The sequence below is a fragment of the Dreissena polymorpha genome, chromosome 2 (assembly GCF_020536995.1).
Source record: "Dreissena polymorpha isolate Duluth1 chromosome 2, UMN_Dpol_1.0, whole genome shotgun sequence".
Classification (NCBI taxonomy): domain Eukaryota; kingdom Metazoa; phylum Mollusca; class Bivalvia; order Myida; family Dreissenidae; genus Dreissena; species Dreissena polymorpha.
In genome coordinates this window covers 74,159,691-74,220,653 of record NC_068356.1, presented here as the reverse complement: position 1 = coordinate 74,220,653, position 60,963 = coordinate 74,159,691, and the positions used below count along the sequence as shown (strand labels likewise).

The 60,963-nt window shown below is 33.0% G+C and overlaps 1 protein-coding gene and 1 long non-coding RNA gene across 2 annotated transcripts; both read left to right on the top strand.

Annotated features, from left to right (window-relative positions):
* The first annotated feature begins 33,726 nt into the window (after positions 1-33,726).
* LOC127869821 (uncharacterized) lies at positions 33,727-41,283 on the top strand. Its single transcript, XM_052412479.1, has 5 exons — positions 33,727-34,196; positions 35,008-35,163; positions 40,742-40,805; positions 40,973-41,044; positions 41,273-41,283. Exons 1-5 carry the CDS (start codon positions 34,128-34,130, stop codon positions 41,281-41,283), a joined length of 372 nt encoding a protein of 123 aa, XP_052268439.1. The 5' UTR covers positions 33,727-34,127.
* A 4,130-nt stretch (positions 41,284-45,413) lies between these two features.
* Positions 45,414-46,697, top strand: LOC127867633 (uncharacterized). The gene is made up of 3 exons (XR_008043588.1): positions 45,414-45,618; positions 46,168-46,293; positions 46,422-46,697. It is a non-coding gene; the product is annotated as an uncharacterized LOC127867633 (long non-coding RNA).
* Positions 46,698-60,963: the final 14,266 nt, after the last annotated feature.

Here is a 60,963-nt window from a genome sequence, read left to right as displayed (position 1 = left end):
TGTTCGGACATTACAGCATACTGTGAAATTATATAATTAAACGAATTGAAAAAAGACAACGGTTTCACCCATTCCCTGCAGGAAATAATTTCAAAATTCAGACTTTTTATTGGACTAGCAAAAATGTCGTCTACGTAAAACTGCTAAACGGAAAGCATTATACTTAAGAATTGTACTACGAACAATTTCAAGACATCAGTTGACAGTTTATGTTATTAATCATTATAAATCACATGATTTTTATGAGTAACTGCATGAAAATTCAGCATTATAGGGATGCATAGACATCTAGACAAATATATAAAGACAATATCATGTCATCTTTTACGAAACCGGATATTTAAGAACGCATTTAATCGTCATTCACGACGAATCGAGAAACATACATCGCATTCACTCGAAACATTATTATTAGCAACGTTTTCACCAATCGTTATATAGCATTTTACAGCAAGATTTGTCAGAATAAAATATTCTTTTTGCTAACCTTGCAAACAATATGATGTCTGTTGACATGGTTTTCGTGTGTTAGAAACAATGCGTGCGCATAGTACTATACCTATAATTATATCTTTTCTCATGTCATTAATATATTAGACTTTGTACATGCGTTTAAAAATAATGAAAACTATATGGAAACTTGAAACACTTCTGGAAACTGGTGTTTAAGTTATCTCCAGTCTTATTTGAATTGACAACTTTTGTATCTTTCATAACAAATGCTTCTTGAAATATGATGTCATCTTATAATTGAACTGATTGCGTTACGTTCATCAGTGCCAGACATAAACAAAACAGGAATAAGATGTAATATTTCTGGTGGAGGATGAATTTGAAATAAATTGATAAATGTACAATCATCTCCAACAAAAACTGATATGAAAGTATCTCAAATAAACGGGTATACTATGTGACCGTCTCCTTTGCAATTTAAACGTGCTATGTTGATAAAACATACATAATGTTTTAAAACACAGCATAATGTTTAATTTCGTCTAATGGAATATAATGTGTAAATATAAAAATAAATATTATTATGTGCATACTTTTTAATTGGGTGAATACATGAGTAGTTTCAAAAGATAGATTACCCGTATATTTGGATTTTATAGACGTTTTCATTTATGTTTGTTAAATTGTATTGTTGATAGACAACTCGAAAGTTCGTATGCGAAAGACGCGCCTTGTCAGCACAATATGTTCATACCCTTTATAAACTCGAGCCGCTAGTTCACCATAATATAAATGTTCTCAGAACCGACGCTTCATTTATCTTCTCAGAAGTTTCTTATACAGTAAAAGATCTGTTATAATAACTATATTTGCTGTTATTTTCGAGCACTAACAACCCCACAAGATTGTTGACAAACTGTGTGACGTAATCTTTAAAACTCAAAATAAACATACATAAAGTCCTATTCAATGTTCATAACGATTTATTTCTATTTATTTAATTTCAACACAACGTTTACCAATGTTCGTAAACTATTCTAAACTAAAAGTGAAATGTATCGGCCTATTGACCCCATGACAATAACACATTGTGTGACCGTAGCGTCCGGCCTTGTACGTAATTCTCTTACTACTCTCTACTGAGTGAAGAACAGTGTATTAATAAAGGTTGGAACACCCAATGCTGACGTGTACAATGAAACCCACGTGTCGTAGACAAATAAGGAAGTCCGCTATTTACATGAAATCATACAACATTCAATCTGACGGCCGCCTACCAAGACATGTTTAATTAGCGAAATAGGCAATGAGTTATTAATTTGGTGAGTTATTCTGGTCTATGTTTACGTTATTTATAATTACCATCTATAATGGCCACCTGATATTGTTTTGAAGAATGTATCCATTAATTCATTAATTTGCTGGGCTCTTTAACTTATTAATTTACAAAACACATGATTGTTGGTTACCTCTTAATTTCAGGTTAACACGGAATTGGATAGTATGTAGTTTTATTCCAGAGCATGGCCTTTGTTCCGTACACGGTGAAAATTGTTAGTTTAAATACCTTATCTTTAAATAGGTTGAAAATTGGCTGTCAAATTGATTTCTGCTTAAAACATGCATTCTGTTCGGTATCATAATGATCGCTGCTTGACATTTGAGTATGTTATTTGTGTTGGGTTTGTGTGTACTATTAAAATAAATGTTTTTTATCAGACCATACTCTGATACAATAAATATTAACATTAAATGAATATGACAATGAGGTTTCCGCTGTGAGTTATAAACACATTTGATGTTTTGACTTTATTCTGTAAACGACAGTGTCGCGATTGATTCAGACATGATAATTAAATATACCTTAAACGGTTATTGGAATGCAATACGAATTGCGAATAAAATATTATGGAAGACTTTAAAATGGAACAAAAACATGTTTGGATATTACCGAGCCTTTAAGTGTGTTATGTTAATAGGTCGCCTGTTGGAGAAGCCAACATTCATAATTATGAAATAATATTTGTTCACAGATTAAAGGAAAATTGTGAAAACTAAACGAGAATTTGTTTCAATTTGTATACAGTCACACACATTTTGTTTGATACTAACGTCTGTTTTGTTTTTAATTTATATTCGTTTATTATATCTGAAGACTGGCTAATTTGTTTAAAATCATCATTCAAATTTCAATGCGGCTACGAGCCATTGCTCTATATGCTTGGAGCTTTAAATTTGCAGACGTCAGTGATCGTATCTTTTTATAAAATATTTTTGTCATATAATATCGAGTTGTGTAATATAGTTGTTTGACGAACGGTTTCTTTAAGAAAATTGAAACTTCAACAGCACTAGCAGAACGGGTGTTAACTTTAATTACTATAGCACGGCTTTTATTTGTTGAATGTGACCAATGGCAAACAATACCCTGATACAACAAACGAATGCCAGAACATCGATCGGACTAAGCAACTACAAATCACTAGCAACGTTATCAGAAATATTCCGATAGTGCACGAAAAGATCTATTTCATCCATCTGGAAATTCAATAAAGACGTCTTCCTATACGAAGGTTCCATAAGTGTACATTACCCAAATGGACGGCATGCCATTAAAAAAAAGATGTATTGCCAATTGACGAGATGATTTATTTTCTTTAACGCTTCCCTGTCCAGGACAAAAGTGTGTCAATAACTATATACATCCCATTAAAAAGAAACGTCAGAGTTATTTGATACTAAAATTTACTAAAACACACAAAGCAGCTAGTCCTTCAACTAGATCGTGCGTTTGATTACTTAAATAACAGTTCAAGTAGTTTTATAGTCAAACGACGACTGAAGCTTTCGATTCCAGTTTAAGTCGTTGTAAATGTTCGATTATGTACATACAATAATTCACTTGGCTTAAGTAAATAGCAGGATTCTTAGAGCGACCATTATACAAGTATTTTGATTTTGACATCCGTTTGACACAAAAGAGAGTAATGTTTTTTTCATTGCCTGCAAAAGTATTAGGGGAAGGAAGGCATCTTTTTACAGTATTTTATTGCAAATCATGGCTAGCTTTATTTTTCAATGTAATATGTAATATACAGTTTATTGATGATTTCTCGGGTCATCATCTATTGTCTCTTCTGAAGCTCGACGGATATGGACATTAGCACTCCGACAGCATGAGTGCTATTTAATGTTATTAACACTATTCAAAATAAAATCGCACTGTTGATATAATTATGTGCTCGAAACATGGATGCTAATGTCATATAATCAGATATAAGGAAATTGAAACCAAATATTTGTATGCTATCAAAACCTCAACACCTGATGTGTTAGCATACTCTGGAGAGCATTCGGTATATGATTATATCATATAGTGAGATGTGTACATAAAATATGTATGATATGTTCAACGGGGATACCATCTTGATAATGTTCTGTTCTCATGTCACGGATGAATAATGTCTTTGGGAAATATTTAACACAAACAGTTACGGCGACAAACAGTTACACTCTTCGTTTCGCACATTTGATTACTGGATTAAATGCACGTGCAAAAAATAAAACAAAGGAGCGTTTTAACAGATCGAAAACACATCGGCGACACACATACTGTGTCTCTGGAAGCAAGCAAATACATCATCATGGACAGCATATAATGAATGATTGCAAGTGGGGCAGCTTTCAGTGTACATGGAAAAATGAATATGATTCAACTTAAGTACGCATTCAAATCTCTTTTCACATCATGAAACCTATTAAAAGACACAGTAAGGTAAATTGAAAGGTAGCTTTAAAAGGCAAAACGAATTATTTCAAATAAAAACTGATATTTAACTAATTCAAAAGATATAAACGATGATACTACTACTTTAAATTATCTTTTGGAGTAAATTAAAGTGTCCAAACCATACAAGAAAAGAAAAAAATCTGTCAAAACGCCATACAGTGGACAATTTGCTGTGCCATGCTAAAGAGACATTTACACGTATATGTGCTTACCAATGGCAACAAGATCTCGTATCCCAACCCAAGCTCAGGACTTACCGGCAAATTAAACACGAACTTGGTTTTGAAAATTATGTGTCTATGCAACTACCAAAGCATTTGAGATCAAATAAGAACAGGTACCTTACCGCTGCGGATTGAAACCGGGTGGTTTAGAAACTTAAAGATCGAAGAAAGAATCTGCCTTCTGTGTAAAGAACCCAATAAGGTCGAAACAGAATACCATTTCTTATTTGAATGTACTTTCTACCTTTTTTAAGATTATCATTTTATAACTGTATATCAAATATTAAACCAAACATACCTACCATCTCGTATAGCGAGAGGCTAGCATGAATGCTGACTGATAAACGACTTATTTATTAATCTGCATTGTTTATTCAAGATTGCTATATGAAACGATCGGAAGCATTATATGTATCCGACATAAATTAAAACAAACCATCATGTAAATTATATAACCTATTTAAATAATATTAGTTATTTATATATGAACTTGCAATACTAATATTTTAAGTCCACCTGTTTATAATGAACAGAAGTTATTGATATAAACTATCCATGTTTATACTTTAAACAATTTAACTAGTTTTATTATCGTGATCTTTCCTGCACTATTTTAATGTGATTTTATGACTTCACCGATAACATGTCAACTCAGTGAGTCGTAAGCCATTTATGTGGCTGGGTAGTACAATGTTTATACATATATATATACATATCGTATTATTGCTGTAAATACCAATGATATTTATGTTCTATGCGTCACTTTAATAAAATATACAACTACTACTACAGTGGTATGATTATGTGTACATTTAAGTTCAGAACACGTTCGCGGAAAAGAAATCGTCTTAGAAAAATTGTTACAACAAGTTTTTTTGAAACAATACCATTAGCACAATTAAACATGCAAAAACCACATGTTCGACTAACCTTTAGATTACATAAACATGCTGAGCATTGCTAATCCTGTGCAGGTCTGAAATTATTTATACCACTTTCAAAGTAAACAAATTACGCAGAAGCCATACCACCGCTGAAATCCGTCAAATGATATGGAAATGAAGAATTCTATGTAACTATTTTCGAGGAAATTAATTTTCTTAACAAATATTACACTTTCTAGTCTGACATACATGCGTATGTGCCTGTTTTTCATGAACGATCGGACGCAAACTAATCACTTACATGTCAGCGAGCAGAAACTAAAGATATTGTAAAGGCCACTTTTTCTATTGAAACCAGCAATTTCTTACTGATTTAAGTTATCACCTAGTATATAGGCGCACATGTGATAGTATGGCCACGTTGCTGTATTTTTATTCAATGATTTATACCAATATTATTATCCATTCAACTTAAAGTCAGCTACTGTTATGACTTAAAAAAAGTCGAAGTTAATATAAGTTCACATTCTTTTCTTGGATGGAGAAGTTTACATCAAATCAAACATAGAAGATTAATTGAGGATCTTCATTATCTGAGGATCTTCTAATAAAAGGTGGTGTGCCTTAAGGCTCTGTTTTACGTCATTGTTTTTTTTTTAAATATTTGTATCTAAGTTGACATTCTTAAAAGCATTACATGCTTTATACCAAATGAAAATGTCTGGCCTGTACAACGTCCACACTTGGCGATTTATTCAGCGTTTAATTTCATAACCTATCGATAATAAGTCAATGGTCTAAATCTTGGCTTAAATCCAAATAAAACAAATTCAATTTTTATTGCAACTCACTTTTAATAAGTAATTTTTGCATACCAGTCACATTGTATGAACAAATGTACATTTCTGACTCTTTAATAAGTATGTGTTCTTCGTTTTGAATAATTTGAATGTTCGATTGAACTAACTTAATACTCCGTGTAATTATTTATTTTATATCCGCATCCGCAATTTTTCAAATCCTAACATATATAACCAACGACATATGTGCTTGTAATATCCTTATATATATTTTCAGCGTGACCGCCGGTGTATTTTTATGTTTGCTGTTTATATGTGGAATCTAATTTGTTAAACATATTCGCGTGTGTTTACTATGGATTTAAATTTGCGACTTAAATGATAGTATTTAATCATATTATCAGTTCGTTGTAATATAGTTGTTTGACGAAAGGTTTCTTTAAGAAAATTGAAACTTCAACAGCACTAGCAGAACGGGTGTTAACTTTAATTACTATAGCACGGCTTTTATTTGTTGAATGTGACCAATGGCAAACAATACCCTGATACAACAAACGAATGCCAGAACATCGATCGGACTAAGCAACTACAAATCACTAGCAACGTTATCAGAAATAGTCCGATAGTGCACGAAAAGATCTATTTCATCCATCTGGAAATTCAATAAAGACGTCTTCCTATACGAAGGTTCCATAAGTGTACATTACCCAAATGGACGGCATGCCATTAAAAAAAAGATGTATTGCCAATTGACGAGATGATTTATTTTCTTTAACGCTTCCCTGTCCAGGACAAAAGTGTGTCAATAACTATATACATCCCATTAAAAAGAAACGTCAGAGTTATTTGATACTAAAATTTACTAAAACACACAAAGCAGCTAGTCCTTCAACTAGATCGTGCGTGTGATTACTTAAATAACAGTTCAAGTAGTTTTATAGTCAAACGACGACTGAAGCTTTCGATTCCAGTTTAAGTCGTTGTAAATGTTCGATTATGTACATACAATAATTCACTTGGCTTAAGTAAATAGCAGGATTCTTAGAGCGACCATTATACAAGTATTTTGATTGTGACATCCGTTTGACACAAAAGAGAGTAATGTTTTTTTCATTGCCTGCAAAAGTATTAGGGGAAGGAAGGCATCTTTTTACAGTATTTTATTGCAAATCATGGCTAGCTTTATTTTTCAATGTAATATGTAATATACAGTTTATTGATGATTTCTCGGGTCATCATCTATTGTCTCTTCTGAAGCTCGACGGATATGGACATTAGCACTCCGACAGCATGAGTGCTATTTAATGTTATTAACACTATTCAAAATAAAATCGCACTGTTGATATAATTATGTGCTCGAAACATGGATGCTAATGTCATATAATCAGATATAAGGAAATTGAAACCAAATATTTGTATGCTATCAAAACCTCAACACCTGATGTGTTAGCATACTCTGGAGAGCATTCGGTATATGATAATATCATATAGTGAGATGTGTACATAAAATATGTATGATATGTTCAACGGGGATACCATCTTGATAATGTTCTGTTCTCATGTCACGGATGAATAATGTCTTTGGGAAATATTTAACACGAACAGTTACGGCGACAAACAGTTACACTCTTCGTTTCGCACATTTGATTACTGGATTAAATGCACGTGCAAAAAATAAAACAAAGGAGCGTTTTAACAGATCGAAAACACATCGGCGACACACATACTGTGTCTCTGGAAGCAAGCAAATACATCATCATGGACAGCATATAATGAATGATTGCAAGTGGGGCAGCTTTCAGTGTACATGGAAAAATGAATATGATTCAACTTAAGTACGCATTCAAATCTCTTTTCACATCATGAAACCTATTAAAAGACACAGTAAGGTAAATTGAAAGGTAGCTTTAAAAGGCAAAACGAATTATTTCAAATAAAAACTGATATTTAACTAATTCAAAAGATATAAACGATGATACTACTACTTTAAATTATCTTTTGGAGTAAATTAAAGTGTCCAAACCATACAAGAAAAGAAAAAAATCTGTCAAAACGCCATACAGTGGACAATTTGCTGTGCCATGCTAAAGAGACATTTACACGTATATGTGCTTACCAATGGCAACAAGATCTCGTATCCCAACCCAAGCTCAGGACTTACCGGCAAATTAAACACGAACTTGGTTTTGAAAATTATGTGTCTATGCAACTACCTAAAGCATTTGAGATCAAATAAGAACAGGTACCTTACCGCTGCGGATTGAAACCGGGTGGTTTAGAAACTTAAAGATCGAAGAAAGAATCTGCCTTCTGTGTAAAGAACCCAATAAGGTCGAAACAGAATACCATTTCTTATTTGAATGTACTTTCTACCTTTTTTAAGATTATCATTTTATAACTGTATATCAAATATTAAACCAAACATACCTACCATCTCGTATAGCGAGAGGCTAGCATGAATGCTGACTGATAAACGACTTATTTATTAATCTGCATTGTTTATTCAAGATTGCTATATGAAACGATCGGAAGCATTATATGTATCCGACATAAATTAAAACAAACCATCATGTAAATTATATAACCTATTTAAATAATATTAGTTATTTATATATGAACTTGCAACACTAATATTTTAAGTCCACCTGTTTATAATGAACAGAAGTTATTGATATAAACTATCCATGTTTATACTTTAAACAATTTAACTAGTTTTATTATCGTGATCTTTCCTGCACTATTTTAATGTGATTTTATGACTTCACCGATAACATGTCAACTCAGTGAGTCGTAAGCCATTTATGTGGCTGGGTAGTACAATGTTTATACATATATATATACATATCGTATTATTGCTGTAAATACCAATGATATTTATGTACTATGCGTCACTTTAATAAAATAAACAACTACTACTACAGTGGTATGATTATGTGTACATTTAAGTTCAGAACACGTTCGCGGAAAAGAAATCGTCATAGAAAAATTGTTACAACAAGTTTTTTTTGAAACAATACCATTAGCACAATTAACACAAAAACCACATGTTCGACTAACCTTTAGATTACATAAACATGCTGAGCATTGCTAATCCTGTGCAGGTCTGAAATTATTTATACCACTTTCAAAGTAAACAAATTACGCAGAAGCCATACCACCGCTGAAATCCGTCAAATGATATGGAAATGAAGAATTCTATGTAACTATTTTCGAGGAAATTAATTTTCTTAACAAATATTACACTATTTTTTCACGATTACACTTTCTAGTCTGACATACATGCGTATGTGCCTGTTTTTCATGAACGATCGGACGCAAACTAATCACTTACATGTCAGCGAGCAGAAACTAAAGATATTGTAAAGGCCACTTTTTCTATTGAAACCAGCAATTTCTTACTGATTTAAGTTATCACCTAGTATATAGGCGCACATGTGATAGTATGGCCACGTTGCTGTATTTTTATTCAATGATTTATACCAATATTATTATCCATTCAACTTAAAGTCAGCTACTGTTATGACTTAAAAAAAGTCGAAGTTAATATAAGTTCACATTCTTTTCTTGGATGGAGAAGTTTACATCAAATCAAACATAGAAGATTAATTGAGGATCTTCATTATCTGAGGATCTTCTAATAAAAGGTGGTGTGCCTTAAGGCTCTGTTTTACGTCATTGTTTTTTTTTTTAATATTTGTATCTAAGTTGACATTCTTAAAAGCATTACATGCTTTATACCAAATGAAAATGTCTGGCCTGTACAACGTCCACACTTGGCGATTTATTCAGCGTTTAATTTCATAACCTATCGATAATAAGTCAATGGTCTAAATCTTGGCTTAAATCCAAATAAAACAAATTCAATTTTTATTGCAACTCACTTTTAATAAGTAATTTTTGCATACCAGTCACATTTGTATGAACAAATGTACATTTCTGACTCTTTATAAGTATGTGTTCTTCGTTTTGAATAATTTGAATGTTCGTTTTATTGAACTAACTTAATACATCCGTGTAATTATTTTATTTTATATCCAGCATTCCGCAATTTTTCAAATCCTTAATACATATATAACCAACCGACCATATGTGCTTGTAAGTATCCTTATATATATTTTCAGCTGTGAACCGCCGGTGTATTTTTAAGCGTACTGTGGTTGCTGTAAAATTTGTAATGTGGAAATACAATTTGGTTAAACATATTCGCGTGTAGTTGGACGTATCGGAATTTCAAATTTGCGCACTTAAAAATGAATAGTCATTTTACATCTATGTATCATACGTGTTCCATTCATATAAATATATTTGTCTTATCGGATGTCTATGCTTGGCATTATTAAGAAACACTATTTTATTGACGTGTTTGTCATAAGCTCGCGGTCATCTAGTTAAAACCGCAGTTGTTTTCGACTTGCGTAATACAGACAAAAATCAATTGATCCTGCTTGAAAATAAAAAATACACATACTTATGGATATATACATACCTAAAAAGGATTTTAAGATATTTTTTTATAAAACAACAACATAATATCAATTTTATTTCTTTAAATTTCATTACGGACTTGTTTTGAATGACAGCTTACCTCTTATAATGTTACAATTACATTATCGAAGGAAGATTAATGTAAGCACAACGGAAATTGTATAAGCATCTAAATTAATTGTCCGGATAAACAAGCATGCCTTAAATAAAACATACAATAAGTTAGATATGTCTTGATTATCCTTACAATTTGTGTTTATCATTCTGAAAAAATGCGAGACTGTAATTGAAATTGCGACATTTTATTTAACAACCTTTTTCAATAATAAATACCACATTTTTACATGGCAACGTAAAAGTACATCGAACTTGTACGAGTATTGTATTCAAATTTTTAATAACAAATATAATGATCATTTCAGTTTAATCTTTCAGGAAGAACTGTAACAATGCAAATCAATTATTCGTTCGTAATTTGTGCTTCAATATAGACTCTACCAATAAAACAATTGCAATATATATTTTGAAGCGAATATTTACAATTTTAATGTTAACATTTTATCCTCGCAATATTTCACAACAATATGACTATGAACCCTCTAATGTATCTCAAAAACCAAATCACAAGATGTATATGGTACCATCCATCACATATTGCTTATTTCATTGAAATTAATAAAGAACATGCTTAGAGCCAAACCAGTAAGTTTACTAGCATTTGTTGCAAAAACTACATGTAGTATGAATCTGCACAAACTAATGGGGATTTCCAACATCAACGATGCGATTGCCGTGTGTCCATGGAGGAATTTTCTGCTGTATTTCAACATAGTATTGGCAACTGCATAATCTCGAAATGTGTTTATTTTCTGGTTATACTCTTTCTGAACGTTTATTCTTGTTGTTGTGTTATTAGATCGTTTATATTCTCTTTAAAAATCAACAACAACTCATACTTATGAAGCAGAACATAAATATTCGTTTTTCTGTTTCAACCTTTAAGTTAATTCTTTGCTGTTTGAAGGCATTTGCGATATAGTTGCATTTAAATCATTCTTCCGTGACACTTCTAAAGCAGGTACAAACATGGTTTCAGTTAAGTACGTGGATATAGAATTATGCGAATAGCATTTATTTCTTTTGCATATTTGTGGTCAATCTGAAACGAACATGAAACATATTCGTACATATATGATCTACAAAAGTAGTTGCGATTACACAAAATTGCAGGCTGGTAGACCGTTTAGGCAAAATAAGACTGCCTTCTAGTTGATCGTTAAAGCAGTAAGTTATATTTAAAAATAAGATCGTACAACTTATGTATTCAATATAAATGACAACGTACGATGCAATGTTGTGCTCTGTCATCGAAATCATCGGTGGCCAAACTGTTAAAGCATCTTTACCACATGTTGAATATGTCTCTAAAGCCGTGAACGACATTCGTGACGTATGAAAGGAATAGCTGAACATTCTAATATTAATCATTTCATATATAGTGTTTTCGGTGAGAAAACAAACTTGAAAGTATTAAATAAGGTATATAAATATAATGTCAGCATTTCATTTCAACATATCGGTTACGAACGACAGCGAGACCTGGCATGTAGCTGATGATACCATCTAATATGTCTGCAAGAATGTGGGTGGGAGTGGTGATATATTGCTTCATAGAAAATCTTGTGTAGGAATCTGTAGAATATGTCATGGTTTCACAGTCTCTTTAAATTCACCCACGATAATAGATTCTGTAGATTTCATATTTTACCCTGTACACGTTCTGTTTTCAAGGTATGTTTACAACCAGGAATCAACGTGTGTTTGCTTGAGTTTTTCGTCTTTGTCTTCGTAAAACACGTGATCTCAATTTGACGTACATCATCCGCTTATCCATATTTGTACTTATCCAAAGTTTCAATTTAATCATTCCCATCAGTTCAAAGATGTGGCTTCATAATCATAAAGGTGATAATTTTCAAATTGAAAGGAACTATACCTTCGTTACAAGCAAATGTATTGCGACTGCATTTAGCGTGCATCATCCACATATCAGTTTCAATAAAAATCGGCCCAAGCAGTTCCGAATATCGTTCCGAAGTGTCCCGGACGGACGGACGGACAGACGGACGGACGGACAACGCAAAAACAATCCCTCCGCCTACAGCGGGGTATAATTAGGTAGATAAAGGATAACACAATAGTATTACGCTCAAATAGATATCATTCAAATCAAATTGAGCACGGCATCACGAGCAGGCAATAACATATTTTCCAAACGCGAGGCAAGGCACAATTGTTCTATATTAATGTATAAATGATTGAAAACAAAAGATTTTCCATCATTGATTTTATCATAGCGGGTCATTTCACGTAATTTTTAAAAATTGTAATTATTAATTCCATAAAATGCCATGGTAAAATGAAGTTCTTGTAAAAGAAAATCGATTGTAAAGATATAAGAGCGTGCATCTCATAAACATATTTCGAAAAAAGTGTTGGATATATAATGTACTGCCATTCTATTTGATAAGTTGGTGCATCATTTAAATTGGTAAATTATTGTAACAAAAGCTCTGAGTTTTTGTCAACTGACGCCATAATAATAACATTCGGACGTCTCGGTTACAGAAACATTTTTGCCAATACTAATTAAGCCCGAGTAAGGTTACCATGCGTGTTGGAAAATAATGAGAGAACAATTTATTTGCGCAGCCATGATACGTTTTACTTAATGAAACAGTGCAAAATTCTCCATCTGGAACATGTCATTATCTTAATAATATAAGTCTCTGTACTGTATTTGTACAAAGTAAATGTGATTTGAAATATTTAATTATATTGATTACTTTACCATCTCACCGTTGAGAAAAAAACTGCTATTTATATTCAAATTGCATATTTTATATGAAAATGCTTCATAGGTTGTATCGTTTTAGGCACAAAGCCAATCTATTTGTACACAATATGTGTAAGATGTAAAATTAACATAAAAGGAAAACATTGTTTAACTAGTTCACAACGCATTTATGCATGTTAAACAAATGTTTAAAACGAAACATGAAAAGTCTCACAACTAATTCGCATTACCACCATTTACAACAAAATAATTTTACATGTGCACGTATCTGCTTTATTTGCATATTTATTATGGCATACATCAAGATCTTTTCTTGTTAACATCCATAATGTTTTTTATATATGTGTCTCAGTTAAACATATAAGAGTCGTAATTGTATCGTTTAACTTGTCACATGGGTCTTACTATCATAGAATTGAGTTCGACTACCATGTCGACTTGTTTTCGGTGTTTTCGGTGAATGCCTGCATCTTTCGTTTTAGTTTGAATTTCGATGCTATGAGGCTAATGTTTTTTTTAAATATTTTTTACCATTAATTCTGAGATTAGTGTAAGGATTGGAATACTTTTCAACTGGTGTTATCCAAAATGATGTGCATTTACCGGTGGTGACCAAGATTTATAATTTTGTTTTGTATGTTTTACTGTTGAGTTGAATATATTACCTTGCATTGAATAGTGATTAAGTGCCCTTGCCCTTAAGAAGTCTTGCGGGTGCGAATCATACTATGTCTCGTGATTATGTTTCTGGGATGTAATTATTGATATATTCGACATACGGAAAACACCTTACCTGTCTGTTTGCCTTGAATATTTACCAAATTCAGTTTAATTAGTTTCGAACGATTTTCTAGCAATGCTTATTATTGTCCGTCCTTTAAAAACATAATATATTTAGCGGTTACGTATTTCAAAACTTTTAATTCCGAAAACATTTATTTACAAATACTTCGGAATCGTGTTCTTTCTTCCTATACATATTGGCGGTGGCTTATGGATCAATCGTCTGAAGCGAGAATATCTTCCTGGTATCCATGGGTGTGGATTGAAGATCGATCCCATATGCAACTCCGTTGAGTCCGTGGCGGCAAGGTAGCTCAGAAGATAAATATTATTTAACGTCTATTGAGTAATTAAAAGAAATGACAAAAGAGCAAGTAACAGATACCGGCGACGCACCCGTAGACCCCACCTATTCGTTTCCAGATTGATTGTGATTGAACGATGGGTTCATTGTTAAAAAAAACAGTTAGGCTAGTAAGTTTAAGTTAAGTTTGAAGTAGAGACATTTCTAAATGTTCGTGTTGACAATAACTTAACATATCCTATGCAAAAATCAATTGCTTAAGGTACGGACACCATGGATTCAAGTGTGTGAAGACTTCAATTTACAGATGATGCGGGACTACTAGTCAATTCTTAGAACTACAACTGGCTTCAATGCCCATAACCCATAATGGGGTAGATCATCTGCTCATAATAAAGGCAACGCCATAAAAAATAATAATAGACAAACTGTGTCTGTTAAAGATAAATCGGCAACGATTTACAATACAGCGTTAGTTCGTTCACGCATCCATTATTGTACGTGGATTTTGATTGTCCGTGTACAGTACTAAACTGACTTCCCTCATTTGCTATAAACTTCAAATCACTCCGTCCAGGTTTTTATATAGCCATACTACGAGATAATTTCACATTAATGTTCTTATCTCCTTTCTTTTTATAAAAATATTTAAAATTAGGCCAAACGCCTTTCTAACTTTGCCATTGATTGAACCCCAAATCAACAATAAATTATAAGAGTAACATTGTATTTTTCTTTAATTCGATCGAAGAAGAATATTTAAACTATGAAAAATTCACGTATGCCCTACACATGAAACATTAAACATTTAAAGAAAGATGAGGGCGTGAGCCCAATGAATAATCAAGCAATCAAGACGTAAATCCTAGAAATCTTTTTTACGTTTTTTAAATAAATTAGATTAAATTTAAGTAAAAAGTTGTGAGTGGTGTTAAAAAAATGATTAAAATGCAAAATAAAAATATGTTTCAACGACATTAATAAGAAACATTTAAAACTTCAAATGATATATTAGAAACTTTGGAGCATTTTTTTCTTCTACTTTTTACTAAAAAATCGAAACTGTAAAGGTAAGGCAGAAAACAGCTAAAGAAACTTCACTCAAGGGACAATAAGAAGTACATGCAGTGCTTCTTTCCATGGATGAATTGATTTACTTTATCAAACATGCAAGGTATACTGCAGCAGGTCCAGGTTAAATTTACAATAATTTGTTTAAACATCTTTATACTGAATAATTAAAACTACTTCTTTTTTAAATGTTAAAGTGTATCGAATAATCTGGCGAAGCGAAGTTCCAAAAATTAAAAACTCTTATTCCTTTTTAGAAACCCGGTAAAGATAATACCGATCCTTCTTAAAATACATTATAATCATTAGAACCTATTTCATAAACGAGCTGGATTTGTCAAACTTTCGAACATTTGGTTATTAAACGCCTTGTTTGGTATACCGAATAAAAAGGTATGTTTACAAAATTCCAATCGGGATATAAGGCAAACTTGTGAAACTAAATTACATTTAGTATGGTGTTTTTGTATCTTGAAAAGGAATATTTCACTACTGGGAAATAGGAAATAATAAAAGATTTAAAAGACTCATGATAGAACAGAAGATTGCTCGAATATGAAGATCGTGTTGGTTGTGTTTTATTTTCAAGTAAAATAACGCTTCCACACGACGCATCAATATTTTCCGCACATGAAATAGCTCTTTATTTTGGCTATTCTTCCTATTTCCAAGCACACAGGAGTTCATTAAAAGCTCATTAAATTCAAATATTCGATATCTATACTGTTATCTTTCGAAAATCGTTAGTTGGATAATATTGTGATTAAAACAGTGATTTGCGTACGTCGAAAATGAAAATGCTGATACTCAAGCAGGAGAATATATTGATCTCCCAAAATCAAAGAATGGCAAGCAATTGGGAATAGCGCAACTCTTATTAACAAATAATATTTAATAAACCCTACTCTTGATTCTGGAAACGGTCTTTCGAACGGACACAGTCAACTTGTTTTGACACGCTGCAAAATAGGACATACCTTTTTGACGATGCTGGAACAGCAGCGTCTAAGGTTTGATAACCAGTAAAAAAAAATCTTTACGATGGCGACCTATGTAAAAGACCGAGCCAGTCCGATTGAGATAACTCGATTTTTCAGTTACTTCCCTTGGCATTCGCCAATGCGTAGGATTTTCGTTGATTTTCATTGATAACATTCTCCTAGCAGAGTTGTCGTTCGTGTTGATAAAGGTAAATATTAATAGAACAGCATATCTTGGGGAAACAGATTCAATAAGTTTATCAGAACGTTAATTTCAAATTAGTTATTTTACATCCATTTTATGTTTATGGACCAATGAAACAACCATATATTTTCTCTATTTTGTTTGATATTTGTTCTCGATTTAGTAAATAAATTGCGAATAAAAACATGTTAAATTAACTTTTTACGTGATCACAAAACTAAAGAATGCGAACAATTTCGAACCTGTAAATTGTAAACGCTGCACTGCTATGATATATATAGATAAAACAAAATTTCTTTGCGTAATTGTTCGTCCCGCTAGCGCAGTGGAAAGGCCGATCGCTTTTTCACCTTTACGACACCGGTTCGATTCCCGCTCCCGGCGCAATGTTATATTTTGTCTGTTTTGTTGTCACCATTCCGGACAGGTGTTTGTTTCCGGATAATCTCATCCTCCGCAGCATTTGACCATATAAAAAATTAAAAAGTATTTCAGTACAAAACAAATATCTGGAAATTGCAGCTATCATTCAAAATTCGTCCCAACTGTCGTCAATCTAATCTTATTAGGTAGGACTACTGGACACACTCCGGGTCCCAACATTATGCAGCCTCAGCGCGGAGATAACTCATAACTTTGGAAAAACACAAAATCACACACTGGGTGCAGCCTAGGCGCGTATAGACTCAAACAAGGCAACAAACTCAAGTGCGGGCACAATCATTTAAAATTTACATATTGAATACGATATTCTAACAGAAATTACACAACCACCTAAGTGTACATACCATGTTTGATATTTCGTTCGATCGTTAGATTTCAGCATATACATGTATAAGATCATTTCGCTATTAGTTAACTTATCCATATGTTCGTGAGCGAACTCGGATAGTCAAGTGCTCATACGATTGAGCTCACATGGTCCGGCTATGTGCTCATACCTACTTTCGAGAATCATCATGAAGGTATTGCCATACTTTATGAACAAGAATGTGACCCGCCTCCCAGTTTCGCTCAATGGGTCAAGTTACCCACGGGTACTACTTCCCCGTACCCTTAACTTTTTTTCGTACCAAAAATGTTTCGTACGCAAAATTTGTTCGTACCAATTTTCTTTTCGTACCAAAAATTTTCGTACCCAAATTTTTTATCGTACCCAAATGTTAGTATCAACAAACACAATTGTGGTGATATAGATAAACTTAAATTGATGTTTTATATCCATCCTCTTCAAAAGCATCGTCACACCAGTACTGCCAGTACTTTGATTTACATATTCAAACCTTCTTGTAAGAGAAAAACCACCTTATTGTATACTATACAATGCATTCTTCACTGCTTTGCATATGCTTATTCATCGCACCGACCAAGGATATATTCGTAATAGTCATTTCAAAATTATGCCAATGAAAGAGTTTTTCGAAACACTGCCACCCTATTAATGTAATAATTAATTCAAAATGTAGATTTATACGTTCAAAAAAATCTTTTTATGTTGCTTTGTTGATTGCAACATCATTATTTTGTAAACGGCATCTTTATATATTGACCTATAACATAAATGAAACCGATCAAACAAACCTATATTCAGTTCTCCCATGTTGTACGACCCTATTGGGAGTTGTTTTGCCTTCACAATAATTTTGGTTATATTTTCATATAGTAGCCTGTTATATGTCATCCCTTTAAAGCAGCTGTCCATATGTTCAACCAAGGCGACATTTTCTGCCATCCCCATGTGTCTTGAGTTTGCCTTACATTCTTCAATAACCATTGTAACGTAATGTGTATATTAGCGGAGTTGTATTTATTTTGTTGCCGTTTAATTTCGGAAACGATTGAGTGACGTGCAGAATTTGTTATGCAGTCAAAATATAAGAAAGAAAGTAAAATATAAACCGTATATGAATATTGCACTAACATCTGTATTCTTAGCTTCTTTAAGCAAGTGCTGGTTTGTGCATAAATTACTTTATGGGAAGTGGAGAGTCATTGTTATTTAAAACATATGCTAGAAGTTAGTTAATACCTTTTGTGTGCTGGAGAAGAATTGAACAACACGATGACTATTTTATTCTTATTGTTGAAAGATTAATATCCATTTTTTTACAATAAAAGTAATTTACTCATTTACTCAAAATGTTGTGTTTTAATATTATTATTAGTATTAGTATATTTATTATTATTATTATTATTATTATTATTATTTATTTATTTTTATTTGTATTATTATTATTATTATTATTATTATTATTATTATAGCAGCAGCAATGTATCTATAAAAAAGTAAGGGCTGAAAACGACCAATTTAATTTAATGTAGTTTATAAGGCTGAATTTAGAAAAAATGGAATCATCGAAAATGTGCGGCAATTTCTGTTCAAGACTGAAACATTAAGTTCAAGAAGGCTTTTTGTGTTTAGGGGATAGGGGATAATGTGGTTCGTTCAATTAATAATATAAGATGAGTTGTCATCAACGATTTCCCAATTACTGGTTCCAATTGAAATGCATTCTTAGGATTCATGTGCTGGTCGTTGTCATTTCTAAATTATAGACGCACATCCGTGGATCAAATATCGTTCATATTTCATTAAGAAAAAAATAGCGGATTTTATATCATATGTTTCATTTATTATACGGAAATACTTCTTCAGTTCTGAAATTAGTGTTAACGGCCGTTCATATGTGAATAATAAAATAGTTTTAACATAACCATACTTATAAGATAGTTAATATGAGGAAACATTACAACCGAAGTAAACGTAATGAGTATGTCGCTTAGCGATTAGTGATTGTTGTTTTTTCTTTACTTCTTATGCGTTTTTACGATTATAAATTTACGAATTATTATGTAAAAAATGTAACTAAATACCCCTCGTGTTAAAATTTAAGCTTCATATGACACAAAAATAAATGGTGCCTGGACATAAACGAGCACCATTGATACAAGAAATCAATTGTAACGTTGATTATCAGCCAGGAAACACTTATCGTGAATACTGATGCGAAGCAATTATACAATAAAAATTGTTATGATCAGGACTTCTTTCTGCGTTCAAGCACGTCGCGTCCATGCTCTCGTGCTTTTCCAAAGTCAGAGTGTATCATACGTATCGATTTACTTAACAATGCTGAATTGTAATGGAAGTTGCCTTTTTGAGAAAGTTCTTTTTTCTAGAATTAGTGTTATTTCAACGTAAACAAACGTACTTAAGAACGGCAGAGGATGATGCTATGTATGCATATTTAACTACATACGACGAAAATAAACGTCTAAAAGCAAATGGTTAATTGACAAAGATATAAAACAGAACAAGGCAATTACACAATTATTATAGTCCCCTGCAGATGAAACTATTTATCTATTTAACAGTGGTTTAAATATTCAAATTAGTCGTACATTATCATATAATACAATATATGATCAAATACCAAAGGCATATTATAATACATGATTTCATCTATTTAAGCTTAAGCATAATTTCAAAGTTCAATTATTTATTGTATGTAATTTTAAAGTCAGTAGGAAGTTTGTGGTGGTATTTTTCTTTATCAAGTATGTTAACGTACCGTTTGTCTGACGTTTAGCATCTTAATAAAACGCAACTTAATCTACCATCAATCGTAATGGTCGAATAGATAGCAAAAGGAAAGCTCCTAAAGAGCATCAGTGAAACACCGGCAGAGCACTATAAGTGGACAAACATGGTAAAAAGGTCAACAAGACCACAAAAACAGCCGTTTCGATATCTTAAAGATATAGTTATTCCATAATAAGCATATCAACACTCCGTTCATGTCTCAAGTGCCTTAGTATGTGACTCATCGTAATTTTCTCTCGCGATTTAAGTGGTTGTTGCTTGCTTAGACCGCATTTCTAATAGACATAAATAATATCATAGGGTCATTCACTGTCTTTCACTAACTTATACAAATAGCTAGGGCGTGCACGCAAATAGTAGAACAATTTTATAATAATCACTTTAAAGTTTAAAGTAATAACGACTAAAATGTATTGGATTTCTTTAATAGTTTGTTATGTATATTTCCAGTGCAATTAAGAAAGTCCTGTGACAAATTAAAGCAAGTAAACTTTTTTCAATCGTGACTTTAGGCAAGCGATATTTATTCAACTAAATTAAAATTGTTTCACGATGACAACATCCTCATCCTCATCATTCCTTCGAGTGGTTTTGTCGTTTGCGCAAAATTGAAGACGACGATACAGAAATCCTCCTCCAGTCAGGTCTGTTGTGTTCTGCTGAAAGTAATTCATCCATGGGAAGGGATGTAAACTCGTTAACATTGTCCATCCAGATTTTTTTCTGACGGCCTCGACGTCGACCTCCCTCTAGCGTTCCCTTGAGAACAGTCTTGCACAGACAGTCGTGCCAGGTGACGTGTCCAAACCAAGCAAGCTTTCATCTTTTGACGGTCGCCAGTAGAGGTTCTTGTGATACCATCCTTGGACAGAGTTGCGTATAGATACTTGAAGTTGGTCACTTCTTATAGCTTCTCGCCGTTCATGGTGAGATAGAGGTGTTGTGGTCATGGATAGTCCCCTGCATTATCTTCTCAGGGAAAAGGTTGAACACGACGAAAGAGAGCAGACATCCCAGGCGGACACCCACTGATGTCCTGAAGAAGTCCGCCTGTCCGTTGAGAAGTACCGCTGATGGTGCGGTAATTCTCGCACAACTTGAGGTTGCTCTTTTTCAGTAGGGGTATGACTAATGACAGGGTCAACTCCTTAAGCCTCTTTTCCTCTCAGATCTTTAGCATCGTGCCGTCATTGCTGCAGCCGTTGCCTCTCGTCCGTGCATAATCAGCTCGGAAGGGACGTTGTCCACTCCCGGAGATTTTCCTGCCTTAAGACTACGCACTTACTCATCCACCTCTGCCTTTAGTATGGACGAACTTTCGTAGCCACTTGTAAGGACTGCGGCATTCTCGGTAAGGAAATTCCCGTCAACGGCTGATATAACACTGGCCTTGGTCTTTGTGAGGGTCTTGATTTACTGTAGGCCTTCTTACTATGCCCGCGGTCATCTCTTTGTCGATGATGATACATTGTTCCTCAACCCATTTCTCGTTGGCCTTTTTCATCTTCTTCCATACCTCCCTGTTATTTTTCTTGTAATTTGCCCTACAGACAATATGGTGTATTTTTCATGCCTCAGCTCGCTTCTTTTGTCACATAGGTCCATGATTTCGGTCGTCACCCAAGGCTTATTCTTCGTTTTCTCTCTCCCAAGCACTTCGTCGGCCGATGATAGTAGAACATCCATGATGTTGTTGGTTATGGTGTCGATGTCATTGTCTAAGATGTTCAGGGCTGCAAACGTGCCTGTTATTTGTGCTTGAAATACCTCTGCAATCATTGGATCTTTCAATTTCTCCAAGTCAAATGTAACGGAAGGGTTCGTCGTGATGCGCTTGCTCTGAAACGTTAGCTTGATGGTGGTGAGCACTTAGTCATGGTCACTGAAGATGTCTGCGCCAGGAAACGTTCTTGTGTTCGCCTAGTTGATGCTTGACTTGATCCGTTGCGGCGCCAATTTGAATTCGATCTGGCTGTGTACTTGTCCGTTTTGAGCATGACAGATCTCTGTTCTAGACGGTTTGTGTGGCTGCAGCGTATTTACCAGGGTGAGTTGGTTGCTTATGGCGAACTCAAGAAGTCTCAAACCGCTGTCGTTGCAACAATTCTTTGTCAGTGTAAACAAATCTTCACTAAATAACAATTTCTTTATTGGGATTGCCAGTTAACAGAACTGGACAAATTTGATAGCAAGCTTAGCATGCGGCTTTCGTACAATAAGAGACATGTTAATGTATTCTGTCGGCTATAATATTTTTCATTATACTTATTTTATGTGTGTGTTTTTCAGGAGTCTGCAATTAAAATTAAATATTCTTGCTTCGTACGTGAATAAAACATTCACGCCTTATACATTATTAGAAACTATCTTGATTTCAAGAATCCATTATTCGAGTAAAAAGATTTTTGAAGTTTAATAACATGTTTATATCCATACGTTTCCTACCGTGGATATCTATATGCCTTATGAACGACGTCTGTATGCGGTGTGTTAGTGTTTTTAACACATTCGAATGTATACAATATTTATTGACCAAAACTGTCCCTAGCACCATGTTTTTATTATCATGATGAACATAATCTGATTACATGTACGTTATACAACTTCGTCCGAAAGCTCTCTTTGTAGTAAATATGGCGGATTTGTGTTGACATTATGTAGAACAAGCAGTATATTTTCATTCACATTATCGGTTTATTCTTGAATATATAAAGAGTTACTAAAATGACCATTTACCACATTATAAGAACAAATGTAGACAATTTTTTTTACTAAGACGCACTTATAAGAAAGATTGTTGGCATGCGTTTAACTAATGCACACAAAAAAACGTTTATTTTCTGTCTATAAATACATTCGATTTAAACAGGATCTAAATTGTGAGTACAGTTACATGTTTTGTACTTTGTGATGTATACGGAGTATTAAAATCTTGTTCTCGTTAATTTCGGTATTTACTTGCTGATATTCGTTTATGTTATGTTATTTGTTCAATTCAATGAAATTTACGAAAATCAATTAATATAAGTCTTTTGTTTCTTCATCATACTTATTCAAATTGTTAAATAAAAAAATAATTTAAATTCCTTTATCCGCATAGATATTATCTAACAGGTTTATGCCTTATTTGCATACATATTGACAAAAATGGCATACAATTGTTTTTAGTGAAATATTTTTTAGTTATATGTTGTTGTTTAAATTCTGAGAATGGTAGATCTTGCAGCAGTTATCATAACTAGGGTAATTACTTTAGAACATTTAGATATAATTCACGCCTTATCATTAATGAATGCTGCTCCTAAATGCTTTTTTAACGAAAAGCGTCAACATGTTTGACTATGTAATTGGGCCAAAATAATGTGCTCCTTGTTTTCATAAATTGCGAATAAAGTCATATTTTAGTCCTGTTATCTAAACATGTTGTTTTTTTGTGTATTTACGAGACTTTAGTTAAGAATCTGTAGGTAAAATGTGATAGCCATGTGCGTATGCGTGTATGCTGTAAAAGGGTAATGTATTTAGGATAATTCCAAACTTCACTTTCATTTTAAGGGGGTTCTTCCCATATAGGCCAGTGGACATTAAATAATAGTACTTTGGCGCTTGTTTTCTTTTGCTCTTGAGTTCAAATGTTTAAATCTATCGATTTAAGGCATGTCTTTTTACTTTCAAAAAGCCTAAATCGGTTAAAATATTATTTTGGTATGTCAATCTGAATGAAAGCAATGAGTAAAATACATGGAGATTAAGTTGGTTTCCTTTTCCTTGTTCCTTATTCCTTTTTCGAATAAAGAATTATGAACAGTTCTTCATTCCCTATTCAAGCTTGGCATATTTGATAAAACGTTTTTAAGAAAATCATGCATACAATTCTTACCCAGTGGTCATAAACTAGCACTGATTTTAGAACATAGATGCACATCTGTCAATTGTAATGAATTGAGATTGTTTGTGCTAAAGGTTGTTCAATTTGTTGAAGCTGTCAAGATAGACGTTTGAATTTTTTGGGGTTCATTAATTATGTGTGTGTAAGAAAATGGCAGTTGCATATTCGATTTGAATAAGGAACTCGGAGCCAGTTCCTTATTCCTTTTTCAAACCGAAGACTATATGATAGCTTAATACTAAATATATTTTAAATATCTCATTTCGTTCTTATACGTAAACAGTTACGAAGGAATATGATTAAGAATGCAAAGTGATTTCAACAAGTAACCATTAAAGCAAGACTGCACCTAAGCAGCGGTCCAGGTGCCTCTAGAAGACTGGAAAGTTTCATCAAAATGCCTCTGTAATTCGTTGTTGATGTTTTAAATAAAAAACAAAACTTACACTTCTGTAATTGGGTGTTTTATTTCAATAGATTGTGGCGCAGTTTCTCGCTCTAGGATGCCTACGATACATCCGGCGACCTTCAACATGGCGCACAATTAAAGCTCTTGGGAAACGACAAAATGGCTGTGTTCTCGGTGGTGATCAGTCATATTTTTAGATAGTGCAACTGGTTACTTTGTCCTTGTTCAGCCGCGAAAAAGGCACTCGGTCATGATTTCAAACGAGAACTAAGAAGAAATGTACTGCACTTAATATTTTTTTCTAACCAACCCAACAGTGATTTCCTTTAATTTATGAATCTCTTTATTCATATTAATTTATGTGTTAAGTAAGAAAATGCCAGTTCCTTATTCGATTTGAATAAGGAACCAGTTCATTTTTCCTTATTCAAAACGAATAAGGTACTATGTTATCATTTAATAAAACAAAATAGAAATGTACTGCAATTAATATATTTTATACCCGACCTATATTTACACTATTTTTCGTTGATTTTTTTCTCTTGTTAGATCATTTTGATTTATACCGGTAATTTATAGAAAGAACATTCCCGAGCAAATAAACATAAATTAAAATTAAGAGTTGATTCGTTTAAACGTTAAGAGGAAGTATTAGTAAGCGAATAATTAGTGACATAATTCTTACACTTAGCAAATCCGATGAATCTTGTCTTATTATAATATATGTTGAACTTAGTTTTAGCATCAATTGGCTCAACTACACGAGTATATGACTTTAAAGTAAATAACCATTTGAATACAATAATACGTTTAACACAAAATATATGTGCATTAATACAATTTTCATGGCAGATTTAAGTAATTAAAACTATGCATTCATTATGCATTCATTATGATAACGAATATCAAAGTAACTATATATTTATACTGCGGTTTTAGGAATTTAAAAACATAAATTTGACCTTTACACTTTTTTTATAAATATTTGTGAAATAAAAGCTTCTTATGATTGATATTGTCAAATGTACATTTTTTAGTTTTCCTTCTCACTCTATAATGATTTCGTTTTCCAACGATATCTATAAAATCGCAGCGATTATATCTATATTGACTGCGTTGTATAACCATTTACACATATTTCATTTCGGTTTGACCAACCGATTACTTCCAGTTAAATGTCTACATTGATTCTACTGTTGCAATAACGAAAATAATCAATGTTGTTGAATAAAGTAAAATTTAAAAAAATCATCAGAAATTGTTGGATATTTTACCTAAATTATTTCAAAGTTGGTTTATTTTCACTTAACAAATTGTCTCAATATGGGTTTTCAGCCGATTTTGATTTTAAACTAGTGGGCGCGGGCGAAATAACAAATTTTCATGTTACACATTTAATTCGTGTATTAAAATCTCAAGACAACAATTGATGCATAAATGTTTTCTTTCTGATTCCACGTTGATATCCATAAAATATGCCTAATTGTCATGGCTAATTAGCAATACGATGATGGTCCTGTTCTTTAAGACTGTATTGTGCACGAAAGTGATAATTGTCCAAAGTAAGTTTATACTAAAAAAACCTCCAGCAATTAATCTTAACACATTATTATAATATTGTAGAAAATACGCTTCAATCTGCACTGATACTATATCAAATTAACAAAATGTTACATGACGGAATACTGTGCTAATTGTGTATTGTTCAAACTAATTCATTTTAAACTGAATTCAATAAACCACATTGTTGAAGTTTTACCTATTGCCTATTTTAACAAACATATGTTATGTTAAAATGTGTTTTCTTCCTATTCACGTATTGTCATTTTAGCTCACCTGAGCACAACGTATTCATGGTGAGCTTTTGGGATTGCCTTTTGTCCGTCGTGCGTCGTCCGTCGTACGTTGTCAGCATTTGCCTTTTATTATCACTCTAGAGGCCACATTTATTTTTTTCGATTTTCATGAAACTTGGTCAGAATATTTTTTTGAATTATCTTTTGGCCGAGTTTGAAACTGGATCACGTTACGTTAAAAACTAGGTCAAAAGGTCAAATTAAATAAAAAGGTTTTTAACAATAGAAATCACATTTATAGTGCAATCTCCATGAAACTTGGTCAGAATATTTGTACCAATGATATCTCATGTAGGTTTAAAAATGGTTCCGGTCCGTTGAAAAACATGGCCGCTAGTTGGCGGGGGAGTTTTCCTTATATGGCTATAGTTAAACTTTGTTAACATTCTAGAAGTCACATTTACAGTCCAATCTTCATGAAACGTGGTCAGAATATTTGTCCTAATGATATCTCAGCTGAGTTCGAAAATGGGCCCGGTCCGTTGAGATACATGGCCACCAGGGGCGGGCAAGTTTTCCTTATATGGCTTTAGTGAAACCTTGAAAACACTCTGATGTCATATTTATAGTCCAATCTACATTATACTTGGTAAGAACATTTGTTTGATGAAAGCTCAGCTGATTTCCGAAAAGGTTCCGGTTCGTTGAAAAAAAATGGCCGCCAAGGGGCGGGACAGTTTTCCTTAAATGGCTTTTTAGTGTAATATTGTTAACACTTTACTTATTCATTACCAATGTACACTGTGAATGCATATATTATTATGATATTCATGAACTAAATGCAATCATCTGAATATTAATTTTGCAGATAAGATATACAGTAAAATTGCCTAACAAAATTATTGATTTGTGTTCCTTTCCGAAGAGGATTATTGGGATGATGATTAGTTGTGGTTGAACTGCAACAAACATATTTTATACCATCTGAATACCCTTTATTAAGTATTTTCAAAACGTCAAGTAGTAATATTTTTATCGCAGAAAATTACGTAGGGGAGAAACAACTGTTTATTGAATTGTGTTTGACCTTCAATCACGAAATGCATCGGTTGTCAGGAATGCACTCTAATCTATCCAATTCAACTTATTTAGCCAACTGCTTATCAGACACTAATTAGTACTCTTTTGACTGTGCCTGCATTGTTCTAGTACAGAAGTATTAATTGATGCCTTTTAAAATGGCAATGAGATGATTCTGTATCAGTCTTGCAGCTTAATTTCCTTTAGTCGCTAGAAATAGGTTGGGAACTCACATCAAAGACCTACAGACTGATAAAAGTGAAAAACTCATTTTAATGCCATACCGTTAATTGATGAGGTCGGTAGTTTAGTTATGATTATCAAAGATTTGTGTTTAAACAGGGTTGATGGTTGTTTCAATTTGAAAAATAATTGCAAGGTGATTGTGAAAGAATTGCAGTTTGTTTAAAAACAAGGCCGTCAGGTAGGTGGCAGTTTTCTTTTAATGACTAAAGTCAAACATTGTGAACTCTCTATACGTCACATTTGAGTTTCATGTTAATTAAATATGCTGAGAAATGGGCGAGAAAAAAAAATATTGTGAAGCTTACGGTAGTGTTTATGTTTCATAAAGTACTTTTGTTATTTTGAACTCCACATTATTAGATTAATTTGGTTCCTTCGGGTGTCAGATGAGTGCCTTATGGCCCTTTTTGTTTTTAAAATATCATTATTAATATTTTTGCTAGGTTTATTGTACAAATGTTGGTAAAAGTAAAATACTAAGAAGGTAAAATAAATTGTGTTGTTTTTCAAACTTGACAAGTCTCGTCGCAGGATTTGTTCCGATTTTAAGGTGCGATGCTATGTAAGCAGTGCATGAACACCATCGAACGACACAGAGGTGCACCAATTAACACTTTACAAAATATCATCATCATTATGAATTGACTTTTGGGGTTTATAATGCAAACTAACATATTAAATTGTACTAATTATGTTATACATGTACTCAATTTCACATAAAATCCGAATGTCTGAAAATGTTTAAAGATACTTAAAGAAAATACTGCAAGATCGTATTACCACTGCACCATGTAATAAGCATGAATTGTTGTTCGATTTATTAAATTATCAAATTGTTTGTGCATATTTTTAGTTTTGTATTCAATGTTTACTTTTGTTTAACATCGTGTTATGGTTAGATTTATAGATTTACAATACACAAAATATTAAATATATACATTTAATTAAATGCCTAAGAAGATCAGATATAACAATTCTGAAGTATTCGTACAGTGTAACAGTGTTAAAGAGGACAACCTTATGTATATTACAAAGTTTTGTTCAAAAAAGTATTTTTTGCTATTAAGGGACCGTCAACCACAAACGACGAAAAAAGAAAAGTTCTTAAATGCCCCAATAAATTAACAAGAGTGGAATTGCATATTTGAACTACCCTTTTTAATAACCAATGATCTTAAGGTTCAGTGGTTCCAACACAGAATAATTGACAGGATAATAGGCACAAATAGTCATCTCAACAAAATGAAAATTACTGATGATCCATTATGTTCTTTTTGTAAACAAAGTGCTGAACGTGTTGAACATTTATTCTGGGAATGTTAGATATATATAAAGCAATAATTGATGAAATATTACCAGGACAGTCCTTTCCATCTATCAATATCACAATTTTTCTTCTTGAATATTAAACAAAGTGTGATAGTGTCATAAATACTGTTATTTTGTTTATTAAGTTATACGTATACAAGTGTAAAATAGTAAATGCATTCCCAGCACAGCTGGATCAAAGAAATTCATTAAGTATGAATAGAAAATATCAATTTTAAAAATAATTTAGGATCCTTTCAAAGTGAATGGGAACTATTTAATGCAATTGTGTCAAAACACAAAATTTCAACTTGATGATTGTTCTAGTAATTTTATACTCCTCGAACATTTTCGGGGAGCATTTAGTTGCCAGTCTGTCCTTCCTTCCGTCAAACTTTTCCGTCACACTTTTGTTACAGTTTCCCATAGCGCCTTCTTACATATTTGGCATGTAGGTATCTTGCATTGACCTCTACTTTTTGATGAGGTTTGAGGTCACTGGGGTTTCTTCTTGTGAAGCTTATGGTAGTGTTTATGTTTCATAAAGTACTTTTCTTATTTTGAACTCCTCATTCTCAGATTAATTTGGTTCCTTTGGGTGTCAGATGAGTGCCTTATGGCCCTTTTTGTTTTTAAAATATCATTATTAATATTTTTGCTAGGTTTATTGTACAAATGTTGGTATAAATAAAATACTAAGAAAGTTAAATAAATTATGTTGTTTACAAGTCTCGTCCCAGGATTTGTTCCGATTTTAAGGTGCGATGCTATGTAAGCAGTGCATGAACACCATCGAACGACACAGAGGTGCACCAATTAATACTTAACAAAATATCATCATCGACATGAATTGACTTCTGGGGCTTATAATGCCAACAAAGATATTAAATTGTACTAATTATGGTATACATGTACTCAATTTCACATGAAATCTGCATGTCTGAAAATGTTTAAAGATACTTAAAAAAAATACTGCAAGACGTTATTACCACTGCACCATGTAACAAGCATGAACTGTTGTTCGATTAATCAAATTAGCAAATTGTTTGTGCATATTTTAAGTTTTGTATCAATGTTAAGATTTGTTCAACATTGTGTCATAGTTAGATTTATAGGTTTACAATACACAAAACACCAAATATATACATTTTATTAAATGCCTAAGAAGAGCAGATATAACAATTCTGAAGTATTCGTACAGTTAACAGTGTTTAGGAGGACAACCCTATGAAAATTACAAAGTTTTGTACAAAAAAGTATTTCTTGCTTTTAAAGGGACCGTCAACCACAAACGACGAAAAAAATAAAAGTTCTAAAATACCGCATTGTTTTACAATTATTAGTTTATATTGATTAAAATATCACGACTGGTATATTACATTACTTGAAAAAAGTTTATACTTTCAGTATATTTGTTATTTTATATTTTTTTAATAACCGTTTACAAATTAACATGATGTAAATTTAACAAAATGCATTAATTTCACTGGTAACAATCCGCGTTAAGTAAGTTCGTTATAGTTTATAGTCACGTGGCACATGTTCCTGCGAATTAAAGTATCTCCGACGGCTCTGGCGGCTCTGGCGGCTCTGGCTGCTGCGACGGCTCATATAGCCCGTCGAACATCACCGCCTTTTCGACAGGAATATTTTACACACATATGTATAACGGAGTCGCTTTAACAGTTGGTTTACCCGCGAACTTCGCGATAGTTACAAAAAAAAATCAATTCTTTGGGGGAAATTGGATTGATATCACAAAACTTTTTTTGACACCTGTAAACTCTTTAATTGCAGCTATTATTATTCTTTGAATATATTTAACAGAATTTCGAACCCTCCTTCGATAGATGTTTTATAAAGCTTCTCACACTATTGAAGTAAATTAGAAGTATTAACAAAAGACTTATTGTATTATCCGCTGTTTAATAACATAAATACATTGATAGGAAATACACGGGTTTTCTTTAAATCATGGTTTGATGCTGGAATTCATTGTATATGTGATATATTAAACAATGGAACCTTTATTTCTGTCAATGAATTCAATAGATTGTACAATTTGAACATAAATTGCATTCATTTTACAGGGGTGACATTAGCAATAGATACATTTATGAAAATATCTCTATCTTGTCCTACCCAACACATTTTCAAACCCTTTTTGCCCCCATTATTACAACTTATTTTGACAAAAGAATCTGGGGCAAAAATACTATACACGATTCTAAATAAAAATAACGAGCAACTATTACTAAAAGAAAGATGGTGAACTAAACTCAATGCCCCAATAAATTTAACAAGAGTGGAATGAATACATGACCAAGTTTAACTTACATGTACTTATGTGTGTGAAAACGAAGATGCCAGACGAAATAAACAGTGCTGGGTTCACGAATGAGACGATCTTTTTCAAGAACCATATGGACAAAATTCAAACTGTGAAATTTGAAGACTATGAACATTGGACGAACCTGCCATGGCCGAACAACACACCGAAGAGACAGTAATATACGCACCACACATAGACGCTTTTCTTTTGTTAACAAGTATAGCTTATGTTCACTAGAGATTAACGCTTCACTGACCACAGTAATTCGCTGAACAAAGTGTGTTTATATTAAATTTACTGTGTCACATTAGGCATATTTAATATGCATAACGCTTTATTTTAACAAAGTATAACTAAACAAACACAGTTAAAGCACAATATTTATTTATGCAGTGATTTGTATACTATATAAAAATTCGCCGTGATTTTTATATGTTTTGAACCACCTAGAACAAGCAATTAATACGCATCATGTTGTTTTGATAATTTGGTACAAATGTTAATATACTTTATACACAATTTGTACATAGGTTCTCACTATGGTGGTTTTTCAAAACAAATATTTATATATAACTACTCGTGAAGCGTGTATAAATCAATATCCATTTTGGTCTTCACACCTTTAACCTTTGATATATATGTATATGTGAAATAGAAGTACGGCTTGATGTTTAAATATTCGCTATTTGTACTTTTGGTCTTTACACCTTTAACCTTTGATATATATATGTATACATGTATGTAAAATCGAAGTACGGCTTGATGTTTTAATATTTGCGTTGTGTACTCACATCGAAAAGTCTGTCACTGTCAGCCGTTGTTATTCTTGTTGGAGGTGTATGTCGATCATAGATGTATTAGCGACCATGTATGTATGCATGCGGGCGAGTAGGATTATATGTGCACGCGTTTTTGTGTCCATGCACACATATTTTGTTAAATTCGGTTTTATATTAAAACACATCTTTTTCTAGGCAGGTGTGTTTTTTTGTTTTAATTAATTTAAGTAAAACAACAAATTGCTGGTGTTAATATATAGATTAATGTATTTAATTGTCTGCGTCCACGCTTTTGATAAATGTGTATTAACTACAATGTATCATCTCAGACGCGAAGAGTACCTGGATCTCTTAAATATTTTTTTCTAAATAGTCACCATTCAACCTGACATGTTTGTACGGTAATATATTATCAATTGTACCTACTTAAATAATATACTCAATAACAAATATTTGTATTTCTTAAACAAATATAAATAACGCTGATTGTAATATAAGGACAACAATTAATGTATAAATAATATAAACAATGTTTTTTTTTTAACAAATATCAATTACGCTGATGAACTTATTATAAGGAAAACAATTAATTTTTACATAATATATACAATGACATGATCGGCATATTTTTGCAACAAATAACTATCAGATTAGTAAACCTTAAATTTGGTATACCTATGCACCTTATACGCTAGTTACGTAGTGAAAATCTATATACATAACAATGAAAATTACAAACATAACAATGTACATATGTGTGAATATATGTGCGTATATGTTATGTATATGTATATGTAGGTGTATACGTTAAAATATATAATTATATATATATATATATATATATATATATATATATATATATATATATATATATATATATATATATATACCTTGAACAGTATCTCCTTTGTTTCGTTTTTAAGGAGGCATTTGATAAAGGTACTGACATCTTGTTAGAATCTCTTCCCACTGTGAAAAGAAATCAAGTAGAGTCTGTAGCTTTTTACCACCATTATTTTTGTACTAAAATATTCAATATCCTAAGTTAAAGTTACTAACAATTGATAACGAAATAATGTATTTTTCTTTTGTTGTTTCCGGCACTTATAAGTTGTTAAAAATACATAAAATTTATAACGAAATAATGTTTGTGCATTTGTTGTTGTACCGAAAAATTGTATACACTACCCTCATACATATAGGCAACTATAAATACTTAAATAATATATATATATAATTGAACTTTAAATTACATTTTTGGCACTTATAGCTAGCCTTTTCCTATTTTCCAAATCGGTTGAACTGGATTGTTATAGGGTTATATACACAATAGTTTAGGCTCTAACATATATACATTACTTTAATTGATTTGTCTAATATATATATTATACGTACGTAAATATGATAACACGATAATGAACGTATTCTTTAAATTGTTGTTTAGCTCTGGCCCATTTAAGAGAAGGACTAGCTCCTGTGGTAGTTGAGGCAATCCATCGTGACTACAGGGTTTACGTGTCGCGAATAACTCAAAAGTGTAAAATAAGCAGGTTCTCTTGCACAGGCTGTATAACTAGTACATTGATTCCAGCTCATAAACCGACCTCGTGTAAATACCGAAAACGAGAACTGTGTAACTGCTCCACAGGTACAACAAAATGTCCACAGAGCGGAGCGTGTGGTGAATTCTAAAATTACATCGTTAGTGCACATGCGCACAATTCACCATTTTGGAATAACTGTGATTTTCAAAAAATCTCACAAAATGTTTGGCATTTCGCCAAGTGTTTTATTTCTGGATCTGGCAAAAACAACATCGAATGCAGCGACGACACGGATTCAGCTGACATGATCAGCATCTGTCTAAACTACAGAAAGCTGAGAGATCAGTTTTCTACTGAGGACGTTTTGAAAAAGGTACTTTTATTAAATTACAAGGTAGCAAAAGGTAAGCAACCATTGACATACATAAACACAACTAGTTTTGTGTTATTTAACTAGATTGTATAAAGAAGAAATTCTTAATAATGTTACATGGAAACAAATTGCTATAACACATGGAATGATGCCAAACGCATTGAACCTGCAGCTATGGTATGGAATCAATCTAAACTAGGTTATTTTGTTCGCTTTTGTTTGAGTGTTATGTGTAGATAAGATAAACGCATGCAATAAATTAAGAAGGCGGTTTTGAAGCAAGTCAGCGTTCAGTTTGTACAGTGCTTTGCAAGCCATAAATTAAAACCACACAAATGTGGCGGTTTAAAAACACATTGTTTATGAGAATAATAAACCGTAGAGTTTCACCCACTGAGAGAAATAATTATAGAACAATACCTAGGCATACAAATAATGCTAAATTGTATCACACAATTTATTTTTGTCAATTGCTATTTAAAGACTTTGTAAGAAAAATTGTATATGCAAAATAAAGAACATCGATTCATTCGCAATTCGTACTTTGCTGTAATCGTATTTGTCGAATTTGTATAAGCTGAATTTGTATTATTTAAAATATATATATCGCACCTAAAATAACTTTACATGAAAAATAAATCTCAAATTGCAAAAGAATGAGATAATGCATATAAAATACAACAATTAAATATCGGGTAAACTGACACGTTCAAGTAGAACACTTAAGGCAGCTATACTATATTATATTTTATTAAAATATACATAGCCAATATAAGTTTTCAGTTCTTGTATGTGTAATTTATTTTTGCAGGCAAGAATGGTTAGAAATCACATTCTTCATTCTGGCAAGATGGAATTGACGAAAGATGAAGTAAATGCATATATAGATGTTTTAATTGCAGTTCTAAAGGAAAAACCCTGTCAAGAAACTCATAACGCAAACAGTTACATTATTAAACTGGAAAGAGTAAGTTTTAATACTGAGTAGTTTTTTACACAAGTCAACGTATTGGCACAATCAACTTATAGTGTTGGTCTGTCGAAAAACAAAAAAATTGTTTGTTATATGCATATACTTTACAGTAATATCCCTTAAATATCAGAAATTGGTAAGTTCTTAAAAATAGTCATGTTGATCAATGGACTAGGTTATCAATGGGATGTGTAAACAATAAAAACGTGTATTAATATAAACTAAACATATTTATGCTTCTTTCGATCAAATATAAATGTTCGAGAAACTTATCAATCGCGTAATATAAATGACAATGACTCGTTTATTAAATTTACATAGCCTATCATCAAACAAATCCTTCTATATTGTAAAACGTACTCAAATGTTTAAATTAACATTAACAATACAATAATGTATATATTTCTTTCAAGTGTGGTCAATATGTATATAAGTCTATCCATATACGCAAAGTGAATCTTCTTCCATTGCACCAGCCGAATGGAAACTTGCTCAAAGTACTGTATTTATGACAAGCGAATAATTGCCAAACAGTATGAAACAGGGTGCAGAATCAACGGGATTTCCAGTGGTTTACACACGGGCTGGACAGAATGTATTCACGCCGTTAAGAACTTTATTTTTGCAAACATCTCAAGTTATTAAACTACATTTGCAAAATTATATAGTGCATAAAAGACAGGTTTTCTTGCAGTTTGTGCCGATATCTTAAGTTATAAGAATAAATCCTTAAATACGTCTAAAATCGGTGGCAAAATTTCACGTAGCGTGACAGATAACCGTGTAAAATGAATTAAGTAACAAAGGAATTTTTGAACAAGAACACATGCTTATTACATAAAGTAATTTTGATGTATTTCACATTGCCATAAGCAGCATAAAAATCAGTTTTTTATGTACTTGTTGAAATTCTTAAGAAAACTTGTTTCAAAAGATAATTTGAAATAAAGCGCACCACTTACCGTCGTTTAAATCCGTTAAAGTCATAGGGTGGAATACCAAAAAGTCACGTGATCCTGCACCCTGGAAAAAGCCATATAAACAGCAACAAAAACAAACACAAACAACACAGAAGTACTCTTGGGAACCGCATTTAAACGGTCAATTTAAAGCATTGACGGATAAATCAGGATATTTAATGTCTCAAACTTTGCACGCATTTATTCATAAAACATAAACAATCTTCATAGCATCACTATTAACATAAACAAGAAATATCTTTAAAAAAAGATATACGGCGTTGATTGTGGTCGGTGTTTATTAACGATCAAACGCTATATTTATGAGATCAAAAATAGCGAATGCCGTTTTTTCAGCGCAGTTCTTAACTGCATCACACGCCAATTACGGGGTGTTGCGCTAGATTTCTTGACTGATTTCGCTTTATTAGATATTATTACTCAGATATCTATATTTACGGAATAGAAAAACACAAGAAACATGAAAATAAATGAAAGCATAAAGGTCATCCGGCAACACTCGAATCTTATTTGATTCCATTATTAATAGTATCGTGAATCATCATGCTCATGCTTAATAAATTGGTCAAAATGGATAAATACTTCTAATTAAATTAATCTAAATTGGTCCTTTTCATGCAATTGTTGAAAACCCATTAAAAATCTATGATTGATATAACATAATAATATCGCCGAATATCTTTATTTAGTATTTTTCTGATCAAAATAAACTTAAAGTGCACATAGTTTACGCGATAGCGTTTATATAACGATTTATGTAACTTACCGCAAACTGACCTTGATACCTTGCGGGTTGGAATGCAATGTATTTAAGTGAGGTAATTATTCCACTGCTGGAAAGACGGATTGTTTAAAGCTTTGGATATTTACGTGTTAAACGGTCAATTTCGAAAACAATTTTAAATATTTTCGTCAAAGCATATATCAGGTTCATGAACAACAATACTTCTATGATCTAAAATTTATTTGTGATCATAATGTAATATCGTAGTAATTACCAAATATGATAACACATTGCGCTGAGATTCTTCCAAATATAAAGGGGCGCACACTCTGTATTTTTGTCGAGAATTGAGTGTGAAATTGCTCTATCTTTCAAACCTTATCATTAGATTTAAACTTGTTTTATGCTGAATACGCAGTTAACATCGTTGCTAAACGAACTGTAGTATCCCTTTTCATGATATATACTTCCTAACAATAGAAAGTCGATGGAATATGATATTAATGTTAATGTGAAATCTGTTTGTAGAATACACGTTTTCTCCTGCGAAAAGTTTCAGGCCTGCCGGTGGGAAAGTTTTTATTAAAATTGATTGGTCGCTTACAAAGGTCAGGCTAAGGTGAAAAGCTGGGGTAGACAGCCACGCCGAAAAAAGAGAATGCATTTCAAAATAATAACCGGTTTACTAATAAGTACTTATATTTCGCATGCACACCAGATGAATATAGTTGTAATTTTCTGCAACACGATGAAATGATTAAATCAAAACGATGAAAAAGACACTATTGGCGAGAAAAGAAACTAAACGAACGTAAATTGTAAGTGAATTTCCATAGAATGCAGCCGTCACATGCCTGCTTGTTTATTCACAAATCCCTATTATAAATCATGACAATACATTAAAAGTACGAAATAGGAGTGTCATTTAAATGAAGTACCATGTCTGAGCATCGATTTATTGACTCGTTGACTGCAGCATTTTTCTCCGATGCGTGTTTTCGAAATTACACAAAATTTCATACACAAGACAGTTGGCTAACGCAAACATTTCAAAATTTTGATTTACTATATCTTTCCTTTTATTTAAAATTTAAGAGACACAACGTCCTGTTGTTAATTTTTCAGATCGTCCAATGACATTTTAAGAAGAAGTCAAATAATGGTTTTAAAAAGTCAGATTTCATAGCTTGTTTGATATATAATTGAACGGTAATTACATGTGTTATGTTGGAAATTTGACACGTCAAAGTATTCTAACTCAGTCAAGGTGATTAATTAAAATTGTATGACATAAAATAAAATACCTGTTAAATGAGTTGTCCGTTGCAGTGACCAAGTGGTTATAAATTGGGCTTTTATAGAAAGAATTGTTATCGAATACCGTAGCAAAATAGTGTTGTTTTTTTTGTAATTTTTATTGTTGTTATTTTCGATTTCGATACTGTACACGAATAGTTATATTACATCACTTGTTAATTATATAAAAGCAGCTTATACAGTAATACATATAGATACGACATACGTAAATGAAAGGCACTCGTCCATTTGTATTGATATATTTTGTGTTGCATTTTTTTAAATGTTAAAAAGTAATAAAGGAAAAAGCTAAAACGACATAACTAATTATACATTTCACATAGAAACAATAAAATGTTCATGAAAAGACAACACAAATTAAAATAAATTTATAGGTGAAAAAATTCTAAATGTTGGGACTCAAGCATGCGAAACCTATGTTGGTGTGACGAGCGATATAACATTACACTATTCGCCAATAGCCAATCAATACTGTGTAATCGATTATGCCGTAATCAAAAGTAATCAAAAGTCGTTTTTTACTGAGAAGTTAAAAGCTAAAACTATTCACAATAATACATACACCAACATTATTTAAATAAGCGGTATTATCCTGTTAGAAAGATTGAAATTAGAACCACTTTTCAGGAAACAAAGTTAATCAGGATTACATGTTCGAAATGTAATTCCATCCTGAAGATTATTTTTGTTCATTAGTGAAAGACACTGTTTACTTGTGCCAGCAGGGACGTTCTTTCATCATCACGACAATTCTTTTCTTTTTGGAAAGTTGCCATTTAACTGCTTTTTGGGTGGATTCATATCAGAGCTACAGATCGCAATTTCAGATGTGCACTGTAATAATAACCCTTAATAGGAGTACCTACCTTCAGCAACTATCTAATATACTCTTGAACACAATATCTCACCGATTCATTGTTAATTATATTAACACAATTCAAAATACGTGTTCAATGCAACATGTTATGCTAAAAAATAACTCATTTTTACAGTTAAAGCATGAACCGATTGTTGTTTCTACAAAAGCGTCTCTGTGCGCACACAGGGATGCAGTAAAAGCAGTTTTGGGGCAAATTCAGAGTCTGAATAAAATGGCGGACAAAGTTGAGAGTGGTGATGATTCTTGTGCTGTATTATCAGAAGGAGAAGGCGAAACGCAGTTAACACTTGACGAGATAAATGAACGTCTTGATACGCTATGTGCGCTTGAAAAGACCCACACAGACATGATAGAGAAACACAAAGAACAATATGAAGAAATAAAAGCAATCCTCGACGATTGCTCAAGAGATATCCGGATGCTTCAGAATAAGGCTACCGCAATTGAAAAGGTCAGTAATGCTGTGCTGGTTGACTTGAATCTGATAATTTTAATACAATATTTTTGTTTACGAAAACATGAGTTTACTGTATTATCCAGTTACAGCCATATACACTCAATAATATGTCTATCTTGCCATTTCGTTGCATTTATCAACGGATTTTGTTAATTATCACAATGGGAAGATAAGTTATTTTATCTTCAATAACTTTAGGTATATAATTCCGCAACTAATTAATCACAAAATGACATAATTTTCGGCTAAATATTTACTGCCAGAGAAATTTATTACACGTGAAAATTGGTCAAAACCAGAATCAAGTCATGTGTTTTTACCATCCATTATGTCAACTGATTTGTTCAGATTGCAAGTTGACACTTGTAATCCATTACCTAAAACGAATTTTTTTTAAGTTTAAGTAGATTTCTTGTCTGTACTGGGATGTAAACTCGTCACAAATATTGTTCATATTCGGTTCCGATTCTGCTGGTTGTACTCCAAGCTTCAAAACGTATCATGTGATACATTTGTTTAAATTACGGTAGGAGCTGTTTTCTACTTACTACTTTTACGATCGACTGTATTAAAATTTATCATTTTATTTTTATTGTAAAAGAGGACAACTTGTAACAATTAAAAAAAATTCACCAACCAGAAATGTTTATATTATTTAAAAAAAATAGACTTAAAAAAACTTGCAGAGGTTAGAGTGAAATGGTAAAACATTATCGTTTTACTTTTGCTAGAATAATGTGATCATTATCTTTTAAAACGAAAGACAATTACATCGTTAATTATTCGTGAACATTCATTTTCCGTAGTCGAAAATGTAGTTGTTTTTTTTCTTCTTTTTTTGGAATGCGGCCGGGGGCCTTTAAACTATGAAAATCGCTTCATATACTAAAAATGGGAAAATTATATTGTTTAATTTTTTGCTAAAATACATTTAGAATATAAGTGCTTTCAATGTTAAATTGATTAAAGTTAACTTTATTGAGCTGGAACGGGAGATAAATTAAAAATATTGCAATAGACATATATTTATATTTGATTTTTATAAACCTTCGATTGAGAATTTTAGGCGGTCATTTGGAAAAATATACTTTTTGAGATTGGGAATGGGGCTAAAGTTTGGTCCTAAATTTTACCAAAAATAACGCATACAATAATGTAATACTTTCTTTAATAGTGTATTTTAGTTAGTTATTACACCACAAGTTTCGTTTCAGATAACAACAGAAACAAAGGCGAGTGTTAAGATTATTCAAGATGGTGTTAAGATTATTCAAGATAGTAAGGATTTTTGGCATATCGATGTGTTTTGTGGTGTAAAAGGAACAAATGCTTTGGCAATCGATACAGTAATCAATTTGGTTTGATTTCAAAAGAACATTGTTCGCGTCGACAGGTTCAGTTTTGCTAGTTATAATAAATGTAATTCCATTTTTGTTACTTTCAAGACATGCAAGAGATAAAAACAACATTGGCTGATATACACAAGTATTGGGTTCAGGGGAATGCGCCCATCCCAGGTAGTTTTTTTTTCAATTTTACCCTCCGTACCCACATTTGTATTTAGTTTAGAGGTAATGTGTAATTTGTTTTGGTTGTCCTAGCATTAGCAACTTTGTCGATTTCTTGCTTTGTTTGTGCAAAATAGGTTTTAATGTATTGTATGAATATGAATAATTGCTATTTATTGTATTTACATGGATTGTAATTATTAAGACTGCTAAATGAACTATGTTCGATATTTTAAGGTTTAGTATGATTGATCAATGTTGTATAAAATATGATCTATATTGAAGCGATCAGAATGGAAATTATTTCTTCGAATATCTCCACAACAAGGAAAAGAATTTTCAAGTCATATTAACAGCGACAAACACAATTTCCGATGGCGAATGGAACGAAATTATACGATCCTATAAAGAATTCCGAGATAACATGTCGCGTGGTAAGAATAAATTATTTTAGTTGAGGAATAACCAAAAACAACACTAACAAAGCCACCAAATTAAGTTATCAATCGTGTATATTATTCTACAAACATTTTTGTCTAAAATACTGAAACATCTATTGTCATTGCAATAATTATTAATACAAAAATACGCTGTTTGATTAGAAACATTTGATTCAAGTCTCTATAACGCTCAAAATCAACGAACATTTCGTAAAGTATTTCGTAAAATAAAGTTAACACCTAAACAATCAGTGTTCCTTATACCAATAGCCACAATTTCAACGCTAGATGTGGCATGATTACATAGATTTTTGTAGTTACAAAATGCACGTTTTTATTTATTTGTGACCAAAATAAATTCCATGTTAATTTTCTGCGAATATATCTATTGATACGACACACAAACACTAAAATAATACCATGTTAAAACCATAATAAAAACGAGCATTTTGTATCCACAAACATCTATTTTACCAGACCACATCTGACGTTGAAATTTCGACAATGGCCATAAGGAACAATGATTTTTTAATTGTTTAGCTTTATTTTACGAAATATTGTACGAAATTTTCTTTGATTTCGAGTAGTAATGTTACTTTAAATGTAAGCGATATTTGCAATAAGTTATTTACCTATCGTAAGGACAAGCCATGTAATTTGACAATTATGGCGATGCTACTATGCACGTGTTAACGCCATCTGTGTTGAGCTTGTTATATTTATTTCGAAATTAAACAATAAATATAATATATACTTATAAAGTTATGAAATATAAAAAATTATAAGCCATCTAAGATTGTAAAGAAGTTAATATATTAAAGGCAAAACAAACAATTCGTTCGAAAGATTCAACTGATTTAGTTTGTTATAATTATAAAGAAATAGTGAAACTCGATGAACATTATCAGGAGGGAGATTCTTGTCCGCCAGTCTTTTATTTTAGGCACAACACCAATGCCCTTTACAATACAAGATAATACACACGATACGACATTTAGCATAAAATCATTAAAAGATGTGGCCGCCGCATCCAAACCTCGAACTCAGCCAAGCATACATAAAATAAACGTGCACATACACATTAATCTCTAAGCATCGTAGTTTAAATTCAAAAGCTATAACAAAGAATACTTTATTTCATTTAATTACAAAATATCAATTACTCAATCGTTAAGAATCATTCAGTGCTTCAGAATCACAACTTTTTGAGGCACGATTCCATGAAGAAATAGTACAAGTGTCCGTTATGTCCCTTCTTAGTAACACGATTTCAGTACTAAGAATCAATTAAGTACCAATTACAGATCATCATAATGCACCTCTTCACGTTGCAGTTATAAAGGGTATTACATGGTCGATTATGCAGCTCAGATGTATATACATAATACACATATTCTATATAAACTATATCAAATGTGTATGTTTTACAAACAATTGTTATAGAGAAATATATCGCAAATAATGTGTCCTTCTCAAAGCAATGTACATGTACGCAATAACTTAAAATGTCTTATATTATTTTCAGATATGCTCATAAAACACAATGACGCAATGTTTTTGTTAAATCAACAATACAATTTAAATAATAAAATTATTTTAAGTGCTTAATTAATGGCCTTTGTTGGCATCGTTTTTTGTTCTTCGCCGTCAGCATACTCTTAAAGTCCCATGTATGTGTGAACATTTATAAATCATGTATCCCAGTGTTTTTGTTTTCATTCATGTATTTTAGTAATAACTTTTGGAGTTTCACTTTATCTATATATCAAACGGGGTGGGATGAAAGTGTCAGTGAACTACTTTTTGCATTTACGCAGTCAAATCATCGGGGTGGGAGATTTGCCCTTTTCCGTCTGCATGCCATTTTCTTCGTTTACATGATCAATTCCAGTGAAAAAACATGTATCTTTTGTGATTTATTATTTGTAATATAACTTTATGTACACTGCGTTGGTACTGTAGAAATGCATATGCATATTGTTTACGTCCCAGTCATTATTTGTGAGCTTGCTCACAAATAATGCAGACGCAAAATTTCAAATCGCTTCGGCTTATCTACGAGGAGCCTAACTTCGCTTTACACATGCCGTATCCGCGCGAGAAAGAGTTGTATTTATGAAAGAGGTTGAGTTCTCCGACCATATTCATTCACAAATGGAAACATTATACGAATATCGTGTTAAATGTAATAGTTTAGAACGGAGCTTATATAGAAAAGAATCAATAAACAGTGATTGTATTATACCGTCGGGGAAGAGATTGTAAATGAATGAATATAATAGCCCACTTTCTGCTACGTCTTCATGACGTAGTATTTTTTCTCAGTTCATTCATAATTTGAGGCAATTATAGTTGCGCCTGTCGATAATCAAAGGAGAGTCCGATTGCACTGGTGATAACAACGCAATAGGTTACGCTTGTTTATATCCACAGTTCTCAGTTTATAAAACGTTGAACATGAGTTCAACAATTAGTACAGGGATACGATAGACAACATGAAAAATGCTTCATTATCGCTAAAACCGATTATAAAAAACAATTAAATATAACAAGAATTATCTTTAAAAAGGTAGTCTTGCTGTTTTTTAAAATGAAGTTTAAAATTTTGTTTCTAAATAATTTAATTGAAAACAAAAGTTAAACTATTGTGTGTGTTTTTTACTTGTTAGTCGCATATTTTCGGCATTAAATGTGTGTTATAATAGGCAAACCATAGTATAACATTAGTATAAGTAGATACAAATTATGCTATGTCCTCCATCATCGCAATATATCGTATGTTAATATTTGATTAACATGCAGTTTTCTTTCCAAACATTTGAATCACACTTTCATAGCCGCGTCATGCGAAAATGAGTCTTATGGTCTTTCGACCAGCGTAGCTCAAGTTTTAATGTGTTTTGCGTGAGAATTTAATACAATGCTGTTTAATACCAATACATTTTTATTTGTGAGCGAAGCTCACAAATAATGCAGACGCAATTTTGCAAATCAGTATGCCTTTGCTACGGAAGGGCCCGTAACCCATGACTGCCTGTGTGGATAACTCCATTCAAATTTAGCAGACGACAAAATAAACAACAGGTTTAAGAGCTTGTGGGACGTATTGACCAGTCTAGTGTTTAAAACAGCTTGTGCGATGGCATTGGTAAGTTTATCATTGAAATCTGTACATATTGGCAGCTTTCAGGGAAAACGGGGCTTAATGCTGCATTAAAAGTCTGTCATGTGGGCAAAATTGTTTCTCAATAATGTAAACAAAATAGATAAAGTATTAGATACACATATCACAACATGTACATGATTATAGGCTTGTTATTCTTTAGCAAGGCAACCACAATTCTTAAGATGGTTGCCAGTGCAGCGACAAGTTGTGAAAAAGACATATTGTTGTTATTTTGTCTAAATTATCTCTATAACATAAATATGAGGACAGTCACACATATCTCGACCTGTGCTTTAAGACACACTCTTTAAAATTTGAATGGGTTGTGTTCATTTCAAACTTGCGATATAAAAAGCTATAACATTAGTTTGAAAACTGAGTTGCTTCTAAGATTATGCAATAGCGAACAAATTCAGTACCTTCAGCGCTTTGATTTTGATATACTCGCTGGTATGATGCAAAGCAAACTAAACACTCTCTTGGTAAAGACATATTGCTTACCATTAAGCCAGTTCTCCGCTATTGCTAACAAGTTAGATTATTAAAAATTCTTTTTTAAGTACATTTATGTTGGAATAATCGTGGTGTTATTCTCGATTTTAAAACCTGAATGTGTTCACAATTTTACGTCAAATGCAAATGTACCAATCGAAAATCATGTGCTTATCAAGTTTAATATGATACTTAACAATTAAATATTACATAGGTTTTATACAACGTTTCTTTATTATGTTTCCTAGAAAATGGTGACAACAGGAGAGAAGTAACTGACACGAAGCGCGAGTGCCTTGCAGTTTACGTACAGTGTTGGACACCCAAAGCTATCCTTAAACTGTGTAAAGACTGTGTATCTGGTAGAGTGACTGAAATGTTGAAACCTGTTGAAAGAAAACTTCGACGAATCGAAGGATACGAATGTGTTACATTGGCGGTTGTTATTTACAGGAAGGACTTCATAAAATCAATTGACTTATTAGGTAGGTAGGTTTATTGTTTGAAAACGGTATTTAATAAAGGTAAGTTTTAACTTTAATTATATTAATAATGGAACATAGGCACTTTTGTTATGGTCTGTTACCGAATAAAATGGTACTGTATCGGATCGTTTCGTATCGAATCATATTGTACGTATAACAGTATATTGTATTGTATCTAATTTCGTATTTTCATTGTTATAATATTTGTATTTCGCTTAATAAATGCTGTTTTCCACGGAGATGGAACATAACGAAACCAGAGATATATTCATGCAAAAAGTAACTTAAAAAATATTAAACATTAACATTTTCCCGCTAAAACTGCAGCTTTTTAGCGATTTTTCATTATTTCTTTAAAATCGGGGACGTAGAGGTATGATAAACAGAAAATCAGGTCACTGCCTGATCTTTGTGTAATATATCAGGCAAGGCTGAGAAAAATATAACGGCGAGGTTTGCAGTAACCTGTTATTCTTTATAAATCACACGTTGATATTTACATGAGCTTAACCATTAATAAGCGTCAAAATGTGTTCGGTTTTAATTCAGTTCGTCGTCTTAAGTGTTATTTCGACAACATGCCTCGGACGGAAGAATTGATCTCGACACACAGGAACGGTTTTACACCGACAGATATTGCACCGACACTACACGCCTTTGAATTTGCAACAAAAGGTACTTAAACAGATTGAAACCCTCTTACAAACGTATAGTTACATTTAATTAATTATTTTGATATAATCACACAATTTAACATTGAAATAATGTATACTATTAAGTGAAATGTAGCACTTCTCGTTTAGTAAATATTCAAGAAAATAACGAACAAGAAATAATTGGCGGGGATACAGAAACGAATCAAGCATTGCCTGGCACGTTTAAACACAGATATGGTCGGGGAACGGATGACGTTATTTAGTCTAAATTGAGCCAAGAATCAAATGAAGAGGACGCCAAAACAACCATTATTGGATATACGCCCGTTTCCAATGATAGTTCGAAAAGTAAAGATCCAGAATATAGAAGTGACATAAGGACAGATTCGAACAACACACTGGATGCTGAACTACATCTAGGATCGTCTGGTAAACAAAAATGTTCAGTAAGCTCTGCAAGTAGACGCATAAGTGTTCACGTTGAGCATCTGGTATTTCAGTCTCGAAAAGTATTTTGACCGAGGCACAGTAACTTTAAGTTTTTTTGCAATCAGATCTATTCATATTGTTCATTAGCCGATATATATTGTATTATATGACCTTTATACTGATCATCTTTACTGAATCTAAACTCGCATAAAACAATAAATGCGCGTCTTAAGTGGTTACTTTTAAATATTTAAAATTATTTCTATTTACGTGACATTATTAATGTTTTATCGAATGCATTTGAACATAACACACACTGTATTTCTGTCGTAAAGAATCATCATCATCATCCCATTGGGGGCAAACTAACAGATTGGATGATAGGCATACATTAAAAATATCAATATGACTAATGGCTCGTAAGTTTAAAAAAGATTACAGACTTCAAGGACATACAGCGTTTCACTTCTTTATATAATACCGTGTGTAACTTAATAAACCGCCTCTCCCGTAATTTTTCACACAAACAAAGACTAATCAAGGCCATTGTAGTTAATTTAATCAGAACCATATATGCAATATTAAACGCAGCTGTTTGGAAGAAAGATCCAAATTAATGTACTACAGAGAAACATTATGAAAATTAAAGAAAAATCCGTAGTCACGTGTGAGTTATCGGTTAAATACGATATTCAAACGTTTATTATTATGGTATAATCTGATGCACACTCATATTGCTCCTGATCTGATTCACTTTTCCATCAGATTTAGAGGTTGCTATGTGTTTCAGCACCTGTCCTCCCATGTCTACCTCTTCAGTATTAAATCCCTCAAATTATTTGCAGATCTGGTCTCCACTTCATCACTCTGTAGACCCAACAATCGTTTTCCGTCCCGTCACTTCTTGAAATAACGTTCCATTGCCTTTTTGGGGCAATGCTGGAGCACGCCTCTTTTATCAATTTTAAAATACAAACCTTAAGTGGTGCGAGGGTTAGGCGATTTCCCTTCATGGTTTTGCCAACGTGATACTCGGAAAGCAATTCATCATATAACCCTGCTAGCGTGACTGACAATGGTTTGTTAGTGACACATATTCGAGCTGCAAACGCGATATCTGACCGCCTGGTATCACACACATATCAGTGCTTCACGTTTTCTTTTCAATGTCTATGACCGCTGGAATGATTTGAGCCCTGCATGCATCTCAAGCAATCAATCTTGCGTTATTGCGTCCCCAATTATTCATTTGCCTATAATTTGTGTCATGTGCTTCAGAACTACACGATAAAACATTAAGAAACATCACTCTTAGGTGGTGGCTTAACACCTGGTAAATGATGGACAAGGGTTGCCATAATTGTACCGTCGGCATGAGCCCCTTATATCATTGTCTATTTCAGTGTTCATGTCCTGTTGAAGTCAATGACACTTCAGACTTGTCCTCAAACTTGTAATTGCTCTTCCCCGGCATCTCTAAATCGACCGTTGTTTCGTCCATATTCCAAATTACACAATCCTCATGCTCTCGTCTCTTTCTTATTACATATTTCAAAAACGTATCTACGAGATTATTTGTCACAGCAATAGTTTGTATTCAATGTCTGTATACTGGGCTGACGGCCCAGCACCTGAAAAATGTTTTGCGACTTTGAAATTTTTGTTTTTGCCTTAAACCGGTCGTTTTTGCACGGTCGTTTTCCATCAACATTAAAATGCTAACTTGCAAAATGTTTTCCTCGATGCTAGGCCACGCTAATTACTTTCAATATCTAAATGCCATTAACAATGATTTCTTATTGTTATAAATTTAACAAGAGTTACAATTATTCTAGTACTTTGATAACCCTTTCCCGCCTTTGAAAAATGCAACGCCATCTGAGACGTTTATTAAAGAATATACGGTATATTAAATTAATTTATTTTTTAACAAAGCTATTTCTTCCCTAAAGTTATGTCACGTTTACTTTTTTATTGTTTGGCAAAAACAATAACTGCGAAACAAGATATTACACATGCTTTACTGGTGCATATATATCTTTTCAGAATCTTCCACTTCCAATAAGGCAAACAGAAGGTAATCTTATTAGATCAATATGTTTCGTTTTTAGTAATATTAATGTTATTTGGTATGTTATAATTTAATTTGAAACAAACTATTGAATTTTTTCTCGTCGTCTCTTCGTCGAAACCACTTAAGCAAAAGCAGCTTACATCAAACTGCGAAGTCGATTTATAATTAAGCAGACTGGAAAATTTGTCAGATGTGCAGTTGACGCACCTTCGATTTATTTGTATAATAAATACTTATTGTTAAAAAAATGATCAACACGTAAGAGAATCAGGAGATTTAGGTTGATCACTTGTTTTGTTTTCAATTTCTTTAAATAAGTTGATTTACAAGCAGAGCAACCACAGGACGGGTAAGATTAACATATATGTGCATAGATAGTTAAATTTTTAAATTCTGAAATCATTGGCTCTATTTCATAAACCATCCGAGTAATCGGATAATAGGTTCTATATAATTGTTTTTGACTTTGGAAACACCTTTATAATGTATATTTTCGCAATGTTTATTATTTCTTTTCGTGTACTCATAGATGTTTGGCTAATAATCCTTCACAAATAATGTATCGGATAAAATGTTGTTACATCGTCTAACACAAACCGCTTAACGCAAGCTTATCAAATCATATTTCAAAACAGATACAACATTGAAGGATAAAAGTTATGAAGAAGTAGTATCAAAACATGTTGTTAATAAGTGCACATAATTTGCGTTTGTACAGGCGATAGAAATGGGCGTGCACTGTTTGTTATGAATTGCAATGAAATCGAAAACATTTTATATGTGATACCGTAAATTGATAGTTGATTGATTTATTACAAATTATTGTTTAACATCAAACATAGGTTAAAGATTTATAAATAGAATGTTCACATATAAATATTTCCTTCACGGATACAAAAATTAATGAATGTCATAGAGATTGTATCATTATATGTTTCAGATCAAAATTGTATGCAATTGATAAGGAATTCAACAACGTTCTTGTGAGTAATTTTACTATTTCTGAAAAGCCTTATGTGAAAGACTAAGTCGATAAAGCCAAACCATTTATATTGCAGATTATGTAACGGAAGCTCTGATAATTATCATCGTTTAACTCACGTCAGAGTAGAACTAACCATGTATATCTTCTTGTAACCTTATTGAGAGGATAACATATATTATAACAAACCAATATATAATCTCAGTCAAATGGTGGTGTGTTTTGCCACATATTATAAACTAAAAATGGCGCGGCAGAGGCCGACGCGTATCCCCACGCCGCATGTTTGACCCAGGGGCGCCCCAGGGTTGGTAATGGGGCCATTCATAGTTGAGATTGACCGTATTGTCATAAAAGATGTTCAGTATCAATTTGAAGTAAATCGGTGTAGAAATGAAGAAGTTAATTTAAAAAAACATAAAAACTGAGTGAAAATCTCTTACCCGGCCCCAACCATAACCCCCATAACTTTTGACCCAGGGGTCAGATCAAAATTCCAAATAGTGCAGGGTCGCACATATGCCCATAGCTACCATGTGTGTAAGTTTCAAGGTTCTAGTGCTGATAGTGTAGGAGGAGATAGTGGCCAGGACGGACAGACGGACGGACGGACAGACGGCGGAGATAACCACAATATTTTCAAAAAGCGTGGGGATAACAAGACCATATAAATTTGCTTTGAGTGATATGGGTGATATTCACTTGCTGAAAAGACGGACCAAGATACTGGTTAATGCCGCCATCGCCCTGTCAATTTAATGGGGGTAATATTGGTTTGTACTTGGTCGTCGGTGTGAAGGTTGGTCGGAGTGTCGGTTGTAGAACTTTCGTTTCCACGCAATATCTAGAGAACATTTGTACCTACAATATCCAAATTAGTTTGATATGTACTTGGGAGGAAATGACGAAGCCTATGAATTTAGAACTCAACAGGTCGAAGGGTAAGGTCTTAAGGGCTTGTCACACTAAATGTGTTTCCTCACAATATCTTGTATATGTTTCGACCTAAGATCAAGCACATTAAGACTGTAGTTAATTATAGGAAAGGGATAATGATAATGAGCTCATCAGGCCAAGGTCGAAGTCACAGTGTCTTATATAGATACGTTTCGACACTATTTTCTAGAAACGCTTTGTCCTACGATCACACAAAATAGCATAATGTTTCCATTGGAGGAAATCAGGAGCATTTTGAATTTTAGGTCCCTGGTAAAAATGTAAAGGGCACATTGACTTTTATCAGGACATTTGTTTTGTCATGGCATTGAGACTTAGAGAATGCTCTGACCTATGATATTCTAAACTAGAAATGGCGCGGCAGAGGCCGACGCGTATCCCCACGCCGAATGTTTGACCCAGGGGCGCCCCAGGGTTGGTAATGGGTCCATGCATAGTTGAGATTGACCGTATTCTCATAAGAGAAGTTAGTATCAAGTAGAAGTGAATCGGTGTAGAAATGAAGAAGTTAAGTAAAAGGCAATTTTGGATGGGTGTGGCCTATGTGGGCGGGGCGCCCCAGGGTTGGTAATGGGGCTATGCATAGTTGAGATTGACCGTATTGTCATAAGAATAGTTCAGTATCAATTTGAAGTGAATCGGTGTAGAAATGAAAAAAGGATAGTAAAAGGCAATTTTCGGTGGGTGTGGTCTATGTGGGCGGGGCGCCCCAGGGTTGGTAATAGGGCCATGCATAGTTGAGATTGACCGTATTGTCATAAGAGAGGTTCATTATCAATTTGAAGTAAATCGGTGCAGAAATATAGAAGTTAATGTAAATTAACATAAAAAAATTAGTAAAAATCTCTGACCCGGCCCCGCCCCAACCCCCATAACTTTTGACCCAGGGGTCAGATCAAAATTCCAAATAGTGCAGGGTCGCACATGTGCTCATAGCTACCATGTGTGTAAGTTTCAAGGTTCTAGTGCTTATAGTGTAGGAGGAGATAGTGGTCAGGACGGACGGACAGACGGACGGACGGACAGACGACGGAGTTAACCACAATATCCCCACGCTTTTCAAAAAGCGTGGGGATAATTACAATGCTGTTTAATTTGGAGGAAAGACGTACGCGTATCGACTTTGAGGTGAACAGGCCTCACTGGTGTAGGTCACTATGGCTAATGATAGAAAATTCGTTTCCGCGCAAGATTTGGAGAACAATTTGATCTCAAATTATGGAACGCCATAGCTGTCTGACGTTGTTACATTTCTTTCTGTCTTCTTTAGAAGGTGTCTTATTATGTCAAACCGTCGTAATATATTGTCAATATGTGGTGTTGACTTGTCAAAATACAGTTTTATTATGTCAAACAGTCGTGTTATCATGTTCAAATATGGTGTTGACTTGTCAAAATACAGTCCTATTAAGTCAAACCGTCGTATTAACCTGTCTTAATTTGATGTTGTATTGTCAAAATACAGTTCTATTATGTCAAACAGTCGTGTTATCTTGCCCAAATGTGATGTTGACTTGTCAAACCGTCATTTTATCTTGTCTACAGATTTGTTAAAGATAACACGACTGTTTGACATAATAAGACTGTATCTTTGACAAGTCAACATCACATTTGGATTGGTATGACAGAGGTATAAAATACATATACCAACTTGTTGACTTTAGAAATAAAATGATGTATAATTTTGAAAACATTAAATACCTCTACGACATCAATAGCAACGACGTTATGAAATTCAATACCTTAATCACATCTATCCCAACAAAATATAAAAGTGAAGAAAGCATAAATGACCTCGATATCAATCATACAGATGAAACTTTGTCAAAAGCGTTATTAAAAACGAAATACAGTAATAAATTTGTATTCAATATTCAGTTGCAAAACGAAGGCAATGACACATTAAAAACAAATGGAACTCAAATTTTACCGATATAGACTCAACCACTTGGAAAAAATCTATATTTTACCCCAAATTTCAACCAAAGACATGTCTTTACGCAGCTTTCAATATAAATGTATCATGCGAATTGTCCCCACAAACACATATCGTTTTAAATGCAAGCTTAGCAACAGCACTTTATGTGATTTCTGTCAATCACATGTTGAAACAATAGACCACTTATTTTGGCAGTGCCGACACGTTCAAATGATATGGACAAAGATGGAAACATTTCTTGTCAGTAAAAACATATCAATTAAAATCAATAAAACCAATGCTTTCTTTGGATGCACTGAAAAAATATACACTCAGATGTATTTAACTTTATTATGATGCTATTAAAATCTTTCATATTTAAAATGAAATATAAAAAATGCATGCCAACCTTTCCTCACTTTATTGAATATCTAAATACGAGAATAAAAATTGAATCTGAGATTGCCCTCGTAAAAAATAAATATGAACAACACAAAAAAATGGGTTCATTTCAGGTGATTCATACCTTCTACAAAACATGAATAATGCTATTCAGACAAATTGTATGGCAAAACAATTAAAAAAATCATTCTCAATGAAAACAACAATTACTCACAACATTTCGATTACAACACACCTTGTTGAATTTTTTTTATTTTGCTTTGATTTTTCTAGATAAAAGCATTCTATGTTTCGTAAAAATAAATTAAAGTTTATGTTTTGCGATAAATCACCAAGTTTTTTATATGACATTGACACCGTTAACATTGTTTAAAATGTATGCACGCATACGCTAAATATTTGATATGTTAAAGTACAAAGAGGTACATTTTTTTACAAACACTTTCTTATGTATTCCGTTTTCTGGTTATTATCGATGTATACTACATTGTAAAGAAATGTGAGAAATAAATGAGATAGAAAAAAGGACTGTATTTTGCGGGTCAGCACCATATTTGGACAAGATAACACGAGGGTTTGACATAGTAGAACTGTATTTTGACAAGTCAGCACCAGATTTGAACAAGATAACACGACTGTTTGACATAATAAGACTGTATTTTGACAAGTCAACAACACATTCACACAAGTTTACTCGACGATTTGACATAATAGGACTGTAGTTTGACAAGTCAGTACCAATTTGGACAAGATAACACGACTGTTTGACATAATAGGACTGTGTTTTGACAAGTCAACATCACATTTGAACAAGATAACAAAGTGGTTTGACATAATAAGTATGTACTTAAACAAGTCCGCACTAGCTTTTGACAAGATAACACGACGGTTTGACATATTTGAACTGTGTTTTGGAAAGTCAACATCACATTTGGACAAGATTACTGTTTGACATAATAAGACTGTGTTTTGACAAGGCAACATCACATTTTGAAAAGATAAAACGACATAATAAGACTGTGTTTTGACAAATCAACATCACATTTGGACAAACTAACACGACAGTTTGACATAATAATATATTCAGACAAGATAACTAGACGGTTTGACATAAAACGACTGTGTTTTGACAAGATAACAACGCATATGGACAAGTTATCACGACGGTTTGACATCATAAGACACCTTCTGAAGAAGACAGAAAAAATGTTACAACGTAAGGCAGCTATGGCGTTCCATATCAAATCGTACAAATCGTTGCGATGATTACTTGGGTAGAAACTATGTAGCCTATTAAGATTGAGGTCATCGTGTCAAATGTCAATGTCCCATGACTTGTATCATGAAACTGGTTTCTGCACGATAGTTTAGATGTCTTGAAAAGTAAATTAGGAGGCTTGTGGCCTTCGTGAAGGATGGTCACCAATGATTTTCCAAATAAAATAATATTTTATTAAGGTAACAGGGACGTCTTTGCTGCAAGTACTTGGGCAAAATGTTTTATAAACATTTATAGTTAAACATAGTTGTTATTTAAACGCTCCGAACTTACACTTGAGGTGGTTATTTTCTTCTTCTAATATGGTCTTTGAATGTAAGAATGCTCCAATAAATGCAACATTTCGTTGATGTGGCGTTTTTCTTGGTTGAATTGCATGTCTTGATTTTTACAAATTGTATTATCGCATTGCGAGCTCGTTAAGGAAAGAGTCACACATTTATTTCGTACGATAAAATACCGGAAGTCATGTAGGCGTATAATATCCCCTGTTTATGAAAAACTTGTTACCGGAGCAAAAATGCCACAGTTGTAATAAAATTGTGTAATGTTATCCTAAAATTTCTTAGCATTGAGTTATTTTCCCTAAACTTTCATAGTATGCATTTGTTGTAGGATGATGAAGTGGGAAATGTAGATTTGGCTAGTGATTACATAGATGACTCCGGGTTTGATTCCTTCGAACGTATTACCAGTATAAATAAACACACTGTAGAAGACGTATTTCAAAAGGTAGGTTTGCAATTAATTCGCTTTTTTAACTATCTTAGTACTTGCACACACTTCTAAACTATTCAATCGGGCGTCTTACACCCTGAATTGAGGTTTCATCATTGAGATGCAGTGTGCTGATCTGGGGGCTAATACTATATAATGCAATTTTCTCAAATATTATAAACACGAAGGAATTAAGTGATATTTTTATTTACTTAATTTCATCGTCCCTCAGAAAGCTTTCGGCCGGTGCATATTGAACCATTGATAAATTAAATTGAGGAGAACATAATTTTGATTCCCTTTAATTTCTTTCAAATTGGAATATTTTTTTAACAATTGCACAAATTGACATACGGGATACGTGTTTTGCATATTATCATATGTGCTCTATATAAATGGGATATTCCAGCACGTGTTTCTTTGTTTTGATTACATTCTGGGTAAAATTTATTTGCCTTTCGAGCTTTGTACATTCATTGTTCAAGTAGCGGACTATTACGTTTAAAAGTCCATAGACACTCAATATGAACAAATATTTTGTACAATATTGCGAAAAATAAAGTTAACACAAAACAAATTGAAAACAGTCCCAATAAGGACAATGTATAGTATTTTGACTGTGCAGTTCGTTGACTTTGTGCAAGATCCCAATAAATCCCATTCCTATGATATTATGAATATTTGTCCATTAATACTTATCATTCAATTAACATAACTGTCAATTAAAAGGCCCATTTACGGAAAGTCATAGTCATTATCGCGCCAAAATGACACTCCTGAACTCTGCGCAGGCGTCATATCATTGGAATGTTTATCCCAGTCTCGTAACATTTATTTAGGTACACAGTTTTAAGATTTTCGTTCGTATTTTGAAATAAAATGGGGGTGGTTGAGTTGATTTCTTTTTTAATGATTCATACTTTGACATTATTGAAACAAGTCATTTACACTCAATATGTCTCCACATCATGTAGAGTACACTTGACTCTCGCTATGCCGAAGACGTATACAGATTGGAAAAAATTAATTGTGTGTAATCCTTAATCGTTATAACGACTGGTATTCTCACCTTGTTGTCGGTGAAGAACATACTTATATTTCCTACCCAATGGAACACCATGCGACCAGAGCTCCAGATAAGAGGCGTATCTGCGTATTTACGCATTGCAAAAATAACAAAACGCATTAAAAATCGGCCCATTACGTGACAAAACGCTTTACAAATCTTGGTACGTATTTAAAATCGATTAAAGTGCGTAACCGGTTTAACAATAATCCAGTTAAGTTTTTAATGTAAGGTAACCTTTGAATCAAAAGTAAGTCAATCAAAATAAGCTTGTAATAAAAATGGCGGCCCATCATGTTTGTGGATCGAAAAGGGACGTTTTAAGCAACTTTCGGGAATATTTTTAAAGAAAGTCTATTCATATCGTCTTTTTAAATATATTTTGTTTGCATTGAAAAATATAAATAACAAATAATAATACTATTTCTAGCATAAACACGCCTTTTACTTTTTCCGTTTTCTATGGAAATAGAAAATACCCCTAATTATTCCTAACCCTTTATGGCTGAAACAAAGGAGTAAAATACGCATTGACAATAATATCAGGGGGTGAAATACCCTTTAGACTAAATCCTTATCTGGAGCTCTGCATGCGACACACGATATTTTGCGCGATACTCAAAGCGACGCGCGCTAATGTACCACAAAATATCGCCCTTGTGTAGGACACACGATATTGTAATATGTAAAAAGGTGATATATCGTGGTAAATATCGCGTGTCGCTCCGTATATCGCGCAAAATATCGTGTGTCGCTTCGTGTGTCGAGCAAAATATCGCGTGTCGCTTTGAGTATCGAGCAAAATAATGTGTCGCTTCGTGTATCGCGCAACATATCGTGTGTCGCCCTTTGAACGCGAGACACGATATTTTGCGCGATACTCAAAGCGACACACGATATTTTGCGCCATACACGAAGCGACACACGATATTATGCGCGATATTCAAAGCGGCACGCTTTTTTTACCGCGATATGTCGCCTTTTGGGCTACCTACACAAGGGCGATATTTCGTGGTACATTCTGGCGCGTCGCTTCGTGTATCGCGCTAAATATCGTTTGTCGCTTTGTGTGTCGCGCAAATTTTATTGTGTCGCTTTGAGTATCGCGCATAATATCGTGAGTCGCTTCGTGTGTCGCGCAAAATATCGTGTATCGCTTCGTGTGTCGTGTGTCGCCCTTGATGAAAGAAGGGCTAGATTATAGATGGCACTATCCGGATTCCGTATCTGCGTGATAATTAAACGTTCAACTTGTTAATTTGTTTGAATGTGCGAGTTCTATATAGTTTCAACTATTTTCAGTCGTACCGCGATAAATCACATATGAATTATCCGTGGTCCTTAAATTCCAAATTATATAATCTTGAAAGAAAGCCGCAACCGATATATATCGAAAGTTAGCTCGTTATAATAGTTTTGCCATTATTATCGCTTTTTAACAAAAGGATAGAAGGAAATCATATAGTACAACGCATTCTAAACACATTTGACAATCTTCGTCGAAGTACAGTGGAATCTCGAAATGTCGAAGCTTATAAACCATACAAATTATTTCGATATAAAAGATATTCGAGTAACCCGATTTATAAGACGTACACTTATGACTAGTTATAACTAGATACAGCCTTACAGGTGACAAACGATGCTGAAAGCTCTCCCGTAGGTAATTCCAACATTACTGTCAACCTTCATGTAGCTGTCTTTAAGTTTGTAAATTCATTCATGCGTTTCAATTAAGAAAAACCTTGTATCTCAAATTTTAGAAGGGAATGAACATATGTTCGAAGTTTCCATTACTTCGATATATCCGACTTCGGCATAGCAAGAGTCAAGTGTACTGTACATGATGTGGAGACATATTGCGTGTAAATGACTTGTTTCAATAATGTGAAAGTATGAATTATCTAAAACGAAATCCACTCACCCATCCCATTTTATTTCAAAATACGAATTAAAATCTTAAAACTGTTTTTGTGATCAAAATATCTGATAGTTCTATCGAATATGGTCAATGAGTAACGTCCACATCTCATCATGCCAATTTTCATTGCCTCAGCCGATGGCTTGAGCATAACTTTATTTTCGGAGCCGATGTCATGACCATCTAATAAGTAACCACGGTCGTTGTCTTGAGCCGTTTCTCCAACCCCACTCGAATTTAAATGTTGATAAAAAAGTTGTGTTCATGTGGGATGCTGTTATTTGGAATAACCGAAGAGAAATGATTAAATATTTCAATTAAATGTTGTTCATATTTTTCTTTGGTATAAATCCTGTGTTATTAGAGTTTGACAGAGAGAGTGGTGAATTTTGTTTGATTTTTGACCACATTCAAACGGATTTTTTAAAAAGTAAGCAGCTAGGAAGGTAAGGATTACGTTCACAAAGTCATTCTTACATAGGCTCTCAAAGAAATCTGCTCAATTCAATACGTAAAATATAAAGAATAGGGAAATACTTACAGTCCGCTTTTACCCGACATGTATACAGTACCGCAGCCGATGGATGAACCACAGACGATGCGTTAGTCGATTGCACGGTGTGTAGATGTCATTATTTTTATTTTGTATGTAAGAGAAAGCGACATGCATATTTTAGTCACGATGCAGAACTGTGTTGAGCAACTTAACAATCTGGAAACAGGTTCAAACTTATAATTCCTATCGGTAAACATTGAAAGTGGACAGGTACCTTGGGTTTATGATAACAGAAGGCATTAAGCTGATACATTTACTTAATTCATATCATCTTGTCTCAAAAAACGTAATTATGTTTCTCTGGTTCATCTGAACCAGTGAGTAATTAAAATGAAATGTGCTCAAAGTATTGTCTTTTTTATTGAGTTTTAATTTTAATTGAAAATCTATGATATTAATGTTAATGGACACGTGCGTGTTTTGTGATCACTTCTCGCTGAGTGGTAGGCTGGTCATCAACGTGTTTAAATTACAAATCCGTGTTTTGACCGCTTTAGGGTGGTACCGCCATTTTTAATCATGATTTTATGTAAAATGTTGTACCGTTAGTATTGTCTTGTATTGTAAAATCAATTGGTAATTTGATTTTATTAATATACTAGCGAGACGCAGATCGCTCCGGATGATATGCCTTGTGTCTTGGTGTATATTCAGGGATCGTGCATGGTACGGATAAGATCATGGTCAGGGTCACTGATACGTATCATAGAATAATGCTTATGCATTCAAGCTAATGGATTTCCCTAAAAAAGGAAGGTTTATGCGTCTCAGCGGATATGTTTGTCTTCTACAAAAACAAACCACTTTGTTTTAGAAAACACAATCCGAAACTTTGACAAGAACAAGAAAAGTCGAACTGTAGCTTCTGTAGTGTAAATAGTCTTTATTTTGCAAAGTTATTAAACAAGTGAAATTGTACGAAAACGTTGAAATGTCCGCTAAGTTTTTGGCTAATTTTGCAGCATCAAAGCCGGAAACTAACATATTTTCAATATATTAAAATTGATGAGCACTCAAAATCTGTTATGGTATTCCAATATGCATCGGGAGAAACAAAACAAAAATTTCTTGAATTCGTGTAAGCAAATATTTCACTAGTATTACTCACTAGGTATTCCTCGGTCCTAACGGTTACTACTGATACATTTATTTGTTTTACTTTTATAAGATATGGAACATAGCGGTGTGACTTTTTAGACGTTTTAGACTGTTAACACTAGTTCATACTTGACTAAAGTATACTAAAAAAATTATAGATTTAACTTTGTATTTTACCATTTTTCATTCTTGTTATAACCCACTGACTGGATTCAAATTAATTTCATATAAAAGCTCCATTATATGGGCTGCCTTGATTAATCTAGTAAGGAAAGTGTTTTGGATTTGACAATGTTATAACAAAAAACCGAAGCATGTTCAGAACTAATAAAACTTACCTAAGTATTTCTATCACGTCTCCTAGACTCTCCCATATCTTGATGTATTTGATGACGACCGACATTTAAAGCAACATATACGCCGTCTGAGGAGGAGGAGTACAGGAGGTAAGTTTTTCGTTCAAAATGATTGCGATCACTACCAATAAGATAACCGACCGAACTAAGGACCATTTTACTTCTGTCAATATTGAACGATTGGTATATTGAACGTTTCATATTCATTTGTCAAAGTAGATTTCTCAGTTGGTGGAGCGCTTGGCTACAAATAAGCGACCCTGCCAAATAACTTGTGTAGGGATTGGTCATGACATCCTTTCTACGACCCTTACCTCTGATTCAAGTAGGACAGTTGTCAGTTACTGGCATAAGTCAAAAGTCTTACTATCTTTTTAAAACACTATTTCGGATTCGTAGAAATATCGGGATTGTAGTTGTAAAAATCTAGTTGTTCATTAATTGTAATGGTTAAGTTTAAGTCTATTTTTATTTTTGTAACATGTTATAACAACTTAAACACTATGGTATTTATTCGAAATGTGTGAATTATTTCAACAATATTGTTTTTCAGACATTGGAATTGTAGTATATTGGGTATATAATTGATAAAACCCGATTTATTGACATGTATGTAATATAATGCATCTTCTTTGTAATGTTTGTTTAATTCAATATAAAATATAAATAAGTGTACTAGAGCATACACTTACCGAACATTTGCCAATTTTTACTTTTGTCAGTGAACATAATATTAAGTACACGTTTTTCGCTTAATATGACTGGTGTTTTAGTTCTTAAGTTTCTGAATTGGTATCGCTAATATATTTTGATAGAAGTGTATAATGTATTGTATGTTGTTCAAACTGTTAAATTATACACTGACGATAAGATAATTAATCCATGGATAAAATATTCAAAGCATACCAAAAGCACCCTCAACTTGGCACCAAAC

Bases quoted from the DNA above. Each gene is read 5' to 3' on its own strand.
- LOC127869821 (XM_052412479.1), top strand. From the start codon at position 34,128: ATGATCAGCATCTGTCTAAACTACAGAAAGCTGAGAGATCAGTTTTCT. The intron at 35,164-40,741 runs GTAAGTTTTAAT...GTTTCGTTTCAG, and splicing joins ACATTATTAAACTGGAAAGA to ATAACAACAGAAACAAAGGC. The intron at 40,806-40,972 runs GTAAGGATTTTT...GTTACTTTCAAG, and splicing joins TGTTAAGATTATTCAAGATA to ACATGCAAGAGATAAAAACA.